Source organism: Ictidomys tridecemlineatus, chromosome 7, assembly GCF_052094955.1.
Source record: "Ictidomys tridecemlineatus isolate mIctTri1 chromosome 7, mIctTri1.hap1, whole genome shotgun sequence".
NCBI lineage: Eukaryota > Metazoa > Chordata > Mammalia > Rodentia > Sciuridae > Ictidomys > Ictidomys tridecemlineatus.
This window is the reverse complement of record NC_135483.1, coordinates 89,152,097-89,224,185: the sequence shown is the minus strand read 5'-3', so window position 1 is coordinate 89,224,185 and position 72,089 is coordinate 89,152,097. Positions and strand designations below refer to the sequence as shown.

General features: G+C 36.4%; 1 protein-coding gene across 1 annotated transcript; it reads right to left on the bottom strand.

Moving 5' to 3' along the window:
* Positions 1-15,209: 15,209 nt before the first annotated feature.
* Positions 15,210-70,973, bottom strand: LOC144365316 (methylglutaconyl-CoA hydratase, mitochondrial-like). Its single transcript, XM_078016400.1, has 5 exons — positions 70,906-70,973; positions 70,707-70,794; positions 42,070-42,156; positions 18,675-18,767; positions 15,210-16,865 (listed from the first exon to the last, which is right to left on the bottom strand). The coding sequence occupies exons 1-5, from the start codon at positions 70,906-70,908 to the stop codon at positions 16,690-16,692; spliced, it is 447 nt and encodes a 148-aa protein (XP_077872526.1). The 5' UTR covers positions 70,909-70,973; the 3' UTR covers positions 15,210-16,689.
* Positions 70,974-72,089: the final 1,116 nt, after the last annotated feature.

The window sequence follows — 72,089 nt, the reverse complement described above, 5'->3', positions numbered from 1 at the left end:
AAATCAGCCTGTGGAAGAGAGTCCGCACTCCCATGTTTATGGCCTGGATGAGTTTGGAGGACATTTATGTGAAGGGAAATAAGACAGGCCTAGAAACACAGGGGCCTCATGAGCCCACTTCTATGTGAAATCTGAATGAGTTGGACTCACTGAGCAGAGAGCAGATTGATGGCTGCCAGGGTTGGAGGGTGGGGGCCATCTTGGTGAGAGGAATCCAAGTTTCCATTAGACAGGAGGAATGAATTCAAGAGATTGTTCTGTGCAACACGAGGATAACAATGAATTGTGCACTTAAAAATTGATAATAGATTTTAAGAGTAACTGAAAGCATACATCCATATGAAGGCTTGTAAATATCCTGTTCCCAGCAGCTCTATTCATAACAGCCAAAACTGAAAATAAGCTATATGCCTATACATGTGTGAGGAGACAGACTGTGGCATACCCGTAAGATGCAATACCATTCAGCAATGGGAAGAAATTAGTATTTCAAGAGAAAGAAGTCAGGCAAATAAAAGATTACACAATGTATGATAATCACACAAAATTCTAGAAAATGAAAACTAATGTATTGTGACAAGAAGTAGTTCGGTGGTTTCATAACAAAATTTCAGCCAGTGGGGGGAGTGGATATGTTCTTTATTTTGAATGTGGCTATGATTTCATGGATGTATACATGTCAAAAGACATAGTATCATGTGTATATACCAAAACATTTAGTACCAAATTGTATGCTAAAACATATGTGGTTAATTGTATGTCAACCATACCTCCTTAAAGCTTTACAAGTACACAGTAAAGCTCAGGAAAGCTTTATAACTTGTTAAAGGCATTTGAAAAGAGGAAAAATTACAGCTAGCACCAATTAGGAACTAACAAGTGCTAATCTTTACAATGTGCCAGCTACTGTTACAGGCAGTTTACATGTCTGTCCTAGTCAGTTCTCACGACTCTATGAGCATTATTATTAGCTTCGTTTTACAAAAGCAGCAGTGGGAAAGGGAAAAATAATCTACTTAAAGACATACAATTTTGTGATAGTCAGGACTCCAGCCCAGAGCACCTCACTGGGAAGGTTCCACAGTAAGTGCCTACTGTGCTTCACAGGTGGAGAAAAGCTAAACTGATATGTGTGTGTAATTTCTATAAGTGAAAGAAAAGGACTCTTAATTTTACTGTTCCAAATGAGAGTTCCTGTCATCATGAGGCCAGGCACAGAAGTTCTCAGATGAAACACCCATGGGGACACACCAAAACATGCCTCTAGGACTGAACAGCTCACGCCCCTTTTCACATTACAGGCACTACAGAGTTAAAACATCAGTCACCAAATGGATGATGTGGGAAAAGGGAATTCAGTTTTATTTTTAAAGAATGAGAGAAATGAACTTCCACACTTCCTAATTTTCAGGGAAAACTAATTTACTGTCTTTCATTAACTTTCCACATATTTTATTTACTTACTCTGAGACAAGGGTAGTTTTATTTGTCGATTTGTTTGTTTGGTACTGGGGATTGAACCCAGGGACACTTAATATTCCTGGACCTTTTTATTTTTAATTTCATGACAGGGTCTTGCTAAGTTGCTTAGGGCCTCACTAAGTTGCTGAGACTGGCTTGATACTCAAGATTCTCCTGTCTCAGCCTCCTGAGCCACTGGGATTACAAGCATGCACCACGAGGCCCAGCAAGAACAGGCTTTTGACATCTGCGTTCTATAGTGTTTCAAGTGATTCTTGAGACCATCTATTTAGCATGATACATAAAACAAACATTGCAGACTATTAAAATGCAAATAAAGCTATCTTAATTACAGTTGGCCAAAAGGAAAGTAACATGCACCTCAAAAAATGAATATTCTTCTTTTTAAAAACACAACATGCCAGTTGTTAAAAACAAGAAAAAATTAAAATGAGAAAAACAGACACATCAATATGAGATTATAAAAAGCAACTGAATCAAAATCATCAATTATTTTATTATATAATTTTGACATATAAAATAATAAAGCTACTTTTTACAAAGAAAACTGGCAGTTAAATAACTTATTCCTATGATATTAACACTGGAATGTATTTTATAGACCCACTCTGAAGTTCACTGCCATCTTCAGGGGAAGAAATACATTCATTCAGTAATACTGAGTTCCTACTAATAGACCACATCCCTTGGTCTCACACACTGGGGAACAAGAGTCAATCCGTGACTCCACAAAGATTGAAAAATTGTATATTATTACATTTATGATCTATTTTGAGCTGGTGTTTGGACAAATTTGATGTTTAAATCAAGATTCCTTTTTATTATTCTTCTGCATGTAGCTTCCCAATTTTTCTAATATCATAATTGCTCCCCTGAAGCCCCTCTGTACCTGTCAAATATCAACTGACCATGCTCCTATGGATCTATTTCTAGATTCTGCTGTGGGGCAGAGGGACAGATCAACAGATCTACCCTTTCACTAATAATACATGAGTGAGCAGTGGCCTGACTTCTGGTGCAGTCTTTAAAGTGCCTCATCTACTAGCAGAGACATGGGCACAGCTCAGGTGTGAATGTCCAGGGGTTCGCAAAACAATGCTGTAGACTTATTTTTGCTGACTCTTCTATTCATCATCTCTCTGGTGCTGTGCAGTGCTCTGGGATGCTCTGCTTTGGGGGCCCTCTGGCCAGAACACTGGGGCTATATTTACATTACTTTGTCTTGGACTTATTCCAATGACTATGCCAGTGCCAAAGGTCAAGGGGTGGAAAGAAAACCCACAAAGAAAAAGCAATGGGTACTTATCTCGCCCTCTTGAGATCACAGCTCTTTGAATTAAAGAAGATGGTTGCCCTCCCTCGGAATTTTTGGTGTTTTGGTTCCTCACAGCAACTGCTAACCTTCTAAGGAAAGTATTTTCCCATGCATCAAGCCTGAATTAAAGAGAGTTTTCTCTGTCTGTACCAAAGTCCATTTCTAAGTTTCAGCATGCCTTTGGACCAGGTCAGTAAATGCTAAATGAATCCCACATTTTTATTTTCAGCCCAGACTGGCATTGATATAACGGTCTGCTTGACTAATACTACACTTAGTTATTCAACGGTGAGTTTTAACCAAGAACGTGTGAAACAATCTTCCAAATCTGACTTTCTGTGTCTTGGTAGAAGGAAACTTCCTTTTCAGTTCCTGCAGTCGAAATCCCTGGAGCCATTCCTGCATCTCTCTTTCGTTTATGCTCCCATCCAATCTGTCAAGACACTCCCTTTACTCCAACTTTGAGGGACACCCAGAGTCCAATGACATCCCTATGTTCACAAGAACAAGCCATTCGCAGCCCACATCACACACAGATTCTAGCAGGAACAGGCATCCTCCTTCTAACCTGCCCTGTTATTGCCCCCTTGTAGCACAGTGATCACAATGAAGCTTTAAAACTTTAAAAAGTATGTTGCACTTCTGTTGACAAATCCATGTGCATCCCCTTCACACTGAGGTTAAAGGGACAGTACTGTAACAAACACCGCTAAGATCTCTCCCTCTTCCCCACTGCTTCTTTGACAGCACCAACACTACACTCCTCCTTTGTGTCCCTACCATGGCGGTGGTGATGCAGTGAATACTCACAGCACACTCTCCCACCTAAGCCCTTTGGACTGGGTTTTATTTCTGTAGCAATGCTTTTGCCAAGATCCGTATGATTAATTTGTTGAAGGCATTTATCTTAACTCCAATATTACTTTCCCAGTGAGGCATCCCCTGAACCCTTGTTTTATGGTGTATGCCTCCACCACCATCAGCTGCCCTCCCCTCTCTTGTTCTACAGAACTTTGCACTTTGGCCATAAGACACAACCTGTCATCTGCTGTGCCTACTGTTCCTGTGCTAGCAGGTAGGTGCACAGTGGCAGGATCTTGTTTGTTCACAGCTACCTCTCCAATGTCTACATTACTGCAGGGCTCAACAAATGTTTGCTAAGTGAATAATATGTTTGGAACACGGTGTGTGAACAAGGGGAGCAATTGCAGGACTGAGTTCAGAAGGGTGGCCAGAGAACTACCTTGTAGGCTTTGCCAACTGAGACTTACAGATTCTTGTTTCATGATGCCGGACAGAACTCACACTATTTTCTCTAAACTCAAGATACACTGTTTTAAATTGTTTGATTACAGATTTTATTGAATAGGGCAGTTAAGATACTGTACACATGTTCAAACTCTCCTACTAGGTTTCAGAAAGTCAATTCCAAGGGGCGATGGCTGAGTTCTACATATCTTTCCTCTACAGCAACTAACAAAGTGGAAAGTCAACAATTACTACCCAAACACCCTCATTAAATATAAGGAGGTTGTCACTGAATTGCAATTTAACATATAAAGAAATGAGGCTTTGCAGTGTGTATGCATATGTTTGAGGTATATTGATCAAAACACCAAAGACTTCAGAAAGGCGAAGGAGTGCTATATTTTAAGGAAGTCACCACAGGAAGCACTACACAAGGTCCAACAATGCTGTCCATTGTTCATAACACTGGTAAAATGTGTGACGTTCTCAAGCCTCTTAAGAAAATTAGTCTTATTTTTGTTGTTATATTTTTCTTCTTCCTGAAACAGTATGACCTTCTTCATAAGATTTGGCACAGAAAGATCTTTTGCTATTTATGAAAATCAAATTCACCCTCACAGGATAAAGATGAGTCATAGCTGAGGATATTCAAAAGATAAGCTCAGATTCTGATGTAAATTCTTAGAGAATTTCAATAAAGGTTATAAACAACCCTTTCCAAAATGACTACTGGGTTCAGGACAACACACATAGGATTTAAAAATCCATCATTACTTCATAGACACACCTTAAAATAGAGTTCCTGGAAAAGATGCCAAGAGACTCCTTACTGCTAAACAGCAAACAATGACACACAGTGATGTCCCCAGCCCTTCCCCCTGGGGAGCAGAAAATGAGACAAAACTGGGGGAGGCTCTTTTTTTGGTTCCATGAAACCTGAGTGTGCTATATTGTGTGTGTGTGTGTGTGTGTGTGTGTGTGTGTGTGTGTGTGCATGTATGTGTAAGGTTTCTAAGAGAATGCTAAAATTATACCCACAGTTATTCACTGCCTTAATCAAGTGACCAACGTTATCATCACCAGAAGTGAGAGAACCTAATATTTAGTGCTATATAATAAAATACCAATACAACATAGAGCATCACCCATTTGGTAGCCTCCAGAAAACATTTTAACTTAAACCTAACTATGATGAAATACTGAGTGAAATTCAGAATGTGTAAACTTTATGAGATAATCTGCTAAACTCAAAAGAAATTAGAACTCAGGTGGGGGAAATGTGGAGATGGTGGCTAAAGTTTAAAAAGTTCAGTTAGATAGGAGAACAGATCCAAGAGATCTATTGTACTCTGTAGTAATTACAGTTGAAATAATATATTGCATCCATAAAAATTGCCAAGAGAGATTCTAATTATTCTCATTACATACATGCACACTACAGCATATGGTGTGGCAAAATTAGCATATAGCAGTGTATGTTTATATAAATATAGTGTATTGTATACAATTTTTACCTGTCAAAAATTAAGGTGGTAGCAGAGGGGATATCTAGGCAGAAACCCTCAACTCCACAACAGCCCAGAAATAAGCAGTGAAAGAGTAGCTGACCAAAGAGAAGCACAGACCCACAACAGGCATTTTCTGAGGATAAGCCCAAGCAGCCAGCATAGAACATCAACCCAATCCTCACAAAGAGATTCACAGAGGAGCACCCACAGACACGAGCCAACATACAGTGCACCCAGATATAAGCCCACTGACCTGCAACTTGCACATGCTAGAGAAGGCAGAAGTCCTACACCCCCCGACAAGCCATCCAGCACATCAACCAGAATACAGTTCTCTACCTTAGACCACTATACCCCACACATTCTGAAATGTATGTGGGGGAACACACATTAGCTATGACAGCCCTGGAAACCCAAAGTTTTTCTTCAGAAGGGCTTGCAAAACTGTATCCCCTAACAGAGAGTAACCTAGATGTTAAGTTACAGACAATTAGAGACCATCTCCTCCAAGCCAACAGAAAACCAGTAGGTACCTGCACACACCAAAGTCAGAAGGGGGGTGCCTCCAACTATATCAGAGGAGGGCTGGTATGATCAAAACCTCCACACCATGGGAATCTTAGAAGTAAAGCTGTGGAGTGGTGGGAATCTTGTAAAGGTTCCAAATTCTGATAAAATCCAAATCAGGAAGACATGAATAAGTAACTCCCACTTTGGCAGGGAATATCAAAAGCAACTTTAATACCAATTTTGATCTTAGAGATATTACTTTACATATTGAATTCATAGAGTTTCCCTTATTATTGATACTGCTGCCCTTGACCCAATTGATTGTATTTCTTATCAGGTTTTAAAGCATTTACTGGAATCATTCTTTCTTTTCCTAGCTCAAGTTTATAACTGCTCCTCTTACTCCCTCCATTCCCTCCAGTACTGCCTGCAACTGTCCCAATCTCCTCCTATTTTGTTTTCTTTTTCTTATTGTATTTTTTTCTATTTTTTCCTTTTTCTTTGCCCACATTTTCTCTTCTTCCTCTTTCAAGCACTACTCCATGTATGTAATAGTAATTTTATTACCTTAATAATGAATTTAATTTAATTACTAATTAAGCAATTTGTTGCTTTAATAACTGCTCAACCTATTCAAGAACATTACAACAATTTTAATTGGATTAGAGGAACTATGGTTCAGTAAGTCTTAATTCCCCACCTCCGCCTTAAGGTTTATTGGTATTTGGCTTTGCTTGGAAGTGGTTGTAGTTAATAAGGTTTAGTATCTTTTTTCAAAGTGGTGCTGATACTGGGCACAGAAGATACCTATTGAGTGGGTATATCAATACTTGGATATTCACTCATTTTGGGACACTTAAGAGAAAGAAGCACACTCAACAATTCTGTGCCTATAAGTAGAAGAGATAACCACCCAAGTAGGTGGGGAGACATACAAAAAATATAAAAAAACAAGAAAACAAACCACATTAAATAGCCCGTAACACTTCAATCAATGATCTCCTGACACCACAGTGGAGGAAACATTGTATGAAGAATTTAGAAAGTTCATAATTAAAGTGTTCAATAAACTAAAAGATAAAAGAAATGAGCTTAGAGAGGAAATATAGAAAGTGAAAGATCATTTCAATAAAGAGAGACTCTGAAAAAAAAAACACAAATCTTGGAAATGAAAGACTCAATAAATCAAATTAAAATTCAACTGGAAACATCCCCAACAGATTAGACCACAGAGAAGACAGACTCTTAGGCCCTGAAAACAAAGTATATAATATTGAAAATAAAACTGACAATAAAAAAAAGATGTTTAGAGACCATGTATGAAATATTAAAGAAATCAGGGATAACATTTGGAGGCCAAATATAAGAATCACTGGCGTAGTAGAAGAAACTGAAATGCAAACTAAAGAAATACAAAACTTTTCTGGGGGTAGGGGGGGCATCAGTATCTGGAACTGAATGTAAGGGCACTCGACCACTGAGCCACATCTCCAGCCCAATTTTGGATTTCATTTAGAAACAGGGTCTCACTTAGTTGCTTGGTACCTTACTAAGTTGCTTTGAATCTGTGATCCTCCCACCTTAGCCTCCCCAGCTGCTGGGATTACAGGCATGTGCCAGTGTAGCCGCCAAGAAATACAAAATTTTTTAATGAAACAATCAGAAGATTTTCCAAGAGACACTAAAACTCCAAACAGGCAAGATAAAAAAGGATCCTCTCCAAAACACGTTATATTTAAAATGCATAATATACTGAACAAAGATAGAATTTTAAAAGCCACATCAGAAAAACAGCAGGTCACATTCAAAAGTCAATTAAGACTCTCCACTGATTTCTCAGCCTCGAATCTAGAAGCCCAGATGACTTGAAATAATATATAGTCAGCCCTTAAAGATAACAGGTACCAACCAAAACTATTATCCAGCAAAACTATTCTTCAAAATTGAAATTACAGTGAAAATGTTTCATGGTGATCAGAAAATGAAAGAATTCATAACCACTAAGTCAGTATTATAAAACATACCCAATGAAATTTTTCATGCAGAAGAAAAATAAATATGAGAGCCAGTATATGAAAACATCTCACTAGAATAATAACTAATTACAGAAGAATTAAGTTTAAATTAAGCATTAGAAACAACTCAAAATGGCAGGGAACAAAAAAAATATCTCTCTTTAATAACACTGAATGTAAATGGTCTAAAATATGCAGTCAAAAGACAGACTGGCACAAACGATTAAAAAATAAGACTCAATCACACATTTTTTTATAAGAGACATTACAACCAAAGACATTCACAGGATAAAGGTAAAACAAATGATGGGAAAAGATATACTATGCAAACGGAAACCAAAAGCAAGCAGCAGTAACTATTCTAATATCTCACAAAGAGACTTCAAGCCAAAATTAATCAGAATAGACAAGGAAGGTCACGTCATACTAGTTTAGGGAATTATCAAAAAGGATATAATGACTGCAAATGTGTACACTCATCTATGTATATAGAATAAAACTTTCTCAATATAAAATACAAAAACAATGGGTGACTTCAACACACCTATCCCACCAACACAGAAGTCAACCAGACGTAAACTAACTAAAGACTCTACAGAACTAAAAATACTACTAATTAAATGGATCTAACAGACATCTATCGAATATTTCATTCATCAAAAACCAAATTTACTTTCTTTCTTCTCAGCTGCATGTGAAACCTTCTCTAAAACAGCTCATATTTTAGGACACAAGACAAGATATTTTTTTTAAAAAGACGGGGGCAGGGAGATAATCTCTGGTATCTTGTAAGATCATAGTAGAATGTATTAGAGCTCAATAACAAGATATAAAGCAGAAACTATTCTAACATGGAGATTAATTAATACACTTTGAGTGAGAAATGAGTCATGGAAAATATCAGGAGAAATAAAATAAATCCTTAGAAACAAATAAAAATAGAGATACAACATAACAAAATCTCTGTGAAAGTATGAAGACATTTCTAAGAGGAAAGTTTATAGCACTGAGTGCCATCATTTAAGAAATCAGAAAGATCCCAAAATGACAATCTAATGTTACACCTCAAGGCTCTAGAAAAGAAGAAACTAATTTCAAAATCAATAGAAAACAAGAAATAATAAGGTCAAAGCCAAAATTAATGAAATTAAGAGAAAAACATACAAAGGACAAAGGGAACAAGGAGATGGTTCTTTGAAAAGATAACAAGATTGATAAACTATCCACAGACAACACCCAAGTCAACAAAATAAGAAATGAAAAAAAAAGACATCAACACACATAATTCTGAAATCCAGAGGATCATTAGAAATTGTTTTAAAGATATATACTCCAATAAACTGGAAAATCTGGAAGATCCTAACCAATGTCTAGATAAACAACTAAAGACCAATACCCCTGAAGAAAACAGATGCAAAAATCCCTAATTTAAATATCAGCAAACCTCACTCAAAAATACATTAGGAAGATAGTAGTACACCATGATCCAATGAGTTTCACTGAGGAATGAAAGTTTGGTTCAACATATCCAAATCAATACATGTAATTCACCATATAAATAGAACTAAGGGCAAGAATCATACAATCATCTCAATAGATGCAGAAAAAAGTCGTTGGCAAAATCCAGCACTTTTTCATGCTAAAAATGCTGGAGAAACTATGAACAAAAGGAACTTACCATTAAATTATAAAGGCTATCTATGACAAATCCAATCCAGAATAATACTGAATGAATAAAAACCAAAAGCATTTCTTCTAAAATCAAGAACAAGGCAAGGATGTCCACTCTCACCACTCCAATTCAATTTAGTTTCTTGAAACCCTAACTAGGACAATCAGGCAAAAAGGAAATTAATGGGATTATAAATAGGAAAAGAAGTTAAATTAAATCAACAGCTTTCCTATACTCAAATAATAAGCCAACTGAGACAGAAAGAGAGCCTAATTTTTTAAAGATTAATAATTTAAATGATTTAAAACATTTTGCCACTTTTCCTCCTGGAAAAATATGTTAAGGGCTCTCAGCCTTTCCTTAATTAATGTTTCAGATGTATGTCATATTGTACTACTAAAATTCATACAGAGTCAGAAAACAATATATGTAAATTTTATAAAATTATATCTAAAAATAGAGACAAAAATCAACTTTAAAACTAAAACATTTTACTGAAGATTGTGAAGAACCCTGCCTTAACTGAGATAAGGCTCTGCCTCCCACCTTACAGCATGTCAAAGTAGGCCACATTTCAATTAATTTAAAGTTATATTCAAAAATTAACTTTATTGGAAAAATTACTGTGATCTCAAATAAAAAATATAATGTATAACTCAGCCAAGGCCCAAAATTATATACAAGCTAAATATGTTTTTACTATTGTTAATTTCACTTTGTATTTTTATTATAACTAAAAAAAATGTGACCACTACACTTAGAGCAACCAAGAGACCTTTACTGTGACAGTGTCTGATTAACAAAAAAGAGAGAGAAAGAAAAGAGAGAGAGAGAGAGAGAGAGAGAGAGAGAGAGAGAGAGAGAGAGAAGGAAAAAGAGAAAGGAAAGAAAAAGTGAGAGGGAGAATGAGAAACAGGGAAAGTGAGAGAAAAAGGAGAGAGCAAGATAGGAGGACCTGGCAAAAGAGAGTTTTTATAGCCAAAATCTAATGGGGTCTCTGGGTCTGCAAGCTGCCTTTTTGGCGTAGAGTGATTGGATCATACAGTAGATGCTAAGGTGTCATCTTCTCCTTCAGGCAGATCTTCAGCATTACATAAGTTAATAAATAAAATAAGGATATTGTGTTATGTAAAAATTAACTGTAAAAGTTATAAACGTAAAAGTTAAAGCCCAGCATTATTACTTTAAAATGGGTAAAACTAACTTGCTGGATGTTTAAGGCCAAATTTAAATATTAAGGTTAAAATAAAGGGGCCAAAGAAACCAATATTTGGCTCTTGCCCTCTAAGTCAGCCTGAACCCATGACAGGGGGAAAAGCTTTGCAACTCCAGGCCACATAACCTCCCGATAAGGAAGATTAATGAGACCCCTGGAAAACAGAAAGCCAATGAGTGTCCATGCTGCAAAAAAGGAGGGTCACTTAAAAAGGGAGACATGCCTGATGCTTCCAAGGGAAGCCATATGGTCAGCAAGACCCTGACCCATCCTAATGCAGATGATACTAACAGAGCTAAAGTGCTGCTCACAAGTTCCCCAAAAAATGTCCTCTAAGGAAACTCAGCTGACTCTTACCAATAGATAGGAACAAGGTCAGTTTGACCAGCATGGTCTTAACCACCTAGCAAAACAGTTAAAACCAAAGCACAGCCATTCCTGGACATTTAAAAAGAAACAACAGTTATTTTAATGTAACTTAAAATGTACCCTAGTGTTAGCATTCCCCAAAATAAGTAAGACTGGAGACAACAGAAGAGAAATTCTTAGGCAAAAATGCCTGATAACTATCAATAAAAACTGCCAGAAGTTTTTAGTCAGCTTAAGGCCTACAGATCTTTCTAACCTCCTACACAGAAAGATATAATCAGTGTTTATTAATATAATTATCTAATCCTAAGTAACAAAGGATCTTTACTGAACACAGAGGTTATGCCAAAAAGGTATTTTTACAAAAATCAGATGACATTAACAATAATTTAACTAAATGTTGTGTCTACATTCCTGATAATTCTGACAACGTTAAAGATTTATGTCCCCTCTCCCAAAAAAGTGCCTTATTAGGCTTTGTTAGGCCTTGTTATGGGGGACATTTTCTCAGGTCTTCTGCCTCCTGGTAAACAATTATTAATTTCTGTCATTTTCAAGATATTCATGGACAGGTTCCAGATGCTACAACTGCTATTTTGTATTAATCTTACTTCAGCACTCATGTCTTTTTGTTTCTCTCATAGAAGTGCCCACCCCAGGTGAATTTACATCCTGTTGCTCCTGAGCCAGATTTTTACCATGGACATCTTGACCCATTCAGTTTCTAAAATGGGACTCCAAACTGCTTATCCACTGCACATTGCCCCTTTTCAGCTGTAAGTAGCAAGAACGGTCATCGCCCTTTTCCCTTACAGCAGTAGGAGGTCCCTAATATTAGAGAAAAAAATTACGGTAAACATAGATGTTCGCCAATATGTCTAGCTCAGGAAGATGTACCTGGAAAAATACTCACAAGATCACCCTGGGTGATCTTCCATAAAGAGACACTTGCTTCCACAACCCAACTTATAAGTGGGACAACTCCCTGTTCACCAAAAATTGTGCCTTCCAAGTCTCACTTTGAACTCCTTGACTAAATCTCCAACCTGTCAATAACTCTGAACGACGTAACCTACTATTTTGATGGAGTAAAGGGAAAAGAACAACTGGACTTATTAAAAGGCCAGGCCCCACTGATTTATCAACATAGACTGGCTGCCCCCATTTTAGTTCCTCTCCTGGCTGGTTTGGAAAGTCCCTCAGCTGTCAAATAGATATAGATCTAGAAAAATTAGAAAGGTCAATCTCCAAACTAAAGGTTTCACTAGCCTCTCTGACAGAAATAGTCTTACAGAACAGATAAGGTCTAGATGGTCTCTTTCTGAAACAAGGAGGACTTTGTATGGCTCCAGGAGAAACTTGTTTCTCTGCAAACCATTCTGGGATAATAAAGGACAGTTTGGCGCTTGTGAGAAACAGGTTAAAGATAAGAGAGGAAACACTAGAAACTTCAGGCAATTTGTTCTAAAACCTATTCTCATGGTCCCCTTGGTTGACTACCATCATTTCGACTGTAGTTGAGCTCCTAGTCCTTCTCCTGATTGATATTACTGTAGGACCCTGCCTCTTAAAAACCCTCCTAAACCATATACACAAGAATATAGGTGAGGTCAGAATTATGGTTTTACGAGCCCAGTACAGTCCCTTAGACACATAAAGATGGAAAAAAAGAAAAAAAAAAAAACAACTGAGGCCTAATGATGTGCAAGATTGACATCAAACCTACTAAAACCAGTGGGGAATGTGATGGTAGGAGAAAATGTGACTCCATTTTGTTTTATGACTTCATCCTGTTTAAAACAACCATGCCAAGTAGAAGAGTCATGACTGGAGCAATATGTTCTTTTCCTTTTGCTATATAAACCTTTAGATGGCATAGAGAGAGAAGATGGGAGGGGCGGGGGCATAGTAGAGGATAAGAAGGGCAGCAGAATACAACAGACATTAGTATGGCAGTGTGTAAAAAAGTGAATGTGGAACCGATGTGAATCTGCAATCTGTATACGGGGTAAAAATGGGAGTTCATAATCTGCTTGAATCAAATGTATGAAATATGATATGTCAAGATCTTTGTAATGTTTTGCACAACTAATAATAAAAAAAGAAAAGAAACCTTTAAGAACACAAAACTATCTAATGGGGCATTGTTTCTGTAACTAGAGTAAAGGGCTCTGTTTTTGTAACTGGTGTGACTGGGCTAACTGTGATTGGTTAGGCTTCCCTCTGCTTGACTGCACTGTCCTGCTTCTGTAACCTGGCTTGCTTGCATTGGCTAGACCACCTGAACATCCCTTTTGTGGTTTTCAGGCTTATAAGGAGTGCCCTTGCAATTGTGCAGGGCTGATCAGGGGAACAGCTTTATGTTCTGGTCAGCCACCACCAGTGTGCTTCAATAAAGGCTTGATTTGATTATACATGAGTGATCTAGAAGTCAGTTTATGAAACCCTGTCATGAAGCTTTTACTATAACAGTACAATGAATCAAGATGCATTCTACTGTCATATAATATATATATATATATATATATATATATATATATATATATATATATATATACACACACACACACACACACACATATATATAATTAAAATAAATAAATTTTTTAAAAAAGAAAAAGAGAATCAGCTATTTCGGTGGTGAGGGGGGGGCCGGGCACTGTACCAGGAATTGAACTCAGGGGCACTCGACCACTGGGCCACATACCCAGCCCTTTTTTGTATTTTATTTAGAGACAGAGACTCACTGAGTTGCTTAGTGCCTCCCATTGCAGAGGCTGGCTCTGAACTCACAATCCTCCTGCCTCAGCCTCCAGAGTCACTGGGATAACAGACATATGCCATTGTGCCCAGCTAGAACCAGCTATTATAAATAAATGGGAAAATATTAAAGCACTATAATTTTATGATAAAATTTATTTAATAAAAATTAGAAAAATAATCCCATTCATGAGAAAACATAAGAACAAATTCATTCATATCTACCAAAAAAAAGTATTCTAATTAATGGATCCACTTGAAAAGAATGCTGAAGAACTTAAGTACACTGGGAGAAATTATGATTTCTAGAACTCACAAGGCATAGCACACTGCCACTCACAATGCCACTCATGAGGCATTCACAACAGAAGGAAGGAAGCCAATAAAGCTCACCCTCATTTCTGAAGTACAATTCATTTTTTTCATTATAGAAGTGTTTTAACTTTTGGTTGTTTTAATACAAAACACTTTATCTTCAAGGTATGGTAAGTATTCAAATTATCAAGTTCAGTTTCCTCCCATCCCCAATCTCTTCCACCTACTAACCCTTGTCTAAACATATTACTTTAATATCATTGAAAAGTGACAGTATCAGTTTCCAAAGAGTGCTATAACAAAAAAATATACCACATATTAACAACAGAAATTTATTCTCTCAGTTTTGGAGGACAGAAATCCAAAATCAAGGTCTCTGTGAGGCTGGATTCTTCTGGAGACTCTGAAGGAGAAACTGTACCATGGTGCCTTTCCCCACACTTTGGTGACTGCAGACTATCCTTGGCATTGCCTGGCTTATGCATGCATTATTCCCCTGTTTTCACATGATCTTCCCTTCTGCCTGTTTCTTTTCTTTCTTGTAAGGATACTTTCTCATTGAACTTTAGAGTCCCTCAGATAATATAGGATATGCTCATTTTGAGACCCTTTAATTACATCCTTAATGATCCTCTTTCCAAATAAGGTCACATTTATAGGCTCCTAGATTGCCATAGCTTGTGGGGAGGAACGAGGATGCACCATGCAAGCCACTATCTTTCTAGGATTAGTTATATCCTAATTACCCCTAAATGTTTGTTTCTTAAAAGAAATTCCAAAATGTGCAATGTCACACTTTTTCTCCATTTCATTTTATTTCACAATTAGTTATCTGGTAATTTTTTTCAAATAGATTAATTCTCTTACAAACCCTTCTCTAGTGTTTTCATTAGTTACTATGGACAAGGTAGGCATGGTAGAAAAGATAGATATTAAATGCTTCTTTGAAATTAAAAAATAGCATTTTTGTGGATGACCAAAATAGAATACTCTCGTGCATGAACTGAGTAGTCTTCCCAATTTCACTATAACTTAAGTTTAAATTTCTACCTCTCTTATGTTTTAATTCTTTACCCTAGCCAGGACACATACTCTTCAAACATACAATTTAAACATCTGCAGACATATGTCATGTTCAACATTGTATTTAATTTTTACACGGTACAGTTATTTCATCCATAACACTGATAAGCTGTCATTTACGTGTGAAAGTTACCAAGGAAGGTTACCATACCATACACATCCTTATGTGAAGACAACTGTTTCAAAGAAGGACATCATAAAATGGGAATATCTCCAAATTCTCTAAATCACAATAGCAAAAAATTCAGATTTATAAATGATGCAAAATTTCACTGTCAATGTTGAAATGGTGCTTTCTTATATGACACTCACAAAAGCAACAGCTCATCTATGTTCTTCATGGGAACACAAGAAACAAAACCTCTTCAGCTCCAAATTCAGGCTACCCACTAACCCCAACCTTTGTCCTGCTGTATAAAACAAAAAAAAAAAATATGGTCCAAAGCCTGGGAAGATGCTCATTTGGATCTGAAATGTTCCCTAAAGGCCCATGTATTCAAGGCCTGGCCTCAGCTTTGTTTTCTTGGCTGGTGGGGCCTGGTAGGAGGAAGCAGGGTCACTGTGGGCATGCCATTAAAGGTAGTTTTGGAACTTAGGCCCCTTTTTCCCTCTTTGACTTCCAGCTGCCATGTAATTTCTCACCACAGGTCCAAAAGCAATGGAACCAACCATGGACTGAAACTTCAAAAAACCATAAGCCAAGGTAAACCTGTCCTTTTCCTACATGGTCTACCTCAGGTATTTTGTCCCAGTGATACAAAGATGACCAACAGAGAAGCCATCTCTCTTCTTCTACTCAGGGTCTGGCTGTGTGCAGGAAGCTCTCAGTTAGGGCACACACATTTAAATGCATGAATAAAAGTTTCAAATTTGGAGCTGGGGTTATGGCTCAGTGGTAGAGCACTTGCCTAGCATGTGTGAGGCACCGGGTTCAATTCTCAGCACCACATATAAATAAATTAACTAAATAAAGGCCCGTCGACATCCAAAAAATACTAAAAAAAAAAAAAAGTTTCAAAACTGTCAGGTACTCCTTTAACAAAAGAGATACAAGCAGTGATATCAATGTGGACTGTACAATAATTGAAAACTTAAAATAACATAGAAAAGCAAAGAAAACAGCACAAAAAAAGTAATAGCCAGTATAAGACCACCATCTGCAGCTAAAAAGGAGCATATTTTGAATAGGGATTTCACTAAAAGAGCCAACAATACAGTAGTCTCCTCTGCCTTTTCCATGAACAGAATTTTGCCTTAGACACTGTAACTGAGAACACAGTAAGAATACTGTGAGACAGGAGTGAACAACTCATACCTCCACCAGGAATAATTGCCAACTTTGTTTCAACCAGGCCCATTTTTGCAGAAGAAGCTAAAAAGAAAAAAGAAAATTAAGAAACATACACATCACAGCATTAAAAAACCACAACTTGAAAGAGTTAGTAAACTAAGATACATTAAAACACTGTTTATTAATTTAACTGGTGTCACTTTTTTTTAATCACTTCAATAGATACTTAGAGAAACAAGAAAATACTCTAAATTACTTATATATAAGGAGAGTAACACAACATTTTCTGTTAAAAACTGCTTGGCAGTGAATTCATTTTTGATGGTAAAAAACAAGAATTATATTATTAGAGCTAATACTACCAAGTCACATTTGAAGGCTTGGATCTCAGTAATTATTCAGGATCAGGAGAGAGACCGTGTCTGACAAGCACAAATTCTTTAGCTGCCTGAATTGTCCCCTCGATCAAACAGCTTAATATATCAGATATGGCAACTTCTCAAGACCATGTCTCTAGTTACTTTCTTTTTTTTTTAAAGAGAGAGTGAGAAAGGGAGAGAGAGAGAGAGAGAGAGAGAGAGAGAGAGAGAGAGAGAGAGAGAGAGAATTTTTAATATTTATTTTTTAGTTCTCGGCGGACACAACATCCTTGTTGGTATGTGGTGCTGAAGATCAAACCCGGGCCGCACGCATGCCAGACGAGCGCACTACCGCCTGAGCCACATTCCCAGCCCCTCTAGTTACTTTCAACAAATAGTTTTACTGTTTGACAGTTGGGAAGCATTCCTTTTGTTATGTTTGTTTTCGCAAGTACCTTACAACATCTTGATCATTTCTTAATGTGCATATTCAAATGTACTCAGACTATTTTTCACATCCTCATTACAAGAGCCTGCATTCTTTCAAAATGGATTCCAGATACCTTAGCTTGTCAATTGAAAAGCAAACTGATCTCTAGCACCATCAAACAATAACTGAGTTCATCATTAAAAGAATATATAGGGACTTAAAGTAGAAAGAAGGAAAACATATATAAGGACAAGCAACCACTAGTCTCAAGACACAATCCAAATTATTTAAATGAATTATATTCACTCTACTTTTAATATGCAGCCATATCAGGTGACAATGGGAGCCAAAGGAAGAATAATGACTGTTGTCTGCTGACTGATCAGTCCCAGAGCCCATAGAACAGCTAGAGCTTAAATTCTCTGGAAGACACTGTCCAGAAACATCAACACAGAAGATTGGTATTCACACTTACTCCAGGGGCATAATAGAACTGTGACCTGTGATTCCAGTTCAGTCACCCCTTTGGCCTTGTTACTTCCCCTCTTTCTGTTCCCAGCTTCTTCCTGCACCAAAGCACTGTGCTTGCAGGGTTGCTAGGCACACTGAGTGACTAAATATATGTCAAGTGTGTACCAGGCACCTGGGCAGCACTCAATAACTAGTCAACACTAATTGTCTTCATTATTTTCATAACCATCTCTACATACTCAGAAAACCACTTAGGAATAGAATGAATTGCAAAGGGATTATGTTATTATTACTGCACTTAAGAGTTATTAAGTACTTGGTCTAAGCACTCCCACAGTGGCTTCCCCCATTTATAGAGGGAGGGAAAACTCATATGAAAAGGATAAGACCTACAGTTCAAACTCACATCTGTCTGACCTAACATCTCTTCCTACTGCCATAAAACAGCAAGAGACAACAGAAGATCCCTTTCTTCAGTGGGGTTCTAAATGCACCATGAGGCCCAACAGGTGACTTTTAAAATGTCTCACTCAAAAACAGCACCAGAACAAAATACTGGAATTAACTCAAAAGTAAATACAAAATCCATTTTTGAACATTACATTTTTAATAGGATCAATTCTCACCTACCTGCTACTCGTATATCACAGGCCAGAGCCAATTCAAGACCACCACCTAGCCCAAGGCCATCTATTGCTGCAATCGTTGGCACTGGAAGATTAGCTGAAACAGGATGACGAAGGTCATGCTTCTTCAATTAGTTAATTATCTCACTATGTAATTCCATTTTTTTTGTGAATACATTTTTAAATGGGATATTGTATATAGACTCTATATCCATTTTACCTTTAGCAAACCATTTACATTTCCATCATTATTCTTCAAAAACTTTTATCTAATGATTGCATAGTGTTCCACCACTTGAATATACAATAATCATCTTTAAACCTTCCTACATTAATGAATTTTTCATAAATGCTTTTGGTCAAATTAATAGTTCTATGACTTTTTATAGTATAGTCTTTTACAAGTTGTTTGGTTCATAAAAATTTCAAGGTGAAATGACATGCATAACTCAAATTCATGATCATTTAAGGGCTACTTTGAGGCTAAGAATGACAACCTCATTTAAAGAAATGGTATATGCCCTACAAAGAAAGAAGAAGCCCAACCAGCTGCTGTGGCAGCTCCACCATTTAGTTACAGGTGCTCAATGGGCTCCTCCCAAACTCACACCTCCTGGGGAGGAGACTTTGGAAGCTTGCCCAGAGGCATGACTGGAAAAAAGCCACCATTTCACCATTCACAGAACTCTAAACTACACTTCTGGAGTCTAGAGAAAGAATATTATTGTATAGAGATTTTTGTAAGTTACAATATACAGATTTGGCTAGGCATAATGGCAGATGCCTATAATCCCAACAACTCGGGAGCTGAGGCAAGAGGATCACAATTTCAAGGCCAGCCTGGCAACTTAGTGCGACCCCTTATCGAGATAAAAAATAAAAAAGAGCTGAGGATATAGATATAGCTCATGGCACAGTGCCCCTGGCTTCTATCCCCAGTGCTAGGAGTGGGGGACATTTTACTTCTATAACTTGTCAAAAAATGACTGGTTATATTCATTGATTACTCTGTAAAACAGAAAAATTTCTATTAGTTTTATTTCTGACTATGGGAATATGAAGTTAGGCTGGCTAATCTTATTATATAAAGAGAATGCAGGTTTTTAAAAGATGCCATCCCATGTAGCACAGTGGTAGAATGCTTGACCAACATGTGCAAAGCCCTGGGTTTAACCACTGGACCACAAAATAAGGTGGGGAGGCATTAGTCCCTAAAAGCTCTCTCTTTCATTAGTATGCTAACAGATGAAAGTCCCCAAGAGAGGCAAATCATTTTATTTCTTTAGAAACATATGAATTTGCCCAGTGCAGTCGTGCACGCCTGTAATCCCAGCGGCTCAGGAGGCTGAGACAGGAGGATCGCAAGTTCAAAGCCAGCCTCAGCAAAAGCAAGGCACTACGCAATTCAGTGAGACCCTGTCTCTAAATAAAATACAAATTAGGGCTGGGGACATGGATCAGTGCTCAAGCGCCCCTGAGTTCAAGCCTCAGTACCAAAAAACAAAAACAAAAACAAAAACATGAATTTGTGGACTGGGGATGTAGCTGAGCAGTTAGAGCACTTGTCTAACATGTGCCAATGTTCAATGATCAATCCACAATACAAAAAAAAAAATCCCCAAACTTTAAGTATGCTGAATCTCACCCATTTGCACATCAAGAAATTTTCCAGTCTTACTCTGAGACTAAAGTCTGAAAAGGCAGAGAAAGAGCACACATGTGCAGCTGCCACCCAAGACAGAACACTCTAGCAAGAGCAGAGATGCATAGGGCTTTTGCACAGGGAAGACACCTAATGTTCTTTTCTAGCACACTTAGCAGGGGAAAGAAAGATTTATCAGTGTCCACAATCAGGAAATTAGTTTAATGTACAAACAATATCTAGTGAATTTTAACTTCAAAAGAAAAAAAATCAATAAAGTGGTTAAATGGCAACTTAATCTCAATGGTTCCCCAAAGTCATCTTAAGCTCCTACAAATGAAATATAATGACTTTGTCACTTGCTCATGACACTTCCTCCTTCCTTAGAACCTGGTTACAGAGCTTATCTATTTGTAGTTCCCTCAATCTTCAACCTCTCCAATCTCATGTCCCTCCCATCAAAACCTTTCCTGAGGCCCTACCTTGGGCTCATCTCCCTTTACAAACTAGTTTCTGGGCAGAGTAGAATAAGTCCATGTCACCCATATCCATACACCTCCAAGCCCCCAAGATGTTTGCTCCAGGTCCCACAACCAGTGTACAATCTTCAGTCCCCATTAAATATATAGCCTTTAAGATCAGAGTAATCCTGATTACTGTCTCCCTGAATTACCTTCTCCATTTGCCTGTTGGGTCCCACATCCTTCCTGGTTAATTCTCAGTCTTGTACCTTCTCAGTATAAGCTTTACTCGTGAGTTCTCATTTCCACCCAGCTTTTGTTATCTGTAATACCAAAAAGTCCACACTCCTGTACCTCAAACTCAAATTTCTTTCTATACTATGTCTGTATAGCCACCTGCCTACTGGACATCTCCACTTAAACACTTTTTCATGTCCACAACAACTCTTCAATACTTCTACATTCTAACTCATAGTTAGGAGCAGATCCACTCACCAAGTCATCCAAGAAGCCATCCTGGATTCCTTTTCAATGCCCATATGCCCAGCTGTCTTGAGTCTTCTAACAGCTTGCTAATCTTCAAGGTCCCCTCTCTGTTCTGTTAGAGTTTTGGGTATCATCATTCCTCACCAGTAGGAAGCCTCAAAATGAATTTCTTTACCTAACCCTCTGATGCATATTCCACATTTCTACTGGGCTTTTCCCCTGTCTAAAATTGTACAATTATTGATTCCATCTCTGAGATAAAATGAAGTAAACTGTAAGCATAGCACAAGAGGCACCTATTGTCTACCTATTCATCTTTTCTCCAGCCTCAGACAGATACTCTGTGTTCCAACCCCAAGCTAACAGAAGCACCTCTAGAAGTTACACCCATTCAAGAATCCACACCTATGCAAGAGTTGCACCTCCATCTAGAATACCTAGCTAGTCCTTATGTTCTTACATGTCTTTCAAAGCACTACTCAAATATCCCTCCCTTTGTTTCCATGATACTCTGGGCACCCTTCTCTGTCAAACCATCCCCTACTGCACTGCCCATCTGAAACAAAGACCTGATGTCAAATCAAGGCTACTCAATAACATTCTTAAACTGGGATATACCTCCAAGTTTTTCACTGCCTGTTCCCCATCCACTACTTTAAACTTGGTATTTTATCTCCTTTTCTATAATTGTTAATTCTTTTGTTTTTAATACCTTAAAAAACAATATGAACTTATGCAGTCACAGGGAGCTTCAGAAATAAAAATCCCCAAAGTGTTCCCAAGCTGGAGAGTGTCTCAGTAGAGAATGAATGCTCTCTCTCTGAAGCATGGAATGCCATGCACTGGTAAGTTGGAAAGGAACTCATGAAGAAGCTTCTGGAAAAGTGACACTGGAATGAATATGCATCTGGTCACCCTACCTGTTTCTAAACACACAGCTCCTAGAAACATTGGAATCTTTGGAGTGATAAGACTATACTTTGTATGCCAGCCAGATAACTGATGAAAAGCTTCAGCATGAGAGCTGATCACAGAAAAGACCAAGCCAGGATTAGATGGCTGGAACTTTCAGCCCCAGCCCCTCAAATCGTTAGGGAGGGGAGAGGAGCTGAAGGTCAAGCTGATCACTCAGCCTCTGGACATGAGAAGTAAAGAAAATGTGGAGGGGCTGACCTGGGAGGGGCTCAAATCAATCAGCTCCTGATCAGGTGCTCTTGATTCTGATGTTAGAGAATATAACCTTTTCCCCAATATTTAATACTTTTGGAATTAATAAAAATTATTTTTAAATTTGATAGTTAACAATTTGAGAAACTAAGTTTCTCATGAAGGATAAAAAAATTAACATTACGATTTATAAGAAATATATAATGCAAAATGACAAGAAATTTGGGGTCCTCATACCAGAAAAAGGTGGGGGTGGAGGCGTGGTATGAGAGAGACTATAATGCCAGTAACTCCAGAGGCTGAGTGGGGCGTGAGGTCGCAGGATGGATGCCAGCCTGGGAGACTTAACAAGGTCTTATCTCAAAATAAAAAATAAAAAGGGCTGATAAAACAGAAGGGAGGAAAGGACAAAGGAAATGAGGGAACCAGAAAGGTAATAAGAAAAAAAAAAGAGGAAGAACAAGGAGAGGAGGAGGAATCACAGCATCTTCAAATCACTGAAAAGGTTAACTACTTTTCAAAATTAATATTTTAGCATTGTGGAAAGCTGTCTATAAAATTTTCCTACTCAAAAATTATTTAGGTAAAATAGCTTACTTATTATTCCATATTAGCTATTTCACATCTTGATAAATTTAAAACTATATATAATTCTTGTCCCCCGCCCCCAGCCCAAGACATTTGTCCTGTTTTTCAGGAAAATATGCATCATCTCAAAGGGAATGCCACTTTCACAGTTATCAGATATGCCTGTTTTTACATCTTATATTTCTTCTACCTGTGAGTACTTAATAAACACAGGGGAAACAATAAAACCCACCTTTAGAAAGGCAGATTATCAGTTTAAAGATCTGAAGGAATATCACAATGGCAGCTGTACATGAGTACAAAGGAATGAAACAGGAACTGCAAATCCAGTGGGCACAAGTTATTCCCACAGCAACAAGATGCAATGATGACTCAATGCGTTATCCAACCATCAGCATCAGACACTATTTTGAGTGCAGTATCAGGAAATGAGCCAGGTATGACATAGAAGATAATAATGCTTTGAAATTCTCCTAAAAATATAATTAAAGCACACAATTACAGAGTGTAGCTATTTAAAGAGCAGTAAGGCAGGCCTCTGGTATGCTTCAGCAGCCTCCAGGCCACCATCCCCAAGGGCAACCAGAATGAGAGGAGGGCGAAAACACGGGAAACCATGTGTCTACTTTCAACTCTTAAGGAGATGTAATAAATAATGTCGATTCCTTACAAGGCTCTATAGAAACACAAACAATCTGATTAAGGAGAAATGACAGTGTCAGTCATGTGGTTTTTAGATTTGGGTTTTGCCTGAAGACTAGTGTTGTCGTGTAAAACAGAAATCCAAGTATTTCAACGGGAATGCCCATAAATTATGTGGAAACTCCAAATAGTGAAATCTTTCAAAGATAGAAATAAAATTAAAAACAACTAAAAACCATAATAAATTACTAATTATCCTTTAAGTTCAGCTAAAACTTTATCTCTAGTTTAAAGTGCATTCTCCCATTCCAATCAAGTATTAAGGAAATCAGAAAAACAACACAACACAAATCCCTGAGCAAAGCTTGCGGGCTGGCTGTACCTCAGTTCTCCTACAGGCTCACACCAGGGTCACTGCCAAAGAAGCATCCTGGGTACTAACATGCACACCAGAGGAGAGGGTTAGGGCCAGCAGGCAGGAGACAGGAGTTACAAGAGGGAGATGTCCCAGGTGCCACGGACCTTAGAGCAAAAGCCAAAAGGAAGAGTATTTATAACACTGCTGTTCTAGCACTAGGTTAAAATCCAAATAAAGTGGAGAAACTCAACAAACTGTTGTGATGAAAAACAGCTGAACAGCAGCTTACAAGAGGTAAGATATTCCTTACAAGAGGGTACCATTATGTTAATAACAAACTGCTAAAGAACAGCATTCCCTTCTACATGCATTGTATATACTGGCTCAACATAGTATCTCCAGGCTGTATTGATACACACAGAAAAAGAAAATAAACTTACTTTTTTACTAAGAAAATTGGAGAAAAATGTCTAGTAACAGTATGATAAAATAATTACTCCTGCCTTTAATAAAAACCAGAGGAACAAGGGCAAAATGGCATGGGGCCAGCCTCTATCCTGCTATTGCTGCAGGATAGGATTATCAGGTACAGGAACAAGATGAGGACCTGGCCACAGTACTTCAGATTTTACGCAGAGTGATTAAGGCAAAAGGTGTCTTCCTTAATTCGTAATAGCATAGCTGTATCTAAAGCTTATAAAAGTAAAGTTGGAAAAAGCAATACATTAATATAATACCATAAAAAGACATTATTTCCTCAGCATCTTTGTGTTTTTTTTTTTTTGTTGTTGTTGTTGTTTGGTGATTTGAGGTTTTTTTGTTTGGTTTGGTTTGGTTTAGTTTGGTACAAGGGATTGAACTAAGAGGCATTCAACCACTAAGACACATTCCCCAGCCCTATTTTGTATTTTATTTAGAAGGGTCTCACTGAGTTCCATAGTGCCTCGCTTTTGCTGAGGCTGGCTTTGAACTCGCCATCCTCCTGCCTCAGCCTCCTGAGCCACTAGGATTACAGGCCTGTGCCACTGTATCCTGTTTCCCTCAGCATCTTTAGAAAAACCTGATACCATGTTTATAAAACCACACAATATGACATAAATGGTAATTTCCTATAATTTTTTTAAAAAGCAATTCAGCTATTGAAAAGAACCCATTCTTTCCTATAAGTGAGTGTTGATGATATAGCTACAATAAGATCCACTGCTTTATTACTGACAATAGCCAAGCTGGAACATCAAAGATGGTGTCCTGGATGGGAGTTCAACAGTGGTTAAGTTGGTACTGTAAGCTCATGCTCACTTTACATTGCTAACAAATGAGGAAACTGTCAAAGTCTAAACTCAGTCACTGGGTCATCAACACAAATGCCAGGCAGCAAGCAGCAGAATGCAGCCATGAGTGGAGAGTTCATATGCTGAATTTCAGTCAATCTGTCACTGAGACAACTGTGAGACAGGAGAAATATTGCTTAATTTCTCTAAGCCTATCACTAACCCGCCTACTTTCCCCTTCTTTTCTATGTATGTACCTTTTAATCTACCAAATACATATAAAGTGCCTACTATGTTGTGGCCACTGTCCTAAAAACTTTACAAATAAATTTTAAAGTTTATTTAAACCTCTCATCAGCTTTATGATGTAAGAACAAAGACCTTCAATTTGCAGATGAGGCCACCAAGGCACAGAGGAGCTGCTGTTACTCGCCTGGCATCACTAAAATTTGAGGACAGATAGTGCAGCTCTTTACCATTACTGCCTGTCACTACCTCTCACAGCCCAGACCCAGAGCCCCTGAAAAGCATCCACATCATATGCCATCTTTCTGCCCTCCTCTAAGGACATCTGCCCTGAGAACAGGGAAATGCTGAGGCTGTGGGAAGTGACCAGTACACTTGCTCTGTAGATACTAAGACCAAAATCTCTGTTCACCGGGTCCAACTGGGGAACATGGGAAACTGGCTAGTCAGCTGACTAATAGAGTTCTGCCTTGAGTTTTCTCTGGGTATCCCCAACAAGAGAACTGTGTCAGTGTCCCAGTATAGGCCTTCAAAGTAAGAAAGGTCAAGGCCAGAGCATCTCCCCCCTACCAAAATTCCCAAAAAGTAAAGCCTCTCTGGGGTAAATGCAGAGATGAGAGGCCAGGGTGGGGTTAAGTCCCCACACATTTCCACTTATCTTGAAAGTTATTATTCAGCAATGTAACTGAGTAATATAATAACTTTACCTTTGGTTCCAACTCCTAGCATTTTTTAAAATGTTTCTTGACATGGCAAATGTAGTTATATCTATTTCTGATAAATATATACATATACATACATACATACACACACACACTCACACACACACACACACACACATATAAATAAATAAAAACACTGTATGTAGTTAACTTTGACCTAGCCAGAAAAAATACATATGCACAAACTTCTGCTTCAGTACCTCTTGAGTTCTATTTTCCCTTGCTACCCAAAGAGTGGCACTGGCAACTCCTGTACACTTCTTAGAAATGTAGAACTCAGTCCCACTTCAGACCTGCTGAACCATGATCTGCATTTTAACAAGACCCTCAGGTGACTTTTAAGTGGATTAAAATTTAAGGAGCTCTGGGTGACTATGCAGAGAACTTGAACAGTCTCATAATCCCATAGGATAACATACTGTCTTCACTCAGATTAATACCAATAACAGGAGGAAGCCAGAAGCGCCCTAATTCTTGGGGCATGACTCATAAATATAAAGATGATGAACACTTAGGCACAAATGTCTATATAACAGCCAAGAATTGGTCACGACCTAAATGTCTATCTGTACCATGAAACACTACTCAGTAAAAAAACTATCGACATGCTACAAAATCAATGAATTTAGCCAAAAAAACCCCTCTCTGCTAGTGAAAAAGACATATAGAAATGAACACTATCTTCCATTTTTATAAAATCTTAAAATATGGAAATTAATTGATAGAGACAAAGCAAATTCTATTAGGCAGCTGGGGACACATGGATAAAGGTAGAGAGGAGCAAGAGAAAGGGATTACAAAAGGTGATAAAATTTCTGCAGAGAATGGATATATTTTTTCATAAGTCAATGTATAATTCATGGCATGTCAATTATATCTAAATAAATATTTTTAAAAATTAATTGACCTACTTGATAAGAAAATGCTAATGCCAACAAAAGAAAAGTATACTGATTTCATAATCTTTTGTAAATAAGGGTTTATGGAAAGATGTAATTTCAGACGGATAAACCAAGTAACAGAGATATGTGTAAGTTAAAAATTATTTTAAAAGCAAAGAAAAAATAATAGGAGAAAGAAAGGAGGAAAAAATTTAAAAATAGAAATATACTTATTTTGTCATCACTTGGAGTAGGAAGTCAAGAGAACTTTCTAAACAAAACAATGGATCAAGTATAATTCATAAAATAAAGATAAGGTAGTACAAAAATACAACTTTTTCACGTTATTGAAATAAAATCCATAAACAGAAAATATAGAACACAATTAAAATAATTTTAAAAAGGTAAAGTAAGCAAAATCATAAACTACAGAAAATCATAATAACAGGAAGGTTAACACCACCCCATTTATACAAGTGAAGGACCTATATTCATCTAGCAAGAGAATGACTCCACCCAGATCACAGAGCAAACTCCAGCTACAAGCAGAACATCACAAAAAGGAAGTAAGAGCCCTGCAACAGCAAGGTGTGGAACCTCAGCCAAGTACAGAAAAAACAACTCCCAATCCTTACAAGGGTAACAGGAGGGAAAAGAGAGCCTCCTATCTACTGATATATACACATTTCATGCAAAAGTCAAGGAAAGGCCTAAAAATACACACATTAGCAAGGATTACTTATGTGTAAGAGAAAGATGCAGGAAATGGCAATGAAGAATTTAAATGTTTATAATAAACATACATTCAAATATTACTAAAGAATTAAAAACTATCAACAGAAAAAAGGCTGGGCATGATGATGTGTGCCTGAAACTCCAGCTACTAAGGAGGGTGAGACAGGAAAAGGATGCAAGTTCAAGGTCAGCCTGGGCAACTTGACAAGACCCTGTCTCAAAATAAAAAATACAAGGTTAGGGAAGTAGCTCAATGATAGGGCATCCCTGGGTTCCATATCCAATACCTAAAAAAGAAAAAGAGATAGGGGGCAGGGAGGGAAGGAGAGGGGGAGTAGGGAGAGAGGGGAAGGAAGAGAGGGAGAGAGGGAAGGAAGAGAGAGAGGGGGAGGGAGGGAGGGAGGAGAAAAAAGGAAAAAAAAACAAAAAATAATTAGTGAATTCCTTTTTTGGTCTTGTCCAATTCTAGAGTAATATTCTGGAACAACACAGCTTGCTTAAGCCATTGCTCCTACTTAAAAAGTACAATTTTTCCCCAAACTGGCAAAAGTCACAACATGAGTAAATTGCAAACAAGGAAGGACTGTCGTAAATCATAGATTGTCAAGTTTAAATATAAACTTAGCTATGATTCAACAAGGCAGAGATGTTAACAACTCAGAAAATAATTGACTTCTAGACACTTGCTTTCATTTTCCAACATTCTTGGCAAGAGGATAAAGAAAACTACAATCGAGATCTGTAACTCACTATGTGGAAAACAAATCAAGGCAATTAGCTGGCGTGTTCTATTAACCAATCTTTCAAACACCATAATTCAGCACTTTGCATTTCCAGTCTTTACTTCAAATTAGGAAAATGAAGAAGTAAAATATATGCTGTACTGCACATAATTTAACTACATTACTTAATATTTTAAAACTTTTTCTTGACCCTCAAACAAATGCAAAATTCACAGTAAATATAAATATACTGTCTATCTTACAGATGGGTCAATTTTGCAATCTCTAAAATTAAGTAATTCTTAATAAAATATACGCAAAATAAAAGTCAATCACTTAGAGAAAGAAAATATAATATATATAAATATAAAATACAACCTCCCAAATGATATGACAACAGTTACTGTGGTACTAATTATTTTCAGAATAAGCTACACTTTATTTCAGATAAAGTGAAATAAAAATGAAATACTTGAAAAAACTTATGACTTATATAAAATGGTGATAATCACCAAAATCTAAAAAAAAAAAAATCAGTCATCTCTATATTGTCTGTTTAGTATTAGATACACTAAATCAAATGAACAGTTTAAAAGGGATATACCTCAAATTTGTGCACACTCTTCAGTATTCACTATTCATAAACCTCTAAATGCTAATAAGTAGGAAAATTTTTAAGTAGATTTATACTTTACAAATATATTTCCTAGTAACTTTTTATATAATTAAAGTGATTACAACTACTAAATGTGTTAAGTGACAAATACAACACTTGAAACTTCAGTCAAAAATTATTCATGCCTTATTCATGCTGAAATACTGGATCTTATGTCAGAAACTATTATTTCTAAGCCACAATAAATCAGATATTATACTTTATAGAAATGTACAAACATATCTTTTAGAGAAAACTTATCAAATAATTTTATTTATATAATACTTAAATACTTCATGGGAAATATTCATCTATAACAAGATATTTAAAAAATAACTAGGATTTTTGTTTTTTCTTAATAGGACCTAGAACAACCAAAAAAAAGCAATAATCAAACTACAGTGTCAGGGAGAGGGGAGTACACTCCCAAAACTGCCCAAGAAATGCAGCTTGATTTCCCAGGTAAGAAAGCAGCTGTCCCAAACTCCTAACAACTTTGTACAAAAAACATAAATAAATAAAATTAAATGCTTGTTAATGTCACTGAAAACAATGATGAAAAATCTAGCAGCAATTCTTATCAGTCATCTAGTTTGACCTTTCGGGGGCATTTGATTTAACTCCCCTTAAAACATTTTCTTTCAAATAAATGGATTCTTCCTCCCTCTATACTCTGGTTGGACTATCTTTCTGGTTCTCCTCTTTCTACAGTAACCCTCAAGTGCCTTAACCAGTGCCACAGTTCTGCATAGCATCAACATTCTGATGACTCCCAAATGTGCCTCTCAAATCTGACTACTTGTCTAAAATCTCCACTTGGATATAAACTTTAACTCTTAAGTTACACCTGCTACCCCCATCTAGATAAGGAGCAGTTTGTCCCAATTTCCAACAGCAGACCCCATCCAAGAACTGCTTCATCCATGAACATAATCATCCTCTATCATCCTCGTTCACATAACAGGATTAAAAGGGAGCGGGGGTAGAAAGAAAAATTAAGATGCAGGCAAGTTTTAGCATGATTCTTAGAATATTAGTTAAAGGCAAACTGAAAGAAACTCCAGGAGAAAGTCCAATATAAAGACAGGAAGAAAGAATTATCCTTTGGCTCCCATGTCTGCCCCAGCTGGATCCCAGCCCATTTGCCCTTGTATTTGGGTCTGCCTACCATGTACCGGTTACCATGCTAGTTACCAGGCAGGGTTGCAAAAAATGAAGTCCACTTATTTCTTACAACAGGGAGGAGATATGGAAAGTACCAGATGGCAGAAGATTAGAATCCATATGAAGAGATTCTGTTCAACCAGTATGCCTCTGTAAACTTATAACAAAACAATTCAGAGGAGTTCAGTTTAATAATGTGTAAAATGCAATTTTTCTACAAGAAAATAAACATCTTACATGTTCGTGAAAAATGTTAAGCCCAGGGGATCTTTTGACATCCTGAGAGTCCCATTATATTGTGAGATATAATGTAACTACAAGCTTAATATAAATATAGTAGGAGGAAAGATCATATAGATAACAAAACCTTAAAGAAATTTTTCTTGCACAAACACAGCTAGGCTAAGGCATAAGTAGAGTGTGATTCCAGTAAAAAATCTCTGCCAGGGGCAGCCCAGATAAGTTTGATATGTGTGTGCATCTACTATACTAATGTAAATTTGTTTTAAGTTGCTAGTGACATACTTCATGCTACTTTAAGTCTTTCAATTCTAAACTTCAAATATATACCAATTCTAAAATTCAAAAACACAATAATAAAAATAAAATGAAAAGCATTCCTTGAGATTTATCCCATAAAATTTACATCAGATTTTTCATACAGAATTTTTAATCTATTGCACAAAAATATCTTTTTTGTATTTGACAAAGAAATACAACTTTTTCTGATAGGAAAAAAAGTACATGAATTGTAGAATTTCAATCACATAAAGAAAATATAACCAGAGAATACAAAATTTTCAAAAATTATTTCTTTTTATAAAACCTTTTACCAAAATCTTTAGAAAAAAAGACTTTAGTTAGGTAGAGGATTCAAAATCTGCCCCCTTTAAGGTAATTATCTGCATTTCAAAGCAAATTCAGCCTACATTTACAAAGCTAAATGAAAGTTTCTGCAATTTTATTTCATCAGAGAAAGGAATAGGAAGCTGGAAATTCCTGACATTTTGAAGGAGTACTGGGCAAGATCACTCAGAAAAACAACATTTTACCTCACATTAGAATCTCCAATGTAATATTTGAGTGAAAAACTATTTTAAATATATCTTCATTACTAAGTACTAATTGTTGAAGGCCTCAAAAAGAGAGAATTGGGCCCAACTCCTCAGAGTTTGTATCTAAGACAGAATTTCAAACATGTTTCTTAGCTCTGCATGAACTGTCAACTAATCTAAATCCTTGCTAAAGATAAGAAGGAGAACCAGGATGTAGCTCAGTGATAGAGGGTACATGCCTAACACAGATTAGAGTGCCACAAAAAAGAAGTAAATACATAAGAGTGGCCATCAGTGGACACACAAGTAACATGTCGACTCTCTATACTCTATACTGGTAATCTGCATAATTTTGGTCCCCATTGTGATGCACATCTTGCCACAACCAGGAAAACCTGCAAGGAAGGTGTACACCAGGAAGCCCTGGAAACTACAATGTTTGTAGACTCTAATCATTCTATGTCTGTGTTTCCTTGCTGATGCCTAATACTTCAAAATAATGGATTTGTTACTTTCAACAGAGATACTTCATACTTGAAGAGGGAAAGAGACTTGTAACAATAATCAATGTCTTAGGAATCTGATAACTCTCCATTTCCTCTGAATGAAGCATGTCAAAAAAGCCACATCACTTTTCATTTTAAAAACAAATGAATTTTTTTCTAGGATTTTGGAGTTACTGTTTAGAAAGAACAGACTTTCTAAGAAGTTAGGAACACTAACATAAAAAATGTAAGTGAAAATAAGGAACTTCTTTCTGATCTGTATTTTAATAAACTAGTTTTCACGTAAGTTCAGCAGCTTTAAGTTCCTCAGAATCTTTCACTAAAACCAAGCAGAGCACAGGAAATTACAATGGCTATTTGCCCCTCAGACCCACAGACAGAGTCTCCAGTTGTGGGAAATATAAATTTCACAGGACAAGAGGGGGAAGTGACGTCCAAAAGGCAGGTAAACCCTGACTTGTCCCATAACTGATACTATAATTGCAAAACAAAATTATAGCTTCACAGCCTGAAATTTTAACACCCACCTTGAGGCAGAGTGGGCAGGCCCCAGCAACACATACTCAGGGTACTTAACCACTGGGTCTTAATATGAAGGAGCCCCATAAGAATAGGCAGGATCTTCTGCCACCAAATCCATGACCATCCACCAGCCAAACCACCTTCGCCCAAGGAAAAAAATTAATCTAACAAGCTCTTCTCTCAGAAAATGAACAAATATTATGAGAAGAATTAGTGAAATAAGGACCAAGAAATAAGAAGTGTATCAAATTTTCTTCCTGCAATGTCTGGTCTGTTAGTCCACTTTATTAAGCTTGAAACTGGATTTTTTTCTCTCCCTTGAAAAGCCTTAAAACTAGAAAATATTTTTGAAAATGTAGAATTTTGGCTTTCCTTGAAAATAAGAAAAATATAAGAAAAAAGAAAAATAAAACTATTCAATAAATAAGAAATGTCTTCAGGACTCAATATATACAAATCTTAAAAAATTGTTTGATCTAACTTGGCACATATAAAGAATATATTCACATACACATAATGAAGCATAATAACAACAACTCTCATATAATTAATACTCCAAGTACAACAAGGTCAGAACTAATACTTTTTTGTCCATTTGCTCTCTTCACCCAAAGGAAACCAACACTTGCCAAACCCGTGTTCATCTTTTTCGAATTTTTCTTATGTACAAGTGTGATTTCATTTACACATCCACAAACTATAAACTGTTTAATTTTCCATGCTGTTTATAAAAAAAGATCATATTGCTTCAAATATCCATCCATACTCTTACATGGGTATATTATTCATTTATATGCAATGCTGACTAGTATCTAATTGTACAAATATACAAAAAACATTCACCCATTCTCCAGTCATCGAGATTTGGATGTTGTCATCTTTCTGCTATTAACAATGTCAGCGTCCCTAGGGCACATATACAAAAATGTCTATAGACCAATGTATTTTCAAATCCAAATACCAAGCCTTCATTAGTAGATCAAAATTAAGCTTTAAAAAAAATAGCATAGGGTAGCATCAACTGTAGTACACAAGGAAAAGAACATGAGTTTTGATACTCACCCAGCACTATGTGTTTTAAGGGGCCAAACTGTAGATTTCTTTCTTACTGTGGGGTTAGCAAAAAGGCTTAAAGTCACCCCTCTAGGTAAATGCCCCCTAAAAAGTAAACTACAAAGTTTCATGAAATGTGGACATTCTAATATGTAAGGCAATATCAACCTGGTTCCCTAAGCAACTTGACCAATTTATCTCCCTTTGGAAGTGTATCAAATGTTCTTCCTGGTGATCTGCTTCCTCATGAGCTCTTAGCAGTACCAAGTTTAAACATTTCTGGATAATGCTATGGACAGAACAGCCTTCCACTGTGTCTTACTTTGCATTTCCACAATTACTAATGAGGCTAACCATCGTTCCAGGTTCACCCCCTTCTCCTGCTCTAGTGTGAAGTCCTTTCTGTGGTGCCCTCTTACTGACCACAAGGCTGTGGTCTCATTGAGTATCCATTCCTCTGCGCAAATGTATATACACAAATCCTTTAGCACCTGCTTCAAGTATTTTCTCCCAGTTTGTGACTCTATTTTATGTACAGTAATTTTTGAAGAAAGGTTACTTAAGTTTAATTTGGTAGAATTTATCAATCTTTCCTTTTATGTGTTTTTTTCATAATTAATTATTTATTTAATAACTTTGCCATTAATTACTTAATAAGTCTGCCATTCTCTAGCAATCCACATCTCTACCTCTGTCATATCTAAGTTTCCCTACTTGGGTGGATCTGTTTTGGAGTTCTATGTTTGTGGGTCAGATCCAAGATGGCTACACAGTTAGGCTTCTTTACTGAGAGTTCTGACCAGCTATGTTTAAGTATACAGTCCAGGTCATAAACACCTCCATTCAGCAATATGGACCCAAGGTCACAAACATCTGCTCATGAGCATGCAGATGTAACCTGTTGGTGCTGTGTCTTCTTTGTTTGGCCTGCATATAATAAAGGCCTATGCAAAGACTCAGGCTGGGGGTGGCTGCTGCCTCTGAAAAGCAAGTCTACAATCCCAACTGTGCCTCTCATCTTCTTTTACCTGCACAGATCCCAAATTTGTTCCCCAGGGCCTGAGCTTCAATCAGACAGTGTTCCACTCCAGTGGGCCACCTGTCTATCACAATGCAAATAATGTGTCACCTTAATTTCTATGTCATTAAAATAAATCTTGAGTACTAATAAGATAAGACCTCCTCATTTCCTCCTACTTTAGTAGAAGTAGTTGGCTATTTGGGATTGCTTTTTGCTCATGTTCCTCACTAAATCAATGATGAGAATTTGCAGGGTTTTTTGTTTTTGTTTTTTGCGATGTCAAAGACTGAACCCAGAACCTCACATTCCTAGTTATTTTTTTTTTAAACTAAATTTGGAGGCAGGGTCTCACTAAGTCTCCTAGGCTGGCCTCAAACTTACAATCCTCCTGCCAAAGCTTTCTGAGTAAGGAGAATGCAGGTGTGTCCCACTGTACCCAGTTGATCCTTTTAGCTTTTTGATGTAGAGGACTCAGGACAGTGTCACTTCTTCATTTTCAGTCTTTACTTACCTTTCTATACAGACAGGACTTCAGAACAGAACTGGACAGAGATGGTGATGGGAGTGGTCTCCTACCTCATTACTGATTTTAGAAAATGACCTCTAACATTTCACAGATGCTTTTCACAGGGCTAATGAGTTTCCTTCTATTTCTAATTAACTGTGAGCTTTTTTTCATGAATACCTGTTGATATTTCTCAAATGCTTTTTCTCAATCTATGCTTTATCTTAATTGCTAAATATCATAAATAAACTTAATTCTTTCAAATAGAAACCACCCTTACATTCCTTGGTCTTTTTTGACTACCATCTAGATTTCATCTATACTCATATAGATGAGTTCCTCAGATTCCTTTCTCCCACTGATTCTTTTATACTTAGGTATAAAGGGTACACAGGTATAAAATGATGTGAAAAGATGAGTTTAGAAGTAAATTCTCACTAGACTTGACTGTAGAATCATTTATATAAGATTGTAATGATCTGTTTTTGCAAGTTCAGCAAAATGCCTGAAATGTACATCTTCAACATTTAAAACTATTCTAGCCCAAGATTTCTTCCTTTTTTTGTTGTTGTTGTTTTCTTTTGTTCTGTTTTGGTTTGGTTTTCTGGTGCTGGTTGAACCCAGAGACTTGTGCATGCTAGGTAAACACTCTACCAACTGAGCTATATACCCAGCCCACTGAAACCAAAATTTCATGTTTCCTGGCACAATTTTCTCAAGACATTTTCTTTTTATCTTCACAGTCTCTACAGTGTCTATAATCTTGTCTTTTTTCATTTGCAGTGTATGTATTATTAAATGCACTGTACTCCCTTGAAAGGGCTTGGCTGAGAATTTGTTCCTCTCTATTATATCTGTTTTCTTGCCTCTGAAAGTTCCCTGAACTTTCTTGGGTTTACAACTTTTCAAGATAACTTTTTAAGGTAAAGCTTAGTTATTTATTGTCACTAATTTTTCTCTTACTAACATATGAATTCAAGATTGTGAATTTCCCTTAAGTAACTCTTTGGCCAAATCTCATGTATTGAATATACAACAATCAATCCTCTTCTTCCCCTTCTTCTTTTTTCTCTCAGTAGTGGGGATTTAACCCAGGATCCTTTGCCACTGAACTATACCCCAGTTATTTTTTATTTTTACTTTGAGACACGGTATCACTAAGATGCTACAGCTATCCTCAAACTTGCATCCCTCTTGCCTCTGCCTCCAGAGTCAATGGGATTACAAGATGCATTACCATGCTCAGCCTAATGATTTATGCTTAGAATTCTTTTTCCCCCTCTACAGTTCCTCCTCTTTCTGGCTCATGAGCTAATTAATAGTTTCTTTTAAATTGACAAATATTTTGTTTTGTATGTTGGCATATTTTGTTTCTAACTTGCCTATATTGTGAACAGCAAACGTGGTCTCTGTGTATCAATTTCCTGAAATTTAACAATCTTTGGGGGCCGGATAACACATTTTTTGTATTCATGAGAACAATAGTTTTCTCTGATCTGGGGTTAAGAGTTCATTAAACCAAACTTGGCAACCATGTTTAAATCATTATCTTTATTAACTTTGTGGTATTAACCTCATGATAAATTGAAGGAGATGAGTTGAAATTATCCACAATGATTATAATTTCAATGATGATAATAAATTAGCCAATTTTTCCATATCATTTTATCTGTATATACACAGGCTTAGTGTTATTCTTCCTGAAAAATAACCTTTCATCATATATAGTAACTCATTAATAATGACTTTTTTTTTACCTATCCCTTTCTTTTGGTTAGCAATCTTCTGGTACAAAAATAGCTACACAAGATGTTGCCATTATTAACAACACATAACTGGGGATTTTAACTTTAATAGCAAGTTTAACTGACTGATATTAAAGGTAACCATTAGCCATATTTCAACAGCATCTTACTTAGTTTGTTCTTAATTTGTATGCTTCTTTTTTCTCTCTTTTTTTTTTTTTTGGTGGCACTGAGGATTGAACCTAGGTCCTTGTCATGGCAGGCAAACATTCTACCAACTAAACTATATCCCCAGCCCTGTCCTTCCATTTTTTAAGACTATAGGAAGTTGTTGTTTTGTTTTTTCTTCCTACTCCTTCTATCCTTATACTCATTAGCAAGTTTTATGCTCCATTCTGGTTCCTAAATCTTACCAAGAATGCAAATACCTAAGTGTAATATCTTAAGCTCCCTACCACAGAATATAAAGGACTTAAAACCCTTAAGTCTCCAAATAACAATGAAAATTTCCTGAGCTAACCATGAAGCAAGCTGTCCAAGTTAGAACTGAAAACCAGTCAATTTTAAAACTAAACAAATTAAAAGAATGGAAGGTAGAATTAATTTCAAATGAGGAAAAATAAAGAAATTAGAAGAAAAGTGAGATTTGGGCTGGGGATGTGGCTTAAGTGGTAGCGCGGTCGCCTGGCATGTGCAGGGCACTGGGTTCGATCCTCAGCACCACATAAAAATAAAATAAAGATGTTGTATCCACCAAAAACTAAAAAATAAATATTAAACAGTTCTCTCTCTCTTTCTCTCACTCTCTCTCTCTCTCCTTCCCTCCCTCCCTCCCTCCCCCTCTCCCTTAAAAAAAAAGAAGAAGAAAACTGAGATTTAAAAAGAAAGGGTGGTCAGTGCTTAATTTCATTCTAGTACGCACTATGAGCTAAAAATGCTTTTTATATTTTAAATAGCTAACAAAAAATTTAAATACTATTTCATGACACACAAAAATTTTATGAAATTAAAACTTCAGTATGCATTAAACTTTACTGCAAAAAGAGCCATGTACATTTGCTTATACAAATGTTCAAACATGATCTGAGCTACCTTTTACACTGTAATGTCAAAGTTGAGTAGCTGCAAAAGAAATCACATTGCCTGCAGAGCCTATCGTATTACTTCTTTTAAGAAACTTCGCCTGCCTCTAGTTTTCATATATTAGGCTGGGCACACTGGCCACTTGCCTGTAATCCCAGTGGCTCAAGAGGCTAGGGCAGAAGGATCACAAGTTCAAAGCCAGACTCAGCAACTTAGTAAGGCCCTAAGAAACTTAGTGAGACTCTAAATAAAATATAAAAGGGGCTAGGGGGAAAAAAGGTAGGGGGGCAGCCCTAGGGATATGTCTTAGTAGTTAAGAGCCCCTAGATTCAATTCCCCGTATCAAAAAAGTAGGTTAGAGCAAGATACTTAAGTTTCTACATGCCTTTCAAAATCTCACTGAATATCACAACAGATACCTTAAAATTTTTAAATCTACCAAAATGTGGCAATAATGAAATATTATTAAGAAATACTGAGGAGCTCTTGGAGAATAAAAGGAGACTAGATCAAGAAGTAGAGGAGAAAAGCTATATTATATCACAGAAAAGAAAAATGCTGCTGCAAAGATGAGTTCCAAGTTCAGAAATCATAAATGGAGATTCTGGAAAAAACATTAGGGTGACTTAAACAATGAGACCAATCTTAATTTAAAATCCAATATTTAAAAAGTTACAGGGAACATGAAATTTTACTTCCAAGACTGAGCTCTCTGATCGACATTAAACTAAATTCATTATCTGTCTCAGGAGAATCTGAACCTGAGGTTTAAGCTGGAAAGAGAAGCAGGGAGGGGCCTAAGACCAAACCAGCACAGGACACAGATCAGGAGGAAGAGGCAATTAAGTCCATGACCACTATGCAAATCAACACAAAAAACTTTAAATTTTAGCCAAAAAAAGAGGGGTAGAGAGTAACGATACTAATAAAACCACACTGGGTCCCAAGAGGAAACAAATTCCACCAGCCAGTTAAGTAAGAAAGTACTTCTCTACACCACACAGGAAAAGATGGAAAGCTTTACCATGCTCTATGAACAAAATAAACTTTTTTAACAAACCAGAAAAGCGTAACCAAAAAAAAAAAAATTAAAACAATCTCATTTGTGATTACACCAGAAATATTCAAAATTGAATCCATATTAAAAACCACTTCCACTCCTAATCACAATGATCAGGTAGGGGTTATTCTAGTCATACCAGGACAGCGTAGCCTTGGTAAGTCAATTATTAAGATAACTCTGTATATTAAAGGCTAATTGAGCTAAATTCTAATAAATACTAACTGACATTTTAAAAGCATTTTGCAAACTTTGACATTTTTTCCTCAACTAAAAAACATTAACAATCTCACCAAAATTAAAACAGATAAGGTTGCAACAAATGAATATTATAAAAGGTCTTAGCCAATGTAAAAATATATATGTATTAAAATATGTAAGATTAAATTATTGGGATCATGTGCATGTACAAATATGTAACAATGACTCTCACTATTACGTATAATTATAAGGCACTAATAAAAATGTGGGAAAATAAAAGATAAAAATGCTTTATTCATTGATAATGATTGATAAGGCAATGAACACTTCATGTGGAAAATACAAATTAAGGAAGAACAATAATGCAAGTTATTACTAAGCGCGACTGATATAAAATAACTACATAAAAATTCAGTAACTGTCCTATGGACCTATGATAATAAGATTGCTATAAAAGTAGGAGGAAGATCACATTTAAAGGCATAAATGCTTTAAAAATAACTAGAAATAAATACTAGGGGTGAGGGGGAGAAGAACAAGACCATTGTAAAAAAAAAAAAAACATTAAACTTCCTTGAAGTCATTTAAAAATGAATGAGAGCACCACCCCAAATGAATGAACCTCCAAAACAGGAGCCATGAATACCATGTTTGGAAAGGTTTCGGTATCATAAAAATGTCCGAGTTTTGTGGCATTCCAATCAAAGACCCAACAGAGTATTTTTTCCCTCTTTGCTTTGCTTTAAAAAAAATTTTAAGTACTAAATTCATCTGGAAGAACTAAAGTATGAGAATCAACAAAGAAAATCTTCAAGGAAAAAGAATAAAGATGGGAACCTTGAATTGTCCACATACTAAAAGTTTTAAATTTAAAGCTAATAAACTCAATTTAGGGTGGTACATTAAAAGACATTATCTGTAACACACTGAACAAAAGATTAACACACAAAATTCTTTTAGGGCTTGAGTTATAACTCAGTGGTAGCACACTTGTCTGTCACACCAGAGGACCCAGTTTGATCCCCAGCAACGTGGCCTGAAAAGTCTTTAAAATAAATATTTATTAAATAATCCTACAAAAGGATGAAGGATGTGAAAAGACAACTTACAGAGGGGGAAAGCATGTCTTAGTTGAAAAATTTCAAATTAATATGTTTAGCTGACCTTTTCTCTTGACAAAGAGAAGGGAGTGGGAGGAGTGGAACACAAGGGAAGATTAGGGAGGATGAGAATGATCAAATCATGCATATGTAAGAATATGGCATAATGAATCCTAATATTATATATAATTATAATGTACCAATAAATTTGTAATAAATAAATTATTATATTTGTGGGATACAATTTGATAGGACTTACAAAATAAAAAATGAACAAATGATACTTGGAATAGCAACTTCATGTTTAAGACTCTGTGTCTATGCAAAAATGTCTCTTATGTAAAAGCTCTCTCTTGTCTAGCGAGGAGGTCCACAGAACAGAGTAGAGGAGAGAGTGGCTATGAAGTCCCTGATCAAGACTTCCAGAGACCAAGCAGGAAGCAGGTCTGATTTTATTGCGCAGTTACCATGTATATATACTCAGACAGTAGCTAAGCAGATTACAGGCAGCCACCAATACAAGTTTTTTTTTTTTAAGAGAGAAGAGAGGAGAGAGAGAGAGAGAGAGAGAGAGAGAGAGAGAGAGAGAGAGAGAGAGAATTTTTAATATTTATTTTTTAGTTCTCGGTGGACACAACATCTTTGTTTTTCATGTGGTGCTGAGGATCGAACCCAGGCCGCACGCATGCAGGCAATTGCACTACCCCTTGAGCCACATCCCCAGCCCACCAATACAATTTTTGCTAACTGTCCTTGCAGCAACTAATTGAGGAGCAGGCTGTGGAGCAAGCATAGGGACTGCAACACAGTTTCACACCCAGAGATGTGCCTAGTGAGTAAGCGGTCTGCCACTCACATGCCCAGCACGAGAAGAGTGGCCTGCCACTCCAATGCCCTTAACATATGGCATGTATGCAGTACTTGATGCACTTGTTCCCACATTAAAGGTCATTCACTGATTGAGTATAAATAACAAAAACAGTGAAAAAATTTTTAAAACCTACAATGTTCATTAAATGAAGAAATGATTTAAAATCTTAGCTAACACTACATTAATATGTAATAGTAAAATTGAAAATTGATAACAATAAAGTACACTGCTACATGTACTATAATTCTAAGAAAATAGTATGACCATATTTATATAAAAAAACAAAAAAATACAAATCCCTAAATTTTTTGTGTAGGCAGTTATTTAAAAGATATACATATGAGGTATCTGTAATTATAAAATATTTCACATAATTTTTTAAATTAAACATGACATATTTGAATATGTCAAAATGAACCTCACCATTATGCATAACTATAATGCACTAATCAGATTTTTTTAGAACTTATTTTGCTCATTTCTTTCTCAGTCAGTAACCAATTCCCTTAGATATAACCAGTATTTTGATTTAAGAGTAAAATGTTTCACAAGCCTTTGAATTTCTTATGCATATAGTCATATTGTATGCAGTCTTTTGTATCTAGCTCATTTTGCTCAACATACTGTCTGACAGTCATCCATGTTGTTGCACATATCAGTTTGTTCTTTTCAACTGCTAAGGATGCTGTGTTAGTATGGATATGTAGTTTGTGTGTCTGTTCAATCATTTATTTCCAATTTTTGGCAATTATGAATAAAGCTGCTATCAACATTAAAAGTAAATAAATAATAAATAAATTAGACAGCCAGTTATTAGCCATGAGTAATAATATAAGTATATGACCAAAGTTTATACATAAAGACAATATGCAACTATTTATGTCTGACATAGAAGATCATCTTTGGCATGCTAAAAGGAAAATTTAATTATGCTTACCTATGTCATTAATCACCGCTCTTATTTTTGAGACAAAAGGTCCAACTTCACTGGCATGCATTTTGGCTCTTTCTTTAAGATCAGCACCTGCAAAGTATTTTATTTACAAATATAATCTTGTTTTAAACAAATTTTAAGGCAAAGAATGGAAAATTTATTTAAAATTAATACGAAACTTTAAAAGTCAACTAATTTTTTCATCTATTAAAGGAACTAAATTACCTTTGTTTTCCTTCCTGATGACTACTCTCAACAAGAATAAAATATTGGTTTTTTGTACAGCTTTTACATGTTTAAAGCAACACTTTTCAAGCTTTCTAGCTTTAGGACCCCTTCACATTCTTAAAGTAAGAGACTGTGTTTGGATGATACCAGCAGTTATTCTAGTAGATAGGAAAACTAAGAAATTTGAAGGTAATTATTCACTAAAAATACAAATAAACACAGTCATATAAGCATAAATGACTACAGTGTGGTGCCAGCACCTTTGTTCTCACATTAATTCTACCTTCCCACCACCACCTTAGACTCATAAATGAGGGGGTATACAAGGCATACATGTGGCTATCTACTCTCTTTTTAATCCATTGTAGATTAATTATGACCACATATGATATCAAGTATGGCTAGAACTGGGGCACGGGAACTCACCCACTTCCCAGAGGAGTGAGAACTGGAGCTAACATACAGTCCAGCAGTTCTCAGGTATACAGAAAATCTCTATCATGTAACAAAAAAATACTCAAGATAGCATTCAAAAGAGCATATGCAGAACAGCAAAGAACTATAAGTAATCTAAATATATATCAAAAAGAAAAAATAAATTTAGGCAACAGTTATTCAACAAAGTCACACACACACAACACACACACACACACAAGAAAGAAAATAATTAAGAGTATAAATACAGATAAATCCACTGAATGAAACATGTATTTACAGAAAGATACACAGAATAATAACCACTTACTAAGTTTTTAAAACAAGAATATTACCTAAAGGAAAAATAGACAAATGGAATTACTTCAAACTAACAGCTTCTACATAACAAAGAAAATAATCAAAAGAGTAAAGAGACAACCTGCAAAATGGGCAAAAATATGTGTAAACTATATAACCAGTAAGGGGTTAATGTGCAAAATATATAGAGACACAAACAATGGCAAAAGAATAAATAATCTGACTAAAAAAACGGCAAAGGATGTTAACAAAAACTTCTCATAAAAAGATGTATAAAATGTCAACAAGTATATGAAAAAATTTTCAGTATCACTAATCATCAGGGAAAATACAAAATTATAATTTTGTATCACCTCACACCAGTTAAAATGGCTATTATCAAAAATAAATGATGGGCTGGGGATGTGGCTCAAGCAGTATCGCGCTCGCCTGGCTTGCGTGCGGCCCGGGTTCGATCCTTAGCACCACATACAAACAAAGATGTTGTGTCTGCTGACAACTAAAAAAATAAATAAATAAAATTTTTTAAAAAAAATAAATGATAGCAAATGAAGAAAAGGGAATTCTTGAGCTCTATGAATAAGAATGCAAATTAGTATAGACATCATGGAGAAGTACAGGGAGGTTCCTCAAAACAACTAACAAGGCCTAGCAATCCCACTACTGGGCAGGTACATAGCTCCTAATCCACACTTTCATTTTGCACTGTTTGTTACCCACAGTCATGACAGTCCAAAAATATTAAGTAGAAAATTCCAGAAATAAACAAGAATTCTTAAGTTTTAAATTATGCACTACTTAAGTTGTATGATGAAACCTTGCTTTGTCCTGTTCCATCTCATCCCAGACATGAAGACCTAACTCTGGTTCTAACACATTCCCTTTTTCCCAGAGTAACCTCACTGTATACACAACATAATATTAGTCACTTAGGGGCTCAGTTTTGAGATGAACTGTTACAGACAAGCTGTTAATGTTCAAGTAGCCCCTATTTTACTTAACAATGGCCACAAACTATAAGAGAAGTGATGCTGACAATTCAGATATGTCACAGAAAAGCCATAAAGTACTCCCTTTAAGTGAAAGGTAAAAGTTCTCAATTAAAAATAAAATCATATACTGAGGTTCCTAAGATCCACAGTATGAATAAATAGGAAAAAATATACATGTATTTGTTTTTACATATTCATATATATTTACATACAGTCTTATTTAATTGTTTCACTGTTTTATTTAATAAATAACACACTTTTTCCAAATTGAAGGTTTGTAACAACTTGTGCCAAAAAGTCTTATCGGTGCCATTTTCTCAAATGCATATGCTCAGGATGGGTCTCTGTGCCACCTTTTGGTAATCATCACATTTTGAACCTTCTCAGCACTTATATCTGTTAAGCTGATCTGTGATCAGTGATTTCGGATGTTATTATTTTGGGTCACCACAAAACAAGCTTTTATAAGACAAGCAAACTTAACTGGGACACAAATTGAAATTAGGCCAATTAATAATCCTACAATGCCCTCTAAGCATTCAAATGAAAATATGAATCATACACACATTGCTTAAACTGAAGCACAGCTTAGGAAGGCATGTTGAAAACTAAAAAAAACCAGAAGTTAGGTCTCTTGGACAAAAGTTGGGGATGCAAAGAGAAAATTCTTAAAGGAAATTCACAGTACTATTCCAATGAATAAATAAATGATATGAAAGTCAAAGAGCCTCATTACTGACATAGATAAAGTTCTAGTTGTCTGGATGGGGAAAAAAATTCAAGCCAGCTACAACAATCCTTAATCCTAATCCAGAGCAAGGCCTTATCTCTCTTCAATCCACTGAAAGCTGAGGGGTTAGGAAGCTCTGGAAGAAACGTCTGAAACTAGCCCAGAATGGTTCATAAGGTTTAAGGAAAGAAGACATCTCCACAGCATGAAGGTGAGGCAGCAAGTGTTGATGGAGAAGCTGCTGCAAGTTACCCAGAAGATCCAGCTCCGACCCCTCAGAAAGGTGGCTACACTGCCAGCAGGTCTCCTAACACAGATGAAACACCCTTCTCCTGGAAGAAGAGGTCATCTAGGATTTTCATAGAAAAGTAAAGTCATTTTCTGACTTCAAAGATTCAAAGGACAGGCTGACTATCTTGTTAGGGAATAATGCAATTGGTGGTCGAATCCAATGCTCACTTTTGACCACTTCAAAACTCCTAGGGCCCTTGAAGAATTATATTAAATCTCTGCCTGTGCTTTATAAATAGAACAACAAAGTCTGAATGACAACACATCTGTCTACAACATCATTAAACCCAATCTACTGTTAAGAACTATTGCTCAGGATTAAAAACAAAAAAGATTCCTACTCACTGACAATGTACATGGTCACCCAAGAGCTCTGATGGAAATGTACAATGATGCTGATGCCTGCTAACCAAACATTTATTATGCAGCCCAAGGAGGATACAGTAGGCTGAGGCAAAAAGATTGTGAGTTCAAAGCCAGTCTCTGCAATGGTGAGGTGCTAAGCAACTCAGAGAGACCCTGTCTCTAAATAAAACACAAAAAAATAGAGCTAGGGATGTGGCTTAGTGGTAAAGTGCCCTGAGTGGTAAAGTGCCCTGATCAATCACCAGAACAGCCCTACACAAAAATAATTTCTCCAGGACACATTATAATTAAAATGACTAACATACAGAGAAAGAATAAAATATTGAAAGCCTCGGGGCTGGGGCTGGGGCTCAGTGGTACAGTGGTTGCCTAGCATGTGTGAGGCACTGGGTTCAATCTCTGGCATCACATCAAAAAATAAAAACAAATAAAATAAAGGTATTGTGTTCATCTACAAATAAAAAACTATTAAAAATATATTGAAAGCCTCAGAGGAAAATGTCACATTTAGAGGAAAGCCAATCATAATTATTCTAATTTTTCAGCAAATTCTAAAATCAAGGAGAGTGTGGAATGAATGTGAAATAAAATAACCATCAACCATGATTACTATATCCTGCAGAGCTATGCTTCAGAGTTGAAGATGAAGTAGTTGAGCAAAATTAAAAGAATCCATGACTACTCAGCCACCACTACAGAAAATTCTTACATACTACAAACAAAAGAAATAAAAAACAGACCCCAAAGCACTCAAATAGTCAAATCTCACTTGAAAAACATCTAAGCAAATTAGAAACATGACCAAATTAAACATCAAAAATAAATCAAAATGGCAGGAATTAATAAACCTTTCTATATAATAACAATTAAGATAAATGGTCTCAATTTTCCAATTAGGAGGCATAGGGTGGCAGAATGGCTGAAACAACAAGATCCAATTACATGTTGTTTGCAAGACTCACCTTATAGGCAGACATACATATATTACAAATCAAGCCTGAAAACAAGCAGGAATAGCTACTTTTATATCTGACAAAGCAGACTCCAAGCCAAAATTAATCAGAAGAGACAAATAAGGTCACTTCATACTGGTAAAGGGAACAATCCAACAAAGTCTAATGATAGTAAATATTTATGCACATGATTACATAAAACAGATACAACTCAACTTAAGGATTCAGAGACTACAGTACGATAATACCAGGTAATTTCAACACACTTCTCCCACCAACAGATAGGTCATCCAGACAAGCCCAGTAAAGACTCATCAGACTAAAAATTATTATAAATCAAATGAATAGACATATATAGAATAATGCATCCAATAATGGCAGTATTCACTTCTTCTCAGCTACTCATGAAACCTCCAAAACAGATCACATTTTAGGTTACAAAGCAACTCTAAGAAAGTAAATTATATATATATATAATTCCTTGCATCTCATCTGAACATAATGGAATAAAGTTAGAAATCAACACACACACACAAAAGGCACCAAAACTATTTAAACACATGCACAGAGATTGAACAATACACTTCTAAATGATGAATAGGTGATAAAAGTCAGGGGAGACCATTAAAAAATTGTTAAAAAGAAATGAGATCAGTGATAGAACATATCAAAACTTCTGGGACACTACGAAGGCAAGTCTAAGAGGAAAGTTTATTCCCATGAGTATCTGCATGAGAGAATCCAAAAGATCCTTAAATAGAAAACCTAATCATGTTCCTCAAGACCACAGGGGAAAAAAAGAACAAAAGAATTCCAAAATCAGTGGAAGAAAGGAAACAATTAAAATCAAACTAGAATCAATGACATGCTGAATTTCTTAAAAAGCATGGGATCAATAGAGTTATTTAAAGAGACAAGCAAAATAAATAAACCCTTAGCCAAACTGATCCAAAGAAAAAGGGAGAAGATCCAAATTAATAAAATTAGAGATGAAAAAGGAGAAATCACCACGGGCATCAGAGAAATCTAAAGAATCATAAAAGACTACTTTGAAAACTTATATGCCAATAAATTGGAAAACCTAAAAGAAATGGATACATTTCTAGACACAAATGACCTGCCTAAATGGAACCAGGAAGATATAGAAAACCTAAACAGACCAAAACCAATCAATGAAACAGAAGCAGAAATTAAAAGGTTTCCAATAGATAAAAAGCCCAGAGCCAAATGGATCTCCACTATATTCTAACAGACCTTCAGAGAACTAATGATAATGCTCCTCAAATTATTTCATGAAACAGAGTGAAACATTTCCAGTTTCATTCAAAGAAGACAGTTTTTATATCAAAACCAGATAAGAACAAATCAAGCAAGGAAAACTACAGACTAATATCCCTCACGAGCGCAGATGTAAAAATCATTAAAAATGTATTAGCAAATCATATTTAACAACACATTAAGAAGATTACACATCATAACCAAGATGGTTTCATTCCAGAGATGCAAGGCTTAACATATGCAAATGAATAGATATGATTTACCACATGAATAAAATTAAGGACAAAAATCACAGTCATTTTCAAAAGATGTAAAGAAAGCCTTTGACAAAATTCAGCACCCATTCATGATGAAAACACTGAAAAAAAACTAAGGATAGAAGGAACTTACCTCAACATCATAAGACTACATACAATAAACTCAAATCCAGCACCACAGTGAACAGGTAAAAACTGAAAGCTCTTCCTCTAAAATCTAGAATGAGACAAGGATCTCCACTCTTACCATTCTTATTCAATATAGTACCAGAAGTTCTAGCCAGAGCAATTAGACAAGAGAAAGAAATAAAAGAAATACAAATGAGAAAGAAATAAGTCAAATCATCACTGTTTACACATAATATGATCCTAAGCTTAGGAGATCTGATAGGTTCCACCAGAAGACTTCCAGATTAATAAACAAATGCAGCAAAGTAGCAGGATACAAAATCAACACAGAAAAACAAGTAAGAGCTTTCCTATAAAACAATTAGCTGAAAAAGAAATCAGGAAAACAATTCCATTTACAATAACCTAAAAAAATAAATAAATATCTAGGAATAATCTAAGCAACACGGAGAAAGACCTCTACACTGAAAATTTTAGAATACTGAAGAAAGAAATTGAAGAAGATAGTAAACCATGAAAAGAACTCCCATGTTTGTAGGTAGGCAGATTAATATTGATAAAAGGTCATATTACCAAAAGCAATATAGAGTTCAATGCAATCCCCACCAAAACACAAGTGACTTTTTTTACAGAACTAGGGAAAAAAACTACTAAAATTTATTGAAAGACAAAATAGCCAAAGTAATTCTAAGAAAACTATACTGGAAGCATCACAATACCTGACATCAAATTACACTACAGAGGTATATGCATGGTACTGGCATAAAAACAGACACACTGACCAATGGGACAAAGTAGAAGACACAGAGACAAACCCATATAGATACAGTCAACCAATTATTGACAAAGGCATGAAAAAATATGTTGGAGAAAAGACAGCATTTTTAACAAATGTTGATGTGGGAACTGGTTATCCATACTAGGAAGAATAAGACTAGATCCCTATCTCTAATCCTGCACAAAAGTCAACTTAAAATGGATCAAAGACATAGATGTTAAAACAGATAACTTCATAATTCCTAGAATAAGACATAAAATCAACAGTCCTTACATACAGGTATAAGCAATGACTTCCTCAACAGGATTCCTACAGCTCAGGAAATAATTCCAAGGATTAATAATGAGATAGCATCAAATTAAAAAGCTTCTGCATAGCAAAAGGAAATAATTCAGAGCATGAACTAGGAGGCTACAGAACAGGAGGAAATCTTTGCCAGCTATTCTGCTAAAAGATTAACATCCAAAATGTGTAAAGAACTAAAAAACTTTACCACCAGAAAAAGAAGTAACCCAATCAATTACTGGGCAAATGAACTAAACAGATATTTCTCAAAAAGAGGAAATACAAATGGCCAACAAATAAATGAGAAAATGTTCAACATCTTTGGCAATTAGGGATATGCAAATCAAAACTACACTGAGATTTCATCTCACTCCAGTTAGAATGTCAGCCATCCAGAACATAAGCAATAATAAATGCTGGAAAGGATTTGGGCAGGAAAGGAACATTTTTACATTATAAATGGGACTGTAAATTAGTACAATCACTACGGAAATCAGTATGGAGGTTCTTGAAAAGACTAAAAATGGAATTACCACATGACCCAGCTATAACAGTCCTTGGTATCTGTCCCAAAGAACTAAAGTCATCATACTATAATAATACATGCATACCAATGTTTATAGAAGCACAAGTCACAATAGCCAAATAATCGAACCAGCCTAATGTCCATCAATGTTTGAATGGACAAAATAAATGTGGCATATACATCACAACAGAGTTCTATTCATCCATAAAGAATGAAATTATATCATTTACAGAAAAACAGATGTAACTTAAAAATATTATGTTAAGTGAAATACACCAAACTCAGAAAGGCAAAAGTCATATGGAGATCATATATGGAACTTAGACAGAATAAAAAAAAAGAAGGAGGGTGCCAGTCTCATGAAAATAAGAGATCAGTAAAGTATATGAAAGGGACTGGGGAGGGAGAAGGACAGGGAAAGAGGAAATACTGGAGAAGGTTACTGACCAAATTACGTTTTTATATCATGTACATTTGCAAATATGTAATAACAAATCACACTATTAGATATAATTATAACACATTGATAAAGAATGGGAAATGGGAGAATAAAGCACACCAAGAATAAATGCTGAAAGACAAAGAAAAAAGAAAATCGAAGAAGCTTACAAAGAAAAAAAGACAAATATCTTTAAAAAGAATAAGACTGCTGACTTCTTAATGGAAAATGGATGGCATTTTTAACATGGGTAAAGAGAATATAGTAGTTTATATTTCCCACAACTGCTTTCTATACTTTTAGTTACATGCAGTTGGCCTCAATCCAACTTGAACAAAATCAGAGAAAAAAGAAAATACTTTCTCCATTTTAAATTGCACACTATTTTGAGTACCAAGATGAAATCTCACATCATCCTACTTCATCTCACCCAGAATATGAATCATCCCTTTGTCCATCATATTCACACTGTATGCCTGTTAGTCACTCAGTAGCCATCTCCATCATCAGATCAATTGTCTTGGTATTGCAGTGCTTGTGTTTAAATAACCCTTCTTTTACTTCATAATGGTCCCAAAGTACAAAAGTTGTGAGGCTAGCAACTGAAATATTCCAAAGAGAAGTTGTAAGCTATGAAGGCTACATTTAAGTGAAAAAGTGAGAGGTTTCAATAGGGAAAAAAACAGTATACACATGGTTCAATACTATCCACAGCTTCAGGCCTCCAGTGAGGATCTGGAAATGATTCTTCTTTGGATAAGAAGAAATACTAAAATTAGGCTTCTCAACTAAGCAAACATCCTTCAAAAATGATAGTTTGCCGGCATGGTGGTAGCAAACCTGTAATCCCAGCAGCTCTGGAGGCTGAGACAGGAGGACTGTGAGTTCAAAGCCAACCTCAGCAAAAGCAAGGTGCTAAGCAACTCAGTGAGACCCTGTCTCTAAATAAAACACAAAAATAGGGCTGGGGATGTGGCTCAGTGGTCGAGTGCCCTAGTTTAATCCCTAGTACCAAAACAAAATACCAATAGTGAAAGGCACCAAAAAACAGACATGGTAGAAAAGATAGCTTTTTCAACAAATGGTGCTGGGAAAATTGGAAATCCACATGTAGCAAAATGAAATTAAACCCCTCTGTCTCACCCTGCACAAAACCAACTCAAAGTTTATCAAAGACTTAGACACTAAAACACAGACCCTGTGTCTAACAGAAGAAAAGGCCCAAATCTCTACCATGTCGGCTTAGGAACCAGCTTCCTTAACAGGACTCCTGAAGCACAAGAAGCGAAATCAAGAATCAATTAACAGGATGGGATCAAACTAAACAGCTTCTTCACAGCAAAGGAAACATAACGTGAAGAGACAGCCTACAGAATAGGAGAAAATCTTTACCAATCTCCAGGATATATAAAGAGCTTGCAGGCTGGAATTGTGGCTCAGTGGTAGAGCACTTGCTTAGCATGTTTGAGGCAATGGATTCAATTCTCAGCAAAACACACAAATAAATGAATAAAATAAAGGTCCATTAACATCTAAAAAAAATGTTTAAGAGAAAATAATTCAAAAAACTCAACACCAAAAAAGTAAACAACCCAATCAATAAATGGGCTAAGGAAGTGAACAGACCCTTCACAGAAGATACACAATTGATGGACAAATATATTTTAAAAAATCAATATCTCTAGTAATTATAGAAATGAAAATCAAAACTGCTCTAAGATTTCATCTCCAGTCAGAATGGTAATTATCAGGAATACAAGCAACAGTAAGTGTTGGCAAGGATGGGGGAGGGGGGAGGCACACTCTCGAACATTGCTAGAGGGACTGAAAATTGGTGCAGCCAATCTAGAAAGCAGTATGAAGAATCCTTGGGAAACTGGGAATGGAACCACCACCACTTTACCCAGTTATCCCACTCCTTGTTATACACAAAGGACTTAAAATCAGCATACAGTGACACAACCACATTGACGTTTCTACCAGCTCAATTTACAGTAGCTAAACTAAAGAACCAACCTAGGTGCCCTTCAACAGATGAATGGATTAAAAAATGTGATCACACATACAGTGATATATTACTCAGCCTTAAATAAGAATGAAATTATGGCATTTTCAGGTAAATGGGTGGAGTTGGAGAATATCATGTGAAGCAAAATAAGCCAATCCCAAAGAACCAAAGGCTAAATGTTTTCTCTGATATGCAGATGCTAATCCACAATCAGGGGTTGGGGTAGGGAAGAATAGAGGTACTTTGGATTAGGCCAGGGGAATGGATGAATTGGACATTATCACCCTATGTGCAGAGATGATTACACGACCTGTGTAACTCGACATCATGTACAACCAGAAGAACGAGAAGTGATACTTCATTTATGTATGATGTGTCAAAATGGATTCTGTCATGTATAACTAATTAGAATTTTTAAAAAGAAAAAAATGATAATGAAATAAAGACATTTACACACAAACATAATTTTTCACCATAGGTCCACTATTTTTAAGAGCTGTAGCTTAAAATGCAAGGGTGCATAATGGGTAAGGTAAAGGGATAAAAAAATATGCAAACACTAACCAAATGGAAACCTGTAAAGATATCCTGATTTTGAAAAAGTAAATCTAAGGTTAGAAAAATAACTCAAGCTAGAGGGTCACTATATAGTAATAAGTAAGATTATCTACTAAAAGTCATAAAAATTCTAAGTTAGCAATAGACAAGAGACAGCTCCCAATATACATAAATCAAAGACTTATAGAACCTGAAATAAAAAGTGACAAATCACTATCATAGTAGATTTCTAACAGACTCTCTTAGTAACTGACAAAACAAGCAGGCAAATATCCTTATCAAATATTTAGAAATAAAAAATAGAGAAGAAAGAAATAGAGAAAACTAGGAAGTCCAAGACCATGGCACTATCAAGGGCTTCATGCTACTTCAGCTCATGCAGGGAAGGGGAAAAGCAAGGGGAGAGTCAGGGAAGATAACACAAGAGGAGAAGCTTCAGTGTATAAAAAACCACTCTCAAGGCAGTTAACTGAGCCCTGGGTTACTACCACAAGAATTAACCCAGTCCTAAAAGAAAGGCATAATTTAACCAAGCACAGGGTGAACATTGGTACTCTCAACAACTCCAGAGGCTTAAGTAGAAGGGTACCAAGTTCAAGGCTGCATGGACAACTTAGAAAGACTCTCAGCACCCTGGGTTCAAGCCCCAATACTGAAAAAAACAAAAATAGTATAATCTCTTATTGACTTAATCATTTCTTAAAGACCAAATCCCAAAATCACCACAAAGACAATCAAATTTCAATATTATGTTTAGAATAAATCATATTCAAAACACAGCAACTTTCCTGTAACTTTTTTCCTCATATAACCAGTGTCGATATCTTAAAATCGTTAGTTAACCTTGTCAGTTTCCTGCATCCACATATGTATATAACTGAATTAGTTTTTATTCAATTTCCTATAACTATAAAGTGGTAGTTTTTTCCAGACTGAACTTTCATTACAAGCATTATTAGCACAGAGTTGACTAAAGCATAAATATATTGTGAAACTGCTATTAAATGCTGAGTGTAAACATTTACCAATAATGCATCGGAATTACTCTTCCCATTACTTCATATACCCATGGATAATGATGCCACTAATACCAAATTGTTTTCCAAAGTGGTCTTCTCTGCACACTGCCACCAGCAGTGCACTGCTCCACCTTATCTCCAGTATGTGGCCCTGCCATACTTACTGTGATGGTTACCTTCATGTGTTAACATGATTAAGCAGATCAAAGGGTGCATCTAGGAGGTCATTTCAGGATGAGATGAGCATTTCAATTTGGGGTTTGTAGAACCGTGCTCCCAATGTGGTTGAACATCGTCTAATCTATTGAGGGCCTGAAAAGGCAGAGGAAGAAGGAATTCAGCCCTCTTTTCCCCTGCTTTATTGCTTGAACTCATTTCATCTTTTTCTGCCTTTGGACTGGAATTTACATTGTTGGCTCCCCTGGTTCTCAGGTTCTTGGACTAACTATACCCCTGGCTTTCCAAGGTCTCCAGCTTGCAGGTGTAGATTTTGGAACTTCTCCATCTGCATAATTGGATGAGCAATTCCTCATAATAAATCTCCTTTTATATCCTATTGGTTCTGTTTCTCTTGAACCCTGACTTATTAAACTAGGCCAACCTAGTGGATCAGAAATTAGCTACATTTTCCACAGTAGCAAAAGATGAAACTGCTCCCAAGTTTGTAAGCCTTACGGTGCCTGTGAGTGAAGTCATCACTTCTCAATCATTCCAGTGTTTGTATACATCTGGTACTAATTTGAGCACCCTGGTCTTTCCTGAGCCCACTCCACAGGGTTTTTATTCCCTCCATTCAAACCAAAGATCAAGATAAGATGACCAATGACTTTCACACAGCTAAATTTCCAACTAGATAGAGCACTAGATAGAGCATATGCTCTGTGTATCCTGGGATGAGCGCACCTAAGATCAGGAAAGTAGTATGTTGTTTTCCTTTCCTGTGCTGCTCCTAAGGGGTAATTGTATCAGGGCTTTCCTGGTCTCATAAAATGAGCTGGGAAAGTGTCCTCTTCTTCTGTTATGTATAAAAAAGTGCAATCTCTTCCATGAACATTTGGGTAACACCATTACGGTTTAGAAATGAGATGTCCCCCAAAAGTTCATGTGTGAGAACATTCAGAAGTGAAATAATTAGACTATGAGTTGGATTAATACACTGATATGAATTAACTGTGGCAACGGCAGACAGATAGGTTGCAGCTGAAGGAAGTAGGCTACTGGGAGCACAAATATAGTTTGTCCCCGGTGAGTTGAGCTCTCTCTCCGCACTTCCTTGGTGCCAAGCTCAGCTCAGAACTGCTTTCCTCTGCCACATGCTTCTACCATATTCTGCTTCACTTGAGGCTCAGAGATATGGAGTCGGTCAACCATGGACATAAGCTCTGAAACCGTGAGCCAAAAGAAACTTCACCTCCTCTAAGTTATTCTTATCAGGTCTTTTGGTCAGACCAATGAAAAGCTAACTAAAACAGTTCTCAAAGCCAGGTGCTTTTTGTGTGGAAAGATGTTTAACCACAGCATACTGTTCTGGGATTACTAAAATTTTCTAGTAAGTCAGTTTGGGGCAAGTTTTATTTTCTAGTAATTTGTACATCCAACCTAAAATCCTGAATATTTACTAGAATAATTTTGTTCTCAATATTATCTTACCTATTTTGTATTTGTTCCCTCACCCATGATTAATCTTGCCAAATGTCTATTTGACTTTTCAAAGAATCAGATAGACTTTATTCTCCTGAGTACTGAATTTGTGTTTTCCATGTCATTAGTTTAGACTCACTTCACTTCCTTCTACACTATTTTGAGTTTATTCTGTAGTTATTTCTGTCACTGAAATTGGATGCTTAGTTTATTCATGTAAGCCTTTCTTCTTTCCTAAAACACAGTGTATCACACCTGTAACTGTATTCCACAACTTTTAAAGTGTTTCTGTAGGCAACTGGTTCTAAATATTTTCTAATTTCCATTTAGATTCCTTTGCCAAGCTGCAAGTTATTTCCAAGTTATCTTAAAATTTCCCAATGTAAGAGACTGTACTTAATTATCTTTTTTTAAATGAGTTATACTATAATTGCCTAGGGTGACAGAATGTGCTCCAATGATTGCAGTTCTTTGAAATCTGTGGATGTTTGTTTCATGGCCTAGCAGACAGTTAATTTCATAAATATTCCATGTGTACTTGAAAAGAATTCCTTGTCATTAACCACTACGAAAAATGATCCATATACGTGCCTAACATTAACCCTCAGCAGACTAGGAAAAATAGCCAACACTCTAGAAGAAGGGGCCAATGGACTCTTGATTTTGTTTAATTTTAGTCATTTTACAAATAATATAAGGAAAAGTAAAAAGAAGGTGAAAATTATTAGTAAACATAACAAAAAATTAAACACAGCAAAACTGTATTTTATTATACATCTTCCTGGTATATGCATGTAAATCTATATTCACACACCCTACATATACATACACATATGCAAATATATGCATATATGCTCACAAATATACCCAAACACACATAAAGGGATGAGTCATTTGAATCAAACTGTTTAACTCATGCATGAACCTGGAATACACAGGTTTATAAAGACTGACTTTATAAATATTTCAATAGATATATTTCAAATATTTCTCTAATAGATATATATTTACTCTTAGTTCATCTTGCACTTGCAATGTAGAAATGCAGTGCTTTTGAAATGATTATGGCTCAATTTTGTTGAGAAGACAGTGGAAGACTTTGATCCCTGACTTCAAAATATTTTCACTGTTAGATTTATAAAGTCAGAATAATCAAGCCAATGATTAGTTTTTATTTCTGTGCCATCTATTTCTTTCCCATCCCCTTTGTACACACATTTGCATTCCTATATGTAAGTTACAAGCTACATAATGTAAATGTTCGTGCAGACACCACAGAAGATTTAGGAATACTATTGTACACATCCTCTTAGCAAAACCATGAGGTCCTTCCCATTGCCTTTGGAGGCTCCACAAAAGCAGAGGTTATTTCTGACTTATTTATGGCTACATCCCCAGATCCTAGAACTGTACCTGATATGTAGAAGGCACTTCAAAAAAAAAAAAAAGAATGAATGAAATACATGTTTTCTTGTTAATTGGGCCCCAATGAAAACAGGTGAGAGCAGAAATTTTTAAAAACCGTAAATACTAACCATCTATTGAATATGACCTTCAACTTAGCATCTATGCCTCTCATTATGTTTCCTAATGTTGCCGTATTTTTGTTCTGGCGTCTGCCCTCATTATTACCCCATCCACATATTGGAAAAATTAACCTACCCCCCACCCCTAGGGGTGGGCCCCAGTTGACTTGAGCTAATCAGGATAGTCCATTCTCCTAAGCAGTCAGACCAAGATCTGCCTGAGAGCTACAGGTTTTAGATTGGAAGTATTCTCTTCCCATCAACAAGGTCATATGTGGATGTAAAGTCCAGAACTGCAGAAGCTTCAGGCTACCAAGCTGAGGATAAAGCTCAAATACAGAGGAAAGACAAAGGAATTACAGAAAAATTCAGACTCTCTAGATTCAGGCAATCCTAACAGCCTTATAGTTTAAGTCAATTTTGATCATTTTTTTTCTGTTATGACAATGAGAACTCACCATCTCCTAGATGATGATTTATGAATGATAAATTGGTTCTGCTTCAGTTCTTATCTCTTCTCAATAAACGGATCTTGATTGGTAGAGACTGTTATTAGTCTCAATTATTACAGAAAATTTCGAGATAAAATTTGGACTAGGAGGAACCAAGTGATGTTAAAGAGCATTGCCTTCTTGGTAAGACATGACTACCCTCACAGCTTCTCGAGCACTAAATTAACACACACCTCCTCATCTAGGATCCGAAGTCACATTTAACTCCCATTCAATATAAAACTTGAATTTTTAAAAATTATCAAGTAAATTTTTTATAGTACCTCCACAGTTGGTATAAAGAACACTGTCATCGAATTCTATCAGAATTTAAGACGCTAATAAAGAGGACTTCATTTTTTTCCTTAAAATAAAGTATCCTTTTACCAACCAAAACCAAAACCTCCCACTCTGTCCAGCACCCCAGCCTCACTAGCATACTTCAAAGCTTCTCTACTAAAAGTGACATCAGTTCTCCCTCTCCATAAGGACAGGATCAATTCCATACACATGCAAACTGTGGTAACCTCTCCATCTTGAAAATGCCTCAATAACCACTCATACACATCTAGGTATCATCACATTTCTATGAATATGAAATGATGCCCAGGAGGTACTGCTAACTACAAAACACATATACACACACACTGCAACTTATGTAAGAAAGAATGTAAGTAGGTTAATAAGTGGATATATCCTTAATTTTGCAAAAGGAAGCATATGAAGTATAATCTAGAAACTAATGACATCCATTAACTCCCTTAAGGATGAGAACTAGAGGAAAGGGATTGGAAAGAGCAAGATACTTCTCTTATCTCTAACTAGTTTTGACTTTTGAAACCAAAGTTAATATTTTATGTATTGAAAATAAAATTAACAAGAGTACATACACCTACTTTATTTTTAATAAATAAAACAACTACAATGAAGGAGAAATAACATAAGTAACTTTCAAAACAATACTGCTAGTATCACCTATGATTACAGATCATATACTCTCAGTCTAAATAAATAAATAATAAGCTCTGGTTAGAGGGTTTTGGATCAGCAATTTGTTTGTCAGAGTGGTTTGGATCAGCAATTCTGAAACTCCTTCTGAGTATGACAGGACTGAGTTGGCAACACAAATATGGAATGGGAGAAGAGAAGATGCGAACTCTGCGGTGTTGAACTAGAAACACAGGTGTCATATGAACTCATGGTTTTCAATGTATAAATAAAGAATTGATTTAAATACATATGTATGTATATAATATAGAATTTATCTATTTCTTAGCTCTGACTCAGGAAAGGGCCTAGTAGCAAAGACAATGAAACAATAATGAGCACATGGAGCACCTAGACCTTGATTCCTCAAACGCCATTCCCCACTAAACAAAACCAGACACCTGCAACTTGGACTGAGATGGAGTAATGGTACTGGACCATCTCCTCCAAACACATGAAAGGATTGCTTTTAACATGAGTAAATTAGATTGACATTTTTTAAAAATATTTTTTCAGTTATACATGGGCAGAATATCTTTATTTTGTTTATTTATTTTTATGTGGTGCTGAGGATTGTACCCAGGATCTCATGTGTGTGAGGCAAGTGCTCTACCGCTGAGCCACAACCCCAGTTCTAGATTGGCATTTATTAACCATGTTGCCTTTACTTTTACAGAGAATATAGAAATACTGACTACCTTCATCTATCTCAACCTTATTTTGTCCTGAAAAGTCCAAAGTTACTCACATGGAAATTCTCCTCAGGGGGGTTTTGGAAACCATAAACCTCAAGATTATTCTAATTGGTACTCACTTTCCAATCTAACATTCATCCACATGAGCTGTCACTCAACAAAATATTTCTTGAACTATGAGTAGTCCAGCTGTTTGCAGATTAGTGAACACTTTTACTACAGGCCAAGACATAACACCTCCACAGCCAGGCCTCTCTGGCTTCTTCCCTCCGCCCAATGTCTCTCACCCTGGCTCCTGCAGCTGCAGAGGATCCAGGTTCCAGGGAATGGACTGGTTTAAACAAAGAGGAGAGAAAATAACTGAGTCAGGACCATGGGTGAGTAAACAGCAGCCAAGACAGGCCAGTCTTACCCAAGCGTAAGGTATGAAAAGAGTGAAAATTTAATCTAACTTAAGGTTCAGAGACTGGACCTCTGGGATGTGAATAGGATTAGATAAGGTCATCAGGGTGCAGCCAGTTAACGAATCCGATAATTTTACATGAAGATGGAGAAAGACCAGAAGATACATACACACACATACTCCCTGCCTCTTTCCATGAGATGCTCTGCACTACTTCAGGACTCTGTTAGCAAGAAGACCATCATCGAAAGAGGCTCCTAGACCCTGTACCTCTGTAACTGTTAGCCAAAATAAATCTCTTTTCTTTATAAAGTATCCTGACCCAAGTGTTTTGTTACAATAACACAAAATGGACTACTAATACAGCCCTCAAGAATGGTCTTCACTTTTCTAAAGGGTTTTAAAAGTAAAATAAGGAATATGTGATGAAGTTTTTAAGGTGGCCAAAAGCCTAAAATATCTGGCCTATGACTGAAAAATGTTTGCTGATAGCCAGAATAATGCCACTTCCCAGAGAAACCCCTAAGAAACAAATGCCGCTGCTCAAGATCAACTGCCAAGAATCGACTAATAAAAAGCTCACTTTTTTCTAAGTTGTTTAACTCTGCTTTTCTAGCTGGAGCTCTCTCAATCCTGACCCAGCTCAAGAGCTGGCTCAGCCTGCTTCTCGGAAGACCCTCTTGCTCCTCACTGCCCCAAGGCCCTCCTTACAACCCAGCCAGTCAGCTTGGAGCGAGGGGACTAAGGGAAAACAGCTCAGGTCTTCTGATCATCTGTCCACCTTCTAGAGCAGCCTATTCTCTGCTCACCCCCAAGCAACTCTGCTCTTCCAAAGCATCTCTGTTATTGGAGGCAGTGAAAGAACTGAGAATCCATTTGGACCTGTGTCTAAATCACATTTCCAAATCATTTTAACAGTAAGTAATTAAACTGATACTTTAATCCACACCAGTCCCCCACTTCAAATTCATGAGGGGAAGAGAGGGGTCAGTTTTTACTGGTACCCTAGTTATAATCTCCCATCTGTGAGACTCTGACACTATCTCAAAAACAAGTCATTCTTCTTAACCACACAAGCCACCTACATATGTCCTGTGTAACAAAGCTCATTTTTATTTAATCATGAATGCCAAGGTCTCGGCTTGGCACCAGAATCACGAGCCACCACACACCTTTGTAGGTTCAAACAGCAATTCTTTATTCCGGCTCTCACACCGCCTCCACACAGGTCCAGGGGCAATCCGAATCTCCCGCACAATTCAAGTCCTAAATACTTTCTCTCCATGAGAACTCAGCAGGAATTCAGGCAGCAGGCACGCAGGAATAATCCTCAACCTCCAACTTCCCTAAAACTCCTATTGTCATGCCCTAAACCCAAGGACAGGGATACTTCCTGCAAGATACACCCTAATCCTGGATCCACCCTGGTGATTGAGCAGGGTCACCTTTCCCAAACACACAAGCAAGGTCACAGCAAATTTCCAAGGCAAGTCCATTTAACATAGGGTAAGCTGGCAAGGATTTTGATGCGTCATCCTACTTGGTAATGGCCCTCAGCAATGACACTTTGCCAATGTTACTTCCTCACCATTCAAAACTGTTGACACAGCCATCCTGTGAACTACTTGCTAAACTACCTTCTATGGTCCAAGCACTGTTCTGGCAATAGGCCTTCCCCGACAGAAGTGGGGGAAGCAGGGAGGTCTGCTTCAGCAAAAGTGATGAGAACCACCTTCTATGACATTTGAGCAGAGGCTTTTCCAAGCAGAGGGAACACAGAGCAATGAGCCCAGGAGGAGAATGAGCTCTGGCTGGAACAGAGTAAGAAGGGAAGTGGACAGGAGGAGACAGCAAGCAGCCAGAGCCCAGGAAGAAGGTGACGGCTGCAATAGAAGACACCTCGCACACTTGGCATCATTTTCCCCCGCTGCTGGACCACAACCACAGACTCAGAGGGGCAACTCGGCAGCTCTAGGCAGAAGTCTGAAATGGGCTGGCATGGCTGCCTTCCTCCCAGAAGCTCCGGATGCGCATCTCTGCCTCTTGGGCTTCTCCAGGCTGTCTGTATTCCTTGGCCCAGGGCCCTTTCTTTGCATCCCTATAATTTCTGCTTCTCTCGTCATTTCTCCTTCTCAGATTCCTTCTGTCTCCTCTCATGTAGACCCTTGATTTTACACTGGGTCCTTTGGGTAAATCAAGAAAACTCCTCTCTGCCAAGTCCCCTTTAGCATGTAAGGTCACATGTTCACAAGCTCCTGGATTCAGACACAGCAGCTGTGTGAGCCTTGGATTCTGCCTCCTGTACACTGTATTCCTGGGGACTGAATAGGAGAATGAGGTGATCCATTATTATTTACTTTTTTACAGACAATATTTAGTTCTTCCTTACTTTTAGCCAGTGGATAAACTAGAAATGGTAACAAGCAAAGTAGAGCACTCTTCTGACTTCGGTGAGTCCATCTAGCAAACTCCATGCCGGACACCAATCATGATACTGCAACAGTATCCACTTTATGCTTTGAATATACACCTTGCTGCTCTAATACTACAATTTATTTTTTAAATGAACATTGTTTCTTTCTCTTCCTCTCTCCCTGCTCCTTCCTAATCTCTCTCTCCATCCCTAATATCAAGGGAAACAGGATTACCTTTCTTCCCATCCTGGGCAGAGTTATCTGTCTGCAGTAGACACCCACCATAGGAACAAAGTCATCTAGGCTTTGGGGATGGCACCAGAAGATCTCAGAAATGACTATCTCCCAAATTAACAAGTGAATTACGACTCTACACATCTAGACATAACCTGTGGAATGTAGCCTTTGGGTCACCTCTTTAAACGCCCCCTGTTCCTGCTGATGGGGAGAACTGCAGCCTTTGGGACAGGAGTACCTTGTGTTTCTCCTCTGATAACAAAGCAATAAACCTTCTTTCTCCTTTTTTTTTTCAAAACCGTGTCCACATTATTTGATTGGCATCAGGGGCAAGGACTGAGCTTTCACCAACAATATTATTTTTTCTAATACTCTTTCTAATACCAAATTTTTTGGGGGGGTCGTCTATCCCAATTCTCCAATACCAACTGGGTATACAACAATCCAATTAAATTCTAATACTAACTCCCAAAGTTAGTACAAACCCCAGAAGCTAAGGGCTCAGTTGTACCAAACTGTCCTCACTTCAGATAACAACCACAAATCCCAAGGGCAACTGATACTTCTGACTAACTTATGGAAACCAATTGGGGGTTTCCAAAAGCCCCTCCTCAGATTCATTAATTCACTATAACTCTTAGAATTCAGGAAAATCCTTTACTTGCTTTTATAGCTGTATTATAAAGAAACAGATTCATAGGGCAAGGGATATGGCACTCCCCCGACTTCTCCAGCACATCAATGTGTTTCCCGACTTGGAAGCTCTCTGAATTAACATAGGTTTCTTACACAGGCCTGACTAATTAGATCACTGGTCACTGGTGACTGAACTCAAATCTCTGCCCCTCGCTATAACCCAGTGGTTGAGAGCAAGGATGCTAGAATTTCTAACCCTCTGATCCCACAATTGTTTTCCTAACTAGAAATCTCCATCCTGAAGCCAGCTGGTGGCCATACCTTATATCATCTCTATCAAAGAGAAGGCCTTCTCACCATTCAGGAAATTTTCAGGGTTTTTAGGACTCTTTGCTTTGATGGTAGGACAAAGTTTGAGAGGTAGAGGCTTTGGGAGGTCCCTAATACATTTTTTAATCATACTATCATATCTCAATCTCTATCTCATGATATATGCAAAAATCAACTTATAATAAATCACATCCTCAATGTAAAATATAAAACCTACGGAAGTACTAGAAGAGAACACAGAGAAAATTTTTCTGAGTTTGAGATAGACTAACATTCCTTAATTCATAAGAAAGTTATCAATCATAAAGAAAAAGAATTGATAAGAAAGTCTCCAAATGAAAAATCTTTGTTCTTAAACTATAAACAAAAGGGCAAGCCAATCAGCAGGAAGAAAAATCTGCACACATTCTATAAAAGACCTGTGCCAAGAATAATATAAATAACCCTTACAATTCTAGAAGATGCAATAAAGACCTGAACACACAAATCACAAAAAAAATATATGCAGATGACAAACAGGTACAAGAAAAGATGCTCAAAATTCACATCATTACATAAATGGAAATTGGATCCACAGTGACATCTGACTACATATCTATTAGGAGGCTCACAATTAAAAAGACTGATAATATAAAGTGTGGGAATACATGTGGAACTCCTAGACCTCTAATACACTGCTGATGAAAATGCAAAATTATACAAAAAAGAGCTAGAAGTTTCTTGGGTTTTGTTTGTTTGGGTTTTTGGTGTTAGGGATCAAACCCAGGGCCTTGTTCACAGTTGCCATTTTCCTGCAAAATTAAACACACAGTTAAGATAAAACTGAGTCAGTCCACTCCTATTTGCCCAAGAGAAATAAAAACACAAAATCACAAAAAAGATTTGTACATGAATGGTCACAGAAGCTGGAACAGTTTGAATACTGAAAGCTCCCCCAAGGTCCATGTGTTAAAGAATGGTCCCCAGGGTAGCAGTATTGGTAGACGGTAGGACAAAGTTTGAGAGATAGAGGCTTTGGGAGGTCCCTAATCCAACTGAGGCCTGCTCTAGAAAGGAACCTTGGACCTTTCTCTCCTTTTCCTTGGCTCTCTGGCTCCTGATGTGCTTGGTTTTGCTCCTCCACACACTCTCTCTATGATATGCTACCCAAATCAATGGGGCTAATAGATCATGGACTGGAACCTGCAAAACTATGGGTCAAAATAACCTTTTTTCCTCTTTTTAAGTTAACTCAAGTATTTTGTTATAGTAAATAAAAGCTAACACAGAAGTAATGAAGACAAAAGCCAAAAAATGGATACTATCAACAACTATCAACTGGTGAACAGAATAAAAAAAAAAGCAGCTCATACAATGGACTACTCAGCATATAAAATAAATATTCAGCAAGGAAATAAAAACCACACTCAGCAAATAAATGAAACTGCTGAAACATAAAACATGGGTGAAGTTCAAAGCATTATTACACTAAGTGAAAGAGGCCAAACACAAAAGACTACCTAGAATATGAGTTCATTTATAAGAAATTCTAGAAAAGATGAAAGTACAGCAGCAGCACAAAGATCTAGATTTTAATAAGAGTTCTGAGTAAGGGAAAGGAACTGAAAGCTTTTAAAGTTATGAACATGATCTTTATAATGAGTGTAATCTTAGTTCAAACATTGGTCAACACTCATTAATACCCTTAAAAATGATAAATTTCATTGCAAGTAAGTTATATCTCAATAATTTTTAATCATATACAACAATAAAAACTCTATGCTGACATACTGAACTAACATATATTCATGGTGTATGTCCCTTTTACATTACTTATCAAACTCTCAAAGTGACTACTAGGCAAATATATAACAATTAAGAATCTGAAACAATATTTAACAGATCACAGGCTCCTACATAACTATTCCTGTCATGACATCTGTATTCATTTAAACAATACACAAGTATTGAATAATGCATGTTGACAATTTTAGTGAGAAGTCTTTAATCATAACACAATTTAGTAGAATTCAAAAGCAGAAGCAAAACGACCTTTACTTTATTTGAGAGGGGAAAAAAAGCCCACACTGATATAATTCAGTGAAACACTCAATTTAGAGTTCTAAATACAGTAATCAATTACCAAGAATTATTTATCAGCTCTTTGAGGAATTTCAAACAAAAAAAAACCTCTCAATCTCAGTAATTTCTCATAAAATTTCATTTTAAATGTTATGGTAAAAACAATGCACATGCACTCTGATAGGAAGTATTAGAAGAGTTGAACAAAAATAAACAGATGACTGTGATTACAGTTTCCATCTAAGGCAATAGCATAAGCAAAAGAATTCTCCCCTAATTTCATTATAGGTAAAATACATTAAAATTTTGAGCGTCTAAACATTTCAAAGTGACAATTATTTTATCTTTTGTGTACATAAAAAATAAAGTAAAGGGCAGCAGCACACATTCAAGTCAATCTCTCATCATTATGTAGCCAATGCTTCACAATAAGGTTAACTATCAAAATGCTATTTCTCAATATCTGAGAGAAGCAAAGGCAGGCCATGAACCCAGAAGCAGTCTTCTAATCTACAAGTAGGTATACAAAAATGATTCCCAAGCCACAGGGCCACTAAGATATATAAGTGCATAAAATTTTAATTGCAAAAATTTCTTTAAAAAGAAGTCTTCATACTTCTTTTATTTTAGATTGAAAACACATAAAGGAAACTGACAGGCAGGGCCAAGGGGGATAATTCTGCAGCAGAGTGCGTGCCCTGCCTTTGGAATCAAGAGAAGTAACTAAGCTAAGGGTCTTTAATCAGGTCCTTCACCTCACAGAGATTCTACAAACTGAAATTCTACAACTTGAAAGGATCAGAATTGTTCTTTGACATCTCTTTTCAGTCTAAAATTCTGCCTCTCAAATTTTTAATAATAATTCTGGAACTCAGCTGATGTTACAATTTAAGTTACCAAAACAGAAAAATAGATGAACATACTTTATAATTTTTTGAAGTTATTATTTTATATGTAGTTGCCTAACATAATTTGTTAATATAATTTATCATTTCAGAAACGTTTCAAGAAAATGAAATACCACCCTAAATCATGATTTTATTTATAGACATTTCACACAATTAGAGTAACAATGGGCATAACATTCTGTATACAACTGTCTACTCTTAGGTGTTTTCCACACCATCATACATAGCCTTTATATGTATTGCTTTAAAGAGTTGCTTAACATTCCGATAAGTGCATGTCTATATTCATCCATAGACATATATATTAACACAATAAAATACTAAAGGATAAAAATTATTAAATTATTATTCTTAGGGAAATAATGGAGATTTCTCAGTATAATTTTCTATACATTTTGATCTAATTGTTTTTTAATGTAAAATTTGATTAAAAATTAAAAATGTAAGTGAAATATAGCTATCAATTCTAAATAAATGGAAATTAGAATTAAATTAAATGGAAATTAGAAATCATGTGATCCAACCTCCAATACAATGCAGGAATCTTATCTATTTTCCTACCATTTTAGGAAAAGGATATAGGGAAATGAATCTAGTCAGCAATCAAAACACTATCAGTGAAAAGAAAAGTGGTCTGTGACTACTCAAAGAAGCTACTTAAAACTCATCCCAACAACACTACAACAGCATCAGCAAATCAATGCTTTATTTAAAGGATTAGGTGTTAGGTTCTGAGGAAACAAAAGATGATTCTCAAAGAATGAGAGCAGCTCATATGCTCAAGAAATGTGAGGCAACCCGGGTGCAGTGGCGCACACCTGTAATCCCAGAGGCTCAGGAGGCTGAGATGGGAGGATGCCAAGTTCAAAGCCAGCCTCAGCAACTTACCGAGGACCTAAGCAACTTAGTGAGACCCTGTCTCTAAATAAAATACAAGAAAGGGCTAGGAGTGTGGTTCAGTGGCTAAGCACCCCCTGAGTTCAATCCCCAATACTAAAAAAAGAAATGTGAGGCACAACTACTTCACACACTTTAGATTTTTAGAAATGAACAAGGTACCACTGGAATGCTGATGTATACAGAAATCTTTGTGAAAGCCAAGAGGGAAGAGGGAAAATGAGTGACTTTGTGGGGACAGGGAAGGTTATTCTTCTTCCACAAGAATAACCAATAAATGAATATACAGTTTCTGAGGATGTTGTAGTCAAGAGACTATTACTGCTACTTCAGAAAAGAAATTATAGATTTTATTACATGAAAGATTGAATTCTTCAACAATAACAAATAAATGCAGCCTGATTAAAATTAAGATATTTATGACAAATATAGGCTATGATGAGTTTAAATACTCTTTTAATGGTAAAGAGACTTTATTTACCAGGAATTATATTTCATGCACACAAATATATACAGACAGACCCCAGTGGCCTACCTATTTCAAGTACATGTAAGAGAAGAAAAACTTTCAGAGAAATCTGATCGAATGGTCCAATTAGATACACTAACTTAAATAAATGACTTGGCCCAATTTTTCTACAAATCAAACACTGATTTGGGGCAGAATATAGTAAAAAATGTCATAAGTTAAAATATAAAATATAACCCTGATCATGTAAAAATTTAAAAGTAAATAAAGCAAAGATAGTAGATGGGATGGCACTCAAAACCTCTTACTCAACTGATAAACAGCATCTGGTACATAATTTAATGTGCCCTTTGGGGGGAAAGGGCAACCTCTAACAGTTTCAAACTGTACTGAAGTATTAAGCCTTTTTCAAGCAATATTACTAATGTAGAGATGAAGAACAAATGAGTTACCAAGACCAAGAAATAGATTTTTAAAATTTTTAAATTCTACCAGTAATTATAGTGTGATAATTACAAATCTATTACCAACAGAAAGAGAAGAGTTAGATGAATGTTAACACTTCTATTTTTTTTTCTTCTTCTTCCTTTTGGTACCAGGGACTGAACCCAGGGGCATTTAACCACTAAGCTACATCCCCATCCTTTTTTAAGTTTTACTTTGAGACAGGGTCTCAATAAATTGCTGAGGCTGTCTTTGAATATGCATCCACTGCCTCAGCCTCCCAAGCTGCTAGGATTACAGGGGTGCACCACTATATCCGACAACACTTATTTTTATTTTTTTAGGTGCTGTTCTTCCCTCACAATATCACCATTACTCCTCAGAGATTCATGTATATTCATATATTTGAGCCTGCCTTAAAACTTAACACTATACTTTTTATTTGAGGCTGCATTAAAAATCCCAACACTACAACTTTCTAATAAGCTACCCTGCAGCCCCTAAAGAACCTCACAGCCACCAGTCATAGTATGAGAGCCTTTTAGCTCAAAACCATGTTAACCCTGTCCTAAAAGTTACACATATAAGAATCCTAATTCTCTTGGTCTAAATTCCTCACACTGCTCAAGAAAAAGAATTGAAAATAAATGTAAAACCTTTATAAGAAACATAGAGCTATCACTTATTGGATACAGTTGGCTCTCTGTATCCATGGATTTCATCCTCAGATTCAACGAATCACAGAATGAAAATACTTGCGGGGGGAGGGTGGGGTGGGGGGGTGGCGAGGGGGGTGGGGGGATTCATAAGTACTGAACATGTACAGACTTGTATCCTTGTTATTATTCCTTAAGCAATATAGTATTAAAACTATTTACATAGCATTCGCATTGTATTCGGCATTGTGAAGAGCGGTGACAAGTAGATGGGAGAGCAGTGTCTGAAATTGGGGTCTCTGATGTCTTCATGGCTGTGGCATGCTTAGTGCCTAGGAAAGTTAATCTGCAAAGGTGCAAGATGCCTAGTTGCTATGGTAATGCATTCCATGAGGAAGCTCTGTGCAAGAGTCTTATCAGTCTAGACCTTGATCTCAGGCACCCAGTTCCTTGGACAACCACAATGTTTCACCAGCTCTGCTGCTCCTGAACCTGCCTGCATTAACAGTAACTTTAGACAATGGACTTTCTTGAGGGACACACAAACCTCCTAAGGTTGCACATTGCAAATGTAGAATGTAACTGAGGAATAAGCTGCATAATGTTGCTAACTTTCATGAATACAAAGAATAATGCTTGCAAAGAATATCTTGAATCTGAATGAGCCATATATAATAAAGATTGCTAGCATGATTCTTTAGACCTGCTTCTCCTTCAGAGAGCAGCGCTCCACCCAATCCCAGCTGTTATCTTCAAAAATCTGCGTATTTGAGGCTTTATTTTTCTAATATCCCATGGCCCCTTGCCGGAACTGCTAGTTTGGCCACACTGGTTGCAGCAGGGTAACATAAGTAATACAGAGATGATTTAAAGTATATGGAAAGATGTGGGTTGGTTATGCAAACACCACACCATTTTACATAAGGGACTTGAGCACCTGCTGATCTGTGTACTCATGGACATTGGGAGCACAAAGGGAATTAAGGGCGAAGGTTCAGAGAGTCCTGAAACCAATCCCCTAAGGGTAGGAAGGGACAAATATAGTGCACTGTGCTTTCTCTACACTGTCACATCAAAGTCTCCACCAACCCTACTAGGCAGATAGCACTAACTTTGACAAATGTGAAAACAGAAGCCTGAATGCCTAACATCATCACCCAAGCACCTGAGGACAGTGATTCTATGTTCTTCAATGACCCAAATGGAGTTAAAGCAATCCTTTTTTAGGTATGCTACATTACATTATAAGAAAACAATAAAACCTTACCACAGCCAAAACTTTTGCAATGAATATTTTTTAATACTTTAAAATTCTATGTTTTACAGTGGAAGCCATAGATTAAAACCTAAAAAGACTGAGTAACTACAGAATACAGGCCATAATTAGGCACCTCTAAAAACATCTGTCTACAAATATACCATTATGTTCTAAGAACTGTACCAAATATAGAATTCTAAGCACTGAATAAAAATTTGTTCAATGAATAAAACACTGCACTGAATTGAATATCTGATTACTTCAAGGAAATTACCCTATTTATATTTTTGTTGAAATAAAATAGTTTTATGCTTCAATCAACTTCTGTCTCTATTTGATTATTAGTAAATAAATAAATTAATAATAATGATGCTGCATGTTATCAGCTTTTTTATTTTGATCACACACATTTTTCACTTGTTGAAACAGATTCATTTAATATCTTGGCTTATAAATACTAGGAAATAGGGAAAATGCAAAAATAACTTGATGTTTAGCTTTGAGAAATGCAACACAAACACAAAAATGTATATGTGAATTAGTTATCTTTTGCTACCGCAGATAGCGCAGACACATCCAGCCCCCACCTGGATACTACCATAAACACTCATCTTCAAAGCAAATTATCTATACTTGGCACTTTGAGATGAGGCAGCAACTGCCAGTCAATTCGAGCATCTTCTGAACAACTAACATACAGGGCATAATGTTTTGTTGGATACCTAATTTTTTCTTCCCAATTGATGTTTCATAAATATGATTTATGTATGCACCACAAGCAAATTTTAATGACTCAAATATTTTTTGGTAAATACAGAATTTACCAAACCCACATGTTGCAAAAGATTCTAATGCTGACAGAGTAAACATGTTATTTTTCTCATGAAAAACAGACTGAGTTGCTGCCAGTAATGAAGTTTAAACCAAACCACAGAACATTTGAATGAAAAATGGGCCACTACTGGGGACACACTAACCCTTAAATACAATTTCACAATAAAAGTCATTTACATACCAGCACAGAATATCCCTGGAACTTCACTCCTGATTATTATAGTCCGAAATTTCTTATCAGATTTTAAGGCATCCACAGCTTTTGATAACTAAACCAAAATAGGAAGAACAGGAAAGAAAAAGAAAAAAAGATCATTTTCAGATTGATATCAATACTATATCTTAAAATTAGAAGCAAACAGTTTAATCTTTACACTCACCATTTTTATAAGATTTTTACTAAGTGAATTTTTGCCATAAGCTCTGTTTATTCCAAGCACCACAATTCCTGGTTAAGGGAAGGGGGGGGGAGCATAACACTTGAGTTAGTGACATTTTCAGAGAACACAGACTCTAGTACACCTAGCTACCTTGGGACTTAACAAACCTACCATCTCCTTAAGGTTCCTGCAAGACTTTATTCATCTTTATTTTCATATTTAGTTTCCTTTATAAGATAAACAGTTTTTTTTATTTTCTAGATTTATTGAGGTATAATTGACAAATAAAGTGATATATATTTAAAATATACAACCAGATGTTTTGGTATGTGTATACATGGTGAAATGCTTGCCCTTGTTAAGCTAATTAGCATAGTCATCAACTTATGCCTTTTTTAAAATTATTTTTACATTAAAATTCTTAATACACCATTATACCATAATTTATCATATCTCTGATTATATATGTTGATACCAAATTCACATCTTCATACATGTATTTTGTATAACTATCATAGTTTTAAAAAACTGTTTATCTTGTATCTCATCATTATATAAGATAAACAGTTTTTTTAAAAAAAACTATGATAGTTAAAGAACTTATAAAATCAAATTAGAGCTTAATGTTCATTACTTTTAGGGAAGAACTTCATGACCCTTCAATTTATCTCTGTAAGCATCATCAAGATAAAATGTAACATTTTATTAAATTTTAAATCACTAAATCAGACACACTAGAGAAGGTCACTTATTAGTGAACAACTGGAGTATAAGACAGTACTTAAAATGTGGCTTCATCACTTCAAGCATACAGTACACAGAAATAACAGCTAACAAAACCTTGTCACATATAAAAATTACCTGATCTGTTTTTCTGCTGATATACCAGTTAACAGCTCACTAATGCTTTTTGTTATAATTCTCTTTATTTCAACCCCAGGCTTTTCTCATGACTTCTGTCCCACATACTAAACCTGAGAGTATTTCTATTTTAAAAACCTATGAGCAATTCAAATTCAATCTATATAAAACAAAGATCATCATCTTATAAAAATGGAGATCTCCCTCCTAACTCTCCTAGTTCTATCACCTAAATACAGACTATCACCTAAATACAGTCCCCCACTCCAACTGCAGCAGATAAATTTTCTAAAAGCAATTCTTATGCATAGATTTCATCTCTC

Coding starts and splice junctions, on each gene's coding strand:
- LOC144365316 (XM_078016400.1), bottom strand. Junction 42,157..70,706: donor TCCAGGGATATTCTGTGCTG/GTATGTAAATGA, acceptor AATACTTTGCAG/GTGCTGATCTTAAAGAAAGA. Junction 18,768..42,069: donor AGCGGTGATTAATGACATAG/GTAAGCATAATT, acceptor ATCCTGTTTCAG/CTAATCTTCCAGTGCCAACG.